Source organism: Ricinus communis, chromosome 10, assembly GCF_019578655.1.
Source record: "Ricinus communis isolate WT05 ecotype wild-type chromosome 10, ASM1957865v1, whole genome shotgun sequence".
Taxonomy (NCBI): domain Eukaryota; kingdom Viridiplantae; phylum Streptophyta; class Magnoliopsida; order Malpighiales; family Euphorbiaceae; genus Ricinus; species Ricinus communis.
This window is the reverse complement of record NC_063265.1, coordinates 2,890,629-2,961,348: the sequence shown is the minus strand read 5'-3', so window position 1 is coordinate 2,961,348 and position 70,720 is coordinate 2,890,629. Positions and strand designations below refer to the sequence as shown.

General features: G+C 33.9%; 6 protein-coding genes, 1 long non-coding RNA gene and 1 other non-coding gene across 20 annotated transcripts; 4 read left to right on the top strand and 4 right to left on the bottom strand.

Moving 5' to 3' along the window:
• Positions 1-3,740: 3,740 nt before the first annotated feature.
• Positions 3,741-5,247, bottom strand: LOC112535714. Its single transcript, XR_003079796.2, has 2 exons — positions 4,713-5,247; positions 3,741-3,982 (listed from the first exon to the last, which is right to left on the bottom strand). It is a non-coding gene; the product is annotated as an uncharacterized LOC112535714 (long non-coding RNA).
• Positions 5,248-17,051: 11,804 nt separating this feature from the next.
• LOC8264771 (DNA-directed RNA polymerases IV and V subunit 4) lies at positions 17,052-20,566 on the top strand. 4 transcript variants are annotated; one of them, XM_048369774.1, is made up of 11 exons: positions 17,052-17,224; positions 17,381-17,483; positions 17,827-17,898; positions 18,083-18,091; positions 18,358-18,456; positions 19,145-19,256; positions 19,332-19,409; positions 19,530-19,563; positions 19,639-19,707; positions 20,156-20,253; positions 20,361-20,566. In XM_048369774.1, exons 2-10 carry the CDS (start codon positions 17,411-17,413, stop codon positions 20,228-20,230), a joined length of 621 nt encoding a protein of 206 aa, XP_048225731.1. In that variant the 5' UTR covers positions 17,052-17,224; positions 17,381-17,410; the 3' UTR covers positions 20,231-20,253; positions 20,361-20,566. The 4 variants fall into 4 exon arrangements, with proteins under 4 accessions (XP_048225731.1, XP_015578354.1, XP_015578353.1 ...); XM_015722868.2 differs by having other exon boundaries at positions 18,029-18,091; XM_015722867.2 differs by having other exon boundaries at positions 18,020-18,091.
• Positions 20,567-21,552: 986 nt separating this feature from the next.
• On the bottom strand, positions 21,553-29,642 carry LOC8264772 (calcineurin B-like protein 3). Its single transcript, XM_002524988.4, has 9 exons — positions 29,331-29,642; positions 26,272-26,420; positions 25,521-25,603; positions 25,303-25,362; positions 25,041-25,149; positions 24,660-24,712; positions 23,376-23,456; positions 22,038-22,150; positions 21,553-21,925 (listed from the first exon to the last, which is right to left on the bottom strand). Exons 2-9 carry the CDS (start codon positions 26,387-26,389, stop codon positions 21,868-21,870), a joined length of 675 nt encoding a protein of 224 aa, XP_002525034.1. The 5' UTR covers positions 26,390-26,420; positions 29,331-29,642; the 3' UTR covers positions 21,553-21,867.
• Positions 29,643-31,589: 1,947 nt separating this feature from the next.
• Positions 31,590-37,476, top strand: LOC8264773 (uroporphyrinogen decarboxylase 1, chloroplastic). Of its 4 annotated transcripts, XM_048369801.1 has the most exons (8): positions 31,590-31,929; positions 32,369-32,751; positions 32,858-33,142; positions 33,487-33,722; positions 34,188-34,347; positions 35,111-35,359; positions 35,518-35,607; positions 37,307-37,476. In XM_048369801.1, exons 1-6 carry the CDS (start codon positions 31,713-31,715, stop codon positions 35,126-35,128), a joined length of 1,299 nt encoding a protein of 432 aa, XP_048225758.1. In that variant the 5' UTR covers positions 31,590-31,712; the 3' UTR covers positions 35,129-35,359; positions 35,518-35,607; positions 37,307-37,476. The 4 variants fall into 4 exon arrangements, with proteins under 4 accessions (XP_048225758.1, XP_048225759.1, XP_002525035.1 ...); XM_048369802.1 differs by lacking the exon at positions 35,111-35,359; XM_015722873.3 differs by lacking the exon at positions 37,307-37,476 and having other exon boundaries at positions 31,712-31,929; positions 32,386-32,751; positions 35,518-35,613.
• Positions 37,477-37,640: 164 nt separating this feature from the next.
• Positions 37,641-41,286, top strand: LOC8264775. Its single transcript, XM_048369803.1, has 3 exons — positions 37,641-39,784; positions 40,254-40,604; positions 40,870-41,286. Exons 2-3 carry the CDS (start codon positions 40,281-40,283, stop codon positions 40,921-40,923), a joined length of 378 nt encoding a protein of 125 aa, XP_048225760.1. The 5' UTR covers positions 37,641-39,784; positions 40,254-40,280; the 3' UTR covers positions 40,924-41,286.
• Positions 41,287-45,144: 3,858 nt separating this feature from the next.
• LOC8264777 (probable alkaline/neutral invertase F) lies at positions 45,145-49,437 on the top strand. Its single transcript, XM_002524993.3, has 4 exons — positions 45,145-46,022; positions 47,062-47,499; positions 47,948-48,506; positions 48,781-49,437. The coding sequence occupies exons 1-4, from the start codon at positions 45,222-45,224 to the stop codon at positions 49,071-49,073; spliced, it is 2,091 nt and encodes a 696-aa protein (XP_002525039.1). The 5' UTR covers positions 45,145-45,221; the 3' UTR covers positions 49,074-49,437.
• Positions 49,438-49,510: 73 nt separating this feature from the next.
• TRNAG-CCC lies at positions 49,511-49,581 on the bottom strand. Its single transcript has one exon. It is a non-coding gene; the product is annotated as a tRNA-Gly (tRNA).
• Positions 49,582-63,060: 13,479 nt separating this feature from the next.
• Positions 63,061-69,334, bottom strand: LOC8264785 (BTB/POZ domain-containing protein At5g47800). 7 transcript variants are annotated; one of them, XM_015722856.2, is made up of 8 exons: positions 69,057-69,334; positions 68,895-68,968; positions 66,195-66,289; positions 65,486-65,633; positions 65,329-65,398; positions 64,796-65,200; positions 63,933-64,670; positions 63,061-63,689 (listed from the first exon to the last, which is right to left on the bottom strand). In XM_015722856.2, the coding sequence occupies exons 4-8, from the start codon at positions 65,542-65,544 to the stop codon at positions 63,180-63,182; spliced, it is 1,782 nt and encodes a 593-aa protein (XP_015578342.1). In that variant the 5' UTR covers positions 65,545-65,633; positions 66,195-66,289; positions 68,895-68,968; positions 69,057-69,334; the 3' UTR covers positions 63,061-63,179. The 7 variants fall into 7 exon arrangements, with proteins under 7 accessions (XP_015578342.1, XP_002525040.1, XP_015578344.1 ...); XM_002524994.3 differs by having other exon boundaries at positions 64,796-65,194; positions 68,895-69,333; XM_015722858.2 differs by lacking the exons at positions 68,895-68,968; positions 69,057-69,334 and adding an exon at positions 68,120-68,164.
• Between the last annotated feature and the right edge of the window lie 1,386 nt (positions 69,335-70,720).

Sequence of the window (70,720 nt, the reverse complement as noted above, 5' to 3'; positions counted from 1 at the left end):
ATAGTTTTGTGCATTTCAAAATTTCAAAGCGATCTTTTAAATCAAAAATTTCTTTTGAGGATTGATTGTAAATCTGCTAAAGAAGTTTTACAAAAAGATGTTCAAAATATAGCTTCCAAATAGATTTTTGCTAGATGGCAAGCTATTCTTTCTGTTTTTGATTTTGAAATCGAATATATCAGAGGAGATTCGAATTCTATCCCAGACTTTCTAACCAGAGAGTTTCTTCAAAAACAGGAGTGAAAGAAAAATGCCGAGAAAATCCAAATCAAAAGAAGAAAAATCGACAGCCAGTTCAAAGCCTGTCTAAAGCCCAAAGAAGGAAATTTTGCCTTCTTCTTCAAAGCCCATCAGAACCTGGACCGAAATCATCGAGAAAGAAATTGATCAATGCAAAGGTGATCCAGTCCAACAACAAGTCCAAATTTAGGAATGGCTTGCACAGCAAGACCCTAAATTCCTAAAAAGGGTTGAAGAATATTCAGAGCAAGTGATTCAATCTCAACCCGAAGCATCTCCAAAGTCATCCTCCTCCTCCAACAAGGGTAAAGGTATACTCTCTATCCCTTTTCAAAAAACTGAGATAGAAATTTTCCCCCAAAGCCTATCTCAAAGTTCAAAAAGCATTTCAAAGCCAAACTCTCAAGAAATTATTTTGTCGCAAACAAAACGCTTTAAATCCAACGAATATTTAGAAAAACAAAGTTTTCAAAACATTTTAACAGTTGAGGAAGGATTCTGCACAGAAAGCCCCTCAAAACTGATTTCAAAGATTTTCCCTCCAGGATGGTATTTTAAACCCTGGAATGTTTCAAAGTCTCAATCCTACTACCAGTCTATCCTTGAGATAACTGGTTCTGCCAAATTCAAACATTTCAAAAAATATAAAGACCATAAAGACCCTGCATACTCTACATGCACTATTCAAAGAATCCTTCACCCTACAGATTGGGGAATGGATTTACACTCTCCAAGGTCTTTCCCAACTTCCCTTCAAAGAACCTACCCTTCAAACCTCAATACCTCCTTTAACTACTGGGATTACCAGCAAGCCTGGTTTAATACCTTTCTTCTCCAAAACGAAGGACAAAGCCACTCTTGGCTTTTCTACTTCGATACAAGCTTGATTCAAACTTCAAAGATCCCCTATTGGTTTAAACAATGGTGGAATTACTATGGAAATGTCCCTGAGACTATAATTCCAGAAGTCCTACCTTTGTTCAACCTTTTCAAAGCCAACTACAAGCCAAACAAAATAGAAAGACGTTTTCCCCCGTTACTTCTATTTTGTTCCAACTTTTTTCTCCCCTGGGTATGTGTTTGGTATTTCCATTTCAATCAAGCTCCAGATGGAGAAATCATCCTTACCCGTAGATTCAAAGTCAAATGGTGGGATAAATTTAACCACCAAGATAAATTATCCCTCAAATCTGTCCAAAGCTTCCTTTCAAAAAATAGCTTCTTGCCACCTCCAAAAGAACAAACCACTTTCCCGGCACAAAAGTCCTTCATAATTCCAAAGCTAGCTGCAGCCCAAACAGAAGAAGATTTCTTATAGTTAATCAAACAATTGTCGGAAACCACCTCTTCCAAAGGAAAATCAAAAGCCTCATCTTCCTCCTCCAGCACCAGCTCGGCAGCAATCGACCTAGATGGTGATTCAAACGAGGATGATTATTTTGGGATTTTTAAGCCCATTAAATGACATCCTTGTAAAGCCCGTGGGTTGAAAACCATAAATGGCAGCCCAAGAAATTTTGTAATGGGCCAAAAGCCCAATATATAAAAAAAAGGAAAAGAAAAGAAAAAGAAAAAGTAAAGAAAAAGAAGACAAAAGAAAAAATATTCTTTCAAAGTGTGGCCGACAACTTTCTCAAAAGTCGGATAGCATTATCACAAAGCTCCAAAGCAAGTGGAATAATCTTTACTCCACTAAGTAAGGTATCCAAAGCTCGAAAGGCAGCATCCAAAGCTTGAAGACCTCTATATAAAGAAGAGTCCTCCTTGATAGAAGGCAGACTGAAAAATACGAAGAAGAGTCTCTTCTATTCTTCAAGTCCTACAAAGAAGAAGAAATATAGTGAGAAAATAGAGAGAGAGAGAGATAGTGAGAGAAACACTTTCTTCTTGTATTCTTATCTTCCTCTTGTAAGTTATATTTTTTCAGTTCAAAGCTTTCAAAGTCTGTTTAAATTTTGTATATTTGTTTCAAAGTTTATGTTCAAAGTCTGTAATCATCAATAAAGTTCATTAAAGTTCATCTATCATCTTCTTTATCTCCCCTTTTAAGATTTAACAAGCGTATGCTCTGTGCTTACCTCGTTGAGGATCCTGCACACCAGAAACTTGTTGATCTGTTTTTGTATTTTTCTCTAAATTGGCTTTGGTAATCAACATTCTGAAGTATATTGTTTGTTTTTGGTAAATCAGATGTTGAAAATCGGGGCTGTGTTTGAGATGGAGTTGGTTCTTTGTAAGGAGCATAAATAATAGAAGGTATTTTTGATACTCTTCCAATATCTATGGTATATATATTAAATTAAAATTTAGAGAAGGAATAATTAGAACAGATTCTAAATTTAGGTTATCAAGAGAAAATAACTCTTTACCAGTAACATTAGCTTCTGTACCATTGGTTATAGACACAACAGATTATTCAAAGGGTTTTAGCTCGATAAGTGTGTTAAAAGACTTATGATCAATTGATCCAGAATCAATAATCCATGTATACGACGTAGCATAGCAGATTTATAAAAAAATATACCTAGTGGTTCTGAAGATATGCGTAAAGCAGCAACATCCGACTAGGAAGGTTGTTCGGCTGCAACTGTTGATACTGATGCAGTTTTAGACTTCCGTTTCACGGCTTTAGAAGGACCTCACCATTTTGGATATCTAATTAGGTCATAACATCTACTTTGTATATGTCCTGTTGCACTATAATGTGTACATTGCTTTGTTGAATTAATTTGTCTATTACTAATATCAAAGCTCCGAGTTGTATTTTGCCGAGTAATCATAGAATGCTTTTGCAAGAGCATTCTAGATGTCATGGGCTATTCAGATATGTGTGGGCGGCAGTTTCAGGCGCTCACCCAAGTGTCTCTAGCGACTACAGCACTACAAGGCTTTTCAACCTAATTGAGAATACGTTAACTAGTCATGGATACTAGCGTAAAGATGAGAGTTTCCACCCAGGTAACCATGACAATTTTACTAATAAGTGATGTTTCTTGATTCCATAAGGAAGCTTATATCATAAATCCAGAGATGGATCTAAAAGCCAACTTCCTTATTTATATATATTTATCTTTAATTTTATTATTTAACGGGCTATTTTTTATAAATGTAACAAATATTTCTACACATTAAACACTATAACATATGAGGTTTACTTAAATTTAGCCCATTCTATCAAAGCCCAGCCCACACTTAAAGTTATTAACCTAACTTGCTAATTAATTATATGCAAGGTCCACTTAGTCTAGCCTAATTACAAAGTATGCTTTAATTTCCAACATTTAAGTCTAATAGACTACTTTTTATAAAAAGGCCCAATTTAGTGATTCTAAATCTGATATGACCCAATCTAAATTACCTAAAGCATGACAAACTCCATTAAGTCTATATTGTTTTTAAGCCAAATTATCATCTTAATTAAGCTAAAGGACTGTAGTTTTCATGCCATGTCCAATTTTAAGGCCTACCATCTATGTATCAATTTTAATTAGACAATTACATAACAGTTATTTAGCATCCATCATAGATAAAATAAAAAAAAATAAAGAGCAAAAAGTGATCTAGCTATTACAACTCCCCCGAAAACTAAAAAATCAAAAAGAAAACCCTAAACACTAAGTTGAAGTACATGAAATTGCCAAAAATACATCAAAAAGTCAAAAATCAGCTTAATCTTATGCACAACCGATTGGCTTATGGGGGCTTCAGGTGGCCTTTTGCAGTTTTCTTCGATTTATCGCGCCTAGAATCAATTTTTATATGCATAGAGAAAAAAAATCAGTTAGAATATGTATAATTAAAAAAAAAAACTAAAAGTATAATCTAATTATGTCACAACCCACTTTGGGGGCCCGTGACCGGCACTAGGGAATGGGTAGGCTTAAGGCCACCGAAACCCGTAGTAAGCCTTACCAACCCGCAAATCCATATATACAATTAACCAAATATAAAGTAGTCATAATTGTCTTGCATAATACATCATCATACTACCAACAGAAGTCAGAATAGTTATATAAATTTTAAAATTTCCTACTGCGGATACTCTAGAGTAAAAATGACAAGTATATAAGTACAAGATAAATACAAAAGTCCGAAGAAGAAGAAGTCGGACTGTCGAATATGCGATGGCGAAGGTCTTTAACTATCACCTGAAAAAAATTACAACTGAGACTGTCTAGAATTAAATTGGACTCGAGGATTCTGCCGAAAATTTGACAGAACCTCCCCTAAATTACGGATATTTACCCCCCGTAAAACGGGTCCAGGACCTGCCAAAAACATATCAGACATGCTGGAATTTAATAACAGGAGCCGGGCCACAAGAACTGCACTAATATTTTCCCGACTCCAAAACACCACAACCCAAACAATTTAATTTGATTTATTTTTAAACTACCCAACACAAGCAATTAATAGCCACAATAACTTTCTAATATTATAACAAAATTTTTCAGAGTCTAATAAAATTATACCGAGTTAAAAATTAAAATATTCCGCGCGTCCAGAAAACACTGGGGTCCGGAAGCCGGTCCTGCCAACAGTGTCGGAATTCAAATCCGGAAGCGCCTACGCGAAGCTCAAGTTGCGGGGAGTCCGGAAGTACAAGAGTTTTGGCCGGAAAGTGGCCGGAAGGCGGCGGATCGGGGCCGGAAAGTCGCTGCTCACGCGACACTTTCCAAGGCTGCCGGCAAGGATTTTCCGACGGAGGAGGGTTGCTTCCGGGGTTTTTGGGGATGGGGAGTCCGATTCCGGCGTCGGTTTGCGGAAAGGACGCCGGCAGGAGGCCGAACCGACAATGGCAGCCTCCCCCTAGCCTTTGGTCGACGTCGGCGGCGGCGGGAAGGAGCGGGGAGGACGGCTGCGACAACTGGCGGCGCGCAGGAGACGGGGAACGGGGGAACGGTGGGCTGCCGGAGGGAGAAGGAAGGAAAAGGAGAAGGAGAGGGGAAGGGGAGAGAGGAAGGAAAAGAGAGAGAGGGAGGAGAAAAAGGAGGGATTTTTTTTAAATATATATATATATATATATATATAATTATTATTATTATTACAACTAAGGGTGTTACATTCTACCCCCCTTAGAAGAAAAATTCGACCTCGAATTTTAAACCATGGCCCACTTCTCATTTCCTGCTCGGTTTCCCAGGTACACTCTTCAGACAAATGATTTCGCCACAAAACCTTGACCATCGGAATAATTTTAGAGCGCAGCTGGCGAACTTGAGTATCCACGATCCTGACTGGCTGCTCCTCGTAAGTCAAATCTTCACCAACTTCCATATTTTGCGGTTGTAACACATGCAAAGGGTCTGAAATATACTTTCTTAACATCGATATGTGGAATACCGGATGCACGTGCGAGAAGTTCGGTGGCAAGTCTAGTTTGTATGCCACATCTCCAATTCTGCCAATAATCTCAAAGGGTCCCATATAACGAGGTGCCAATTTGCCCTTCTTGCCGAACCGCAACACACCACGCATAGGAGACACCTTCAAGAATACATATTCCCAACACTGAATTCCACGTGCTTAGGCTGGATCGCGCATAACTTTTCTCGCCTACTTTTAAAAGTCATCTTCAATCGCATCGCGAATAACGAGAATCTTTTCCTCAAGTGATCTCGAACCAATTCCGATCCTGCTAACTTCCGTTCACCAACTTCTTCCCAACATACGGGGGATCTACACTTGGGCCATACAAGGCCTCGAAGGTGCCATTTTGATACTTGCATGATAGGCATTTATTATACGCGAATTCGACCAACGGTGAATACCAATCCCATTGACCACCAAAGTCTATCACGCACATCAAGCATATCCTCTAAGGTCCGAATAGTCCTTTCCGATTGTCCGTCCGTCTGAGGGATGGAAGGCCGCATCAAGTCCAACTGGTACCAAGTTCCTCTTGTAACTTTTCCAAAACCTTGAAGTAAATCATGCCCCCGGACATATGGAAACCGGACGCCAAGTGAAGATCGACAATCCTTTCCGGATACACTCTTGCATACTTAGCTACAGAGTAGGTAGTCTTTACTGGGAAGAAAATCGCTACCGACTTAGTCAATCGATCCACAATTACCCGGATGGAGTCATAACCAGTAGAAGTCTTGGGTAAACCTGATACAAAATCCATAGTAATCCTTTCCCATTTCCACTGCTGGTATAGGAAGCGGTGCGAAACGGATGGCTTCGATGCTCTAATTTAACTCACTGACACGTCGGACATTTGGAGACAAACTCTGCTACATCTCTCTTCATCCCGCCTCCACCAATAATTTCCTTTCAAATCATGGTACATCTTTGTGGAGCCCGGATGCACTGTTGTAAGTTGTACAGTGAGCTTCTTCTAAAATCTCCTTCCTGAGATCCACATCGGGAACACATAGCCTAGAGCCCCTCATGAGGGTGCCATCATCATTTATAACAAAGTTATTAGCTCGACCCTGCCGCACATCTTCCAAGATTTTCCGCAGCTGGGTCCCGATTCGAGCCATCCCGATTCACGTGACAAGCACAGACCTAACCCTCAAATGTGCTAACAACACACCCGATTCTAATATTTCCACCAAACCCTTGATCATACAGTTCATGCAACCCTTGACCGGTCTCTTCTCTACACCTTGACATGAGCAAGACTACTCACCACTTCCCTGCTCAAAGCATCAGCCACAACATTCGCATTACCCGGGTGGTAGAGAATATTACAATCATAGTCCTTCAAAAGCTCTAACCACCTTCTCTGCCTCAGGTTCAAATCCTTCTATTGAAAAATATACTTTAAGCTTTTATGATCCGTATAAATCTCGCACGTCTCTCCATAGAGATAGTGCCTCCAAATCTTTAATGCAAAAATTACTCCTGCCATCTCCAAATCGTGGGTCGGGTAATTTTGTTCATGCTTCTTCAATTGCCTAGACACATAAGCTATTACCTTTCCATTTTGCATCAGAACACAACCCAAACCCACTCTAGAAGGCCGAATACACCGTGAATCCTCCGGAAGGTAAGTCAACACCGGTGAAGTCAAACAGTCCTTTAACTTTTGAAAGCTTCTTCTCACACGCGGTCCACCCGAAACTGACATTTTTCTGAGTCAACTTAGTCAAAGGCGCTGCTATCCTCGAAAAGTCTTGCACAAATCGACGGTAGTAGCCTGCCAACCCTAGAAAGCTACGCACTTCAGTCACTGAAGTTGGCCTCTGCCAATCAGTCACTGCCTCCACTTTCTTAGGGTCCACCTGAATACCCTCTTTAGACACTATGTGCCCCAGAAAAGCAACGCTTTCCAACCAGAACTCGCACTTGGAGAACTTAGCGTACAATTGATGTTCCCTCAAAGTCTGAAGTACTATCCTCAAGTGCCACGCGTGCTCCTCTTCGCTTTTGGAATAAACCAAGATATCATCAATGAATACGATGACAAAACGATCCAGAAATTCCTTGAACACTCGATTCATCAAATCCATAAAAGCCGCAGGGGCATTAGTGAGTCCAAACGACATCACCAGAAACTCATAATGCCCATAACGCGTCCTGAACGCCGTCTTTGGCACGTCTTCACCACGGATCCTCAACTGGTGATACCTCGATTGCAAATCAATCTTGGAGAAATACACAGCTCCCTGAAGCTGATCGAATAGGTCATCGATGCGAGGGAAGGTTTAATCGTCGCCTTATTCGATTCTTAGATAATCGATGCGAGCGCAAGGTACCATCCTTCTTCTTTACAATGAAGGCAGGGAGCACCCCAAGGAGACGTACTAGGTCTAATGAAACCCTTACCTAGGAGGTCTTGCAATCGCCTCCTTTAGCTCTCTTAATTCGGTGCCATTCGATGAAGGCAAAGAAATAGGTGTTGTACCCGGTATCACGTCGATACAAAATTCTATCTCTATTGGCGGCAATCCGGGTAGTTCTTACGAAACACATCAGAAACTCGCAAACGGACGCCTTGACGCAACCTTCCTGCAGGTATCCTAATCAAAGCCAAATATCCACGACATCCCCGAGCATCCGCTGTAATCAAACCACGAGATTCGTGGGAGAAGGTATCTGCTCACCTTTAAAATAGAACTCTGAGTCTCCAGGAATTCGAAAAGTCACTTGTTTCTCCCGGCAGTCCAACATGGCGAAATGCAAAGCTAACCAATCCATTCCCAAAATCACATCAAAATCCATCACATCTAAAAGAATTAGGTCAGCAACCAAATCTCGACCCTCAACAGACACCGGACACGACGGATACACGACATCGGTCTCTAAGGCCTCACTTAACGGTGTAGTGACCGACATCGGGACTGGAAGCCTAACGGGCTGGACATCCAATCTTAAGGCAAAACTAGGCGATACGAAAGAATGGGTAGCCCCAGGGTCTAACAAAACTCTAGCCTCAGAATGACAAACAAGAATAGTACCTGACACCACAGCATTTGAGGCTCGCGCATCTTGAGGAGTGAGGGTGAACACTCTAGCTTTCCCCCGGCCTGACTGTTGAGACCCTGAAGCTCGACCTTGAACCCTACCCCCAGACCGGCCTCTTGAAGATCTACCTCCAAAACTACGGCCCTACTGGCCAACAAACTGAGATCCATCTTGAAAATGTCCTGGGGTTGCAGGAAAAGCTGGTCGGGTCGCACTAACGGACGAGCCTTGCGGAAAAGCTGGTCGACTGAAATAGCGAGGACACTCTCGAGCCATATGTCCCATCTCACCACACCTAAAAGCAGGCTCCATGGGCGTTGGCACGGTCCTCGATGTGACCGCCCACATCGGAGCAAGTCTTGGCCCCGAATCTTCTGTGCTGAACTCGCCCACTACCACAAGCCACGACCGGTCGAAATACTCGATTACTCCTCCGATTATGCCTACCCTTTCTTTGGACACGGTGACCTCTCAGTCTGGTTTGCTGGTCGGTACCGCCAGAGTAACTTCCACTACCATAGTACGCACGGCAGTCAGTGCGCCTGGATCGACCCTCAACCCTGGTTTTCCTCTTCCTACAATCGTCAGTCCCTTGACTAAACCCTCGTAGCGTCATCTCCATCCCGCCTCGCCATGTCGGGTAACTTCTAGGAAGCTGTCCTCCTAGATTGAACCAAGGAAACAAACTCTGGGCCGAGCCCTGAAATGTATTTGCTGTTCTTCTACTCCTCAGTCCCCACAGCATATGGTGCATACCTACTCAGCTGAACAAATTGCCTAGTGTACTCGACCACAGATGATTCTCCCTTGACTAACCTTTCAAACCTCTCCCACTCGCCCTACACTTGAAAGGGATGAAGTACTCTTCGAATCTGTCTCTGAATTGCCTCCACGACAACCCATCCAGAAAAGGGCGGATATAATCTCTGAACCACTGGGATGCTATTCCCTTCAAGGAAAACCTGGCCATCTCGATGGTCCTCCTGTCGAACAGTGCAAATCAGACGCCTCTTTTCAACCTCATCCAAAAGTCCAGAGGGTCTCCAAATTTGTCCCATCAAACTCCACAGTCTTAACTTGGTATACTCGGACATAGGGACATTGTCCGGATTCCCGACACGGACCCACTAGCACGGCTCGCACCTCGAGCACTGCTGCCTTGAAAAGCTAAGCAAGCGCTCTAAGGCCCTCTGCATCCCAGTCATACTGGACATAAAAGCCTCCACTGGAATTTCACCAGCACCATGTACCTCCTGAGCCTCGCCCTGATCTGGTTGGGCAGCTGCTCGAGGCCTACCTCGCCTTCTGGTACCATGGGCTGGGTCCGGAGGAGCCGTCTGAGCAGAAAACTCATCTTTGCCTTCCTGGGCCGATGCTGCAGCTGCAGTCACTCGGGTTCTCGGCATTGGCAAGAGCTGAAAATGAACAACAAGCTATTAACCCAACAGACTCTCTAACGATAGCGCAGATACTAGAATCAACGAAACATGCAAGGACATACTCAATTTATCCTAGTTTCCGCAGTAGTTTAGAAAGCTAACCTAGGTCGAAGGAAAAACTAAACCTAAGCTCTGATACCAACTTTGTCACGACCCACTTAGGGGGCCCGTGACCGGCACTAGGGAATGGGTAAGCTTAAGGCCACCGAAACCCGTAGTAAGCCTTACCAACCCGCAAATCCATATATACAATTAACCAAATATAAAGTAGTCATAATTGTCTTGCATAATACATCATCATACTACCAACAGGAGTCAGAATAGTTATATAAATTTTAAAATTTCCTACTGCGGATACTCTAGAGTAAAAATGACAAGTATATAAGTACAAGATAATTACAAAAGTCCGAAGAAGAAGTGAATTTGTCGAATATCACGATGGCGAAGGTCTTTAACTATCACCTGAAAAAAAATTACAACTGAGACTGTCAGTCTCGAGAGTGAGATAAAATCAAATAATCTAGAGACTATTGCAGTCTTCACAGGAAATATTAATTATTCGAGTCCATATATCAAACCCTGAACATAAACAGAAATCATGATGTCATCATACCATAATGAAATAAATAAATAAAAAATATCTTTGTTTCTTTTCTTTTCGGGACGAGTGGCTCGGTAGAACCCTAAACCCCAAATTCTAGTAGCCTTTCGGCTCTCTTAATCCAACAGGTCTGGCGCCCGGAGAGCAAGCTCGATCAGGTCCTTACCTGCATCAACACTTGAATTCCAAATAAGCCTACGCCAGAGCATTGCTCGATCAGGGACCTTAACTCCGGCATCAATCGAACTCGACCAGAGCAAGCTCGATCAGGCGACAAATTCATAATAACCTTATATCCATGATCATTACCGTGCACGCGTCCCGATGTAACCCATCAAAGTGGCATGTTCTACAAGCCACATTTCCCAATTCGCAATCATCACATATAATAAATATTATTATCTGATGAACTCAACCAACACATATCGAAATAAAGATTAAAGATTTAAGGTAAAACAACGTGAAATTTGTGAGGGAAAAATAATAACGTTTATCTTATTATAACATACTAATAATAATATTTATATTATTTCAAATATTAATAATCAAGTGAAATCATTTATTTTGCGATACTAATAATCATATTATGCATGAACTTTCAAAATAGCATATTAAATCAGACTTAGCAATAGTGCAATGATTAAATGACTTTAACTCATCGATCTAACGTTCTCTGATCGCGCTCCTCGCCTCGTGGAGTGGCAAAGGCTGAATTATCTAATAACAAAAGACATACAATTAATAGACATTCAAATTTTTTCCTAAACTTAGACCCTAAGGTCATTTGCCTAGAATTAAATTGGACTCGAGGATTCTGCCGAAAATTTGACAGAACCTCCCTAAATTCTGGATATTTACCCCCGTAAAACGGGTCCAGGACTGCCAAAAACATATCGGACATGCTTTGGAATTTAATAACAGGAGCCGGGCCACAAGAATCGCACTAATATTTTCCCGACTCCAAAACACCACAACCCAAACAATTTAATTTGATTTATTTTTAAACTACCCAACACAAGCAATTAATAGCCACAATAACTTTCTAATATTATAACAAAATTTTTCAGAGTCTAATAAAATTATACCGAGTTAAAAATTAAAATATTCAGCGTCCAGAAAACACTGGGGTTTGGAAGCCAGTCCCGCCATGATGTCGAATTCAAATCCAGAGCGCCCTCTGTGAAGCTCAGTTATGGGAGTCCGGAGTACAAGAGTTTTGGTCGGAAAGTGGCCTAAGGCGGCGGATCGAGGCCGGAAAGTCGCTGCTCACGCGACACTTTCAAGGCTGTCGGCAAGGATTTTCCGACGGAGGAGGGTTGCTTCCGGGGTTTTTAGGGATGGGGAGTCCGATTCCGAAGCGTCGGTTTACGGAAAGGACACCGGCGGGGAGGCCGAACCGACAATGGCGGCCTCCCCAGCCTTGGTCGACGTCGGCGGCGGGAAGGAGCGGGAGGGCAGGCTGCGACAATTGGCGGCAGGGAGACGGGGCAGACTGGGGAGCGGTGGGCTGTGAGGAGATGGAAGGAAAAGGAGAAGGAGAGGGAAGGGAGAGAGGAAGGAAAAGAGAGAGAGGGAGGAGAAAAGGAGGGATTTTATATATATATATATATATATATATATATATATATATATATATATATATATATATATATATAGAATCATTATTATTATTACAACTAAGGGTGTTACAAATTATTTCTACTATTATCCAGTCAAACTCAAAATCCAATCAAATCAGTTCAAAATCCTAAGTGTTCTTATTATCAAATTCAAAATCCAATAAAATCAACATGTTAAATAAAAAGTAATTCTAATCTAATCATATGAATTGTGTCGAAGAAATATAAAAAAAATCCTAATATGTTTCTATAATCGAAAATATATATATAAAGCAGTTGGAGAAGAGATGTTGATTATGTGGATGTAAGGGAACCCTCAGGTTGTCACCGTTGATTATGGTTCTGCGAGTCTTAGAAGATGATGAAGTTGTTGAATCAAAGAGGAGATGGGAATCCAGTTATGCTTTTTAGAATTTCAGAAAAGTTCCTATCATTCTTCAATGAATATTCTAGTTTCACAGTTCTTTCTTAGTAACTTTCTAAGGGCTTCTATATAAATCGATGTAGCTAGAAAATATTAGTGTTTCTATGCTAAGCTCTACGAACCCTAGATATGGACTATAGTATTCTATTTATAGGAGTAGGGTTAGGAAACCCTAGGAGATATTGATAATTATTCAATTATTAAAAACATAAACTGTAATTATCCTTCCCTTTCCCCTTTATCATATTAATATCAAATAAAAAAAGAATGTAATCTTTTATTTTCAAAAAATTATCATCACTAAAATATTTAAAAAACCTAATAATTATCATAAATACCTTCAAGAAACTTATTTTCACTAATTTTTGGCGTTTTAGGTTGACAATATACATAAAATGGTGTTGGATTCGGAAAATAGCCAATCGGCACTATATAATACCAATTGACTCTGCACAAAGCCGATTGGCTCTAAAGAGCAAAAATTCTAAAAACTTTGATAATTTCATGCCTGCTGATTTGAAAACTATGCCCATCGATTTGGAGGCTACGCTTATTGATATGGGTACTACGCCCGTTGATATGGGAGCCAATGCCCTTTGATACGGGTATCACACTTGTTGATATAGGAGCCATGACCTTTGATATGGGTACCACGCCCGTTTACTATTGCAGAGACTACTCTCTGACTATTTTCCACTTCATGAGGTAAATTATCGAATGCATGTCAATTTGGTAATTGTTTCACTTTCAAGTTTTTTTGGCTAGACATTCCATCTTGGGGTGCAATCTGACTCAATTGATGTCCTTCGGAAGCTAAGTTAGTTATCAACTTGCTTAGGGACTAAATATAATTTTAATGGATTAAGGATCAAACTTGTAATTTTTTTTTAAAAAATTTCGCCTCGGGATGTAGATTAGCCTTCTATGTGCCTTTTGGGAACTCGTATTAGTAATTGGTCCTTTTAGGGACTAAAATATAATTTCAAATAGCCAGAAATCTAAATGATATTTTTGCCCTCTTTAAGGCCTATATATACCCTCAATCTTATTCATACACGTGGTTAAGATAATTTTTGGAGAATTTACATCAACTAGTTGATTATCCAGTACCAATATATTGTGATAATCAATCAACTATTTGTTTAGTTGAGAATCCAGTATTTCATGCTAGAACAAAGTATATGGAAATGCAAAATCATTTTATTTATGAAGAAACCTTAATAGAGGAGATCAAAGTAGTTCAAGCAATGAAAGAAGAACAATTGGCAAATATTTTCACTAAAGGATTTAATAGTGAAAAATTAGAAAATTTTCATAAAGAACTAGATATAACTCTAAAAAAGGGATTAATGATATTAATAATGAGAAGATTATTTCAATCATTATTAATAATGATTGAAATATATTTTTAAGTTTTCTTTAAACATTGTCTACTATAAAAGCAATGGTTTATATTTATAATGAATTATAATCATTAAAATTTTTAGTAAAAAAAATATTATAAATATGTCATAGTTTGTAAAATATGTGAAAAAGAGAATAAAAAAATATTAATACGTAAAAAAAGAAATTTTTATTTTTTTAAGTTTTATTTGTTTGAGTTTATTTATTTTTTTATTTTGTATCTAAAGTGAGTTTAAAATTTGTAAGTTTTAACTGGCCTACATTTTCGCATGCTAATAATTATTTCACTATTAGTTTTTAATCTACTCAAATTCTACATTATGGTGGCACAACCACGAGGTAGAGAAACAAAATTGGAGGATGTGGTGAAATTGATGGTTGATTTAGTGAGTGTTGGCCAATTATGAAATCAATTTGATTGGACATCAAGCTCAACATCAATAGCCTTGTAATCCTTCATTATCTAAAATGAGATGTTGCTGCTACCACTACCATCATGACCTCTCTCTTTCCTCTTCCTCCACCTGCTATTGTGTTATCATCATGCTTTTCACCGAAATTTCTCTTTAATTCCTTTTAGTGCCACGAACCTTTCTCAAGCTGATGCTCTTGCTAGTTAGTCTTTGGTTTGCTCACAAATGCTAAAGTACCTTCTTAAGCTCCACTTTTTGTTGAAAAATTTGATACGGGCGAAATCTCAAATTTAATGATCATAAATCATATTAGAATTGATTAGATAAAATTGAATGCCTCCAAATCATATATGGAGAATATGGAGTCCGAACACAATATTGAGGATAGATAAATTTGCAACACTTGCTGACTCATTGTCCTTTTAAAAAAAAAATACACAGTCAACAAAATTAATATATAAATAAATATCACGTGCTGAATTCTATTTTAGAAATAGAATTAAAAAAAAATTAGGCCTTTCAATGAATAAGTTGATATAATTTATTAGAATTGTTAAAATGTCTAAAGTTGAAGGATTTTGGAGCGTTTAGGCCTAAGCATTAAGTCTATGTGAGATGTTAACTCGGAACTTTAATCATTTTTCAATTAGAATAGTATTATAGTGTTCGTAATGCGCAATATCGCATTAATTAGTGAGGCTTTATGCCATTGCTGCGTCATATTATGCAAATTGTGCGGCTTTACATAAGGTTATGCTACTTTTTATATGGTTATAATTAATTATTATTTTGACTAAGTTTGTTCCGGCACTTTGAATATTCAAGCTTTCATGAGATTTATAAAAAACAATGAATTCTTTCATCATTAGTTTTCAAAAGATAGTCCCTCAAATAAATCAAAGGTAAGCTTAATATTTATTGTATTTGAAGAAAATAGTACTTTGAGTTTTGGTGCGATACTAAATTCATTATATGATGGATTTAATGTAGACATAGCTAATGAGTTTATATGTGGTTATGGTTGATAATGATTAAGAGTGGAGGTAATATAAGTGGTGGTGATATGGAAGATTAGAGGTAGATGGTGATGGTAGTTAGAAAGTTGTTTGATGATGGTGGTAGTGGTGATCGGTAACAATGTAAACTGGTTAACTAAGAAATTTTTTAAAGTTTGATCTAATATACAAGTCAATTTTTACATTTGTTTTATTATACTAATATTTTCTTAAGCTTTAGTAAAACTAATTATTATCTCATTTCATGTTAGGTAAATAACTAAATCGATAATTTAAAATTATAATTTAATCATTGAATGTATTATAAATTATTAAATTCGTTTAAATTTTTATTTTTTTATTAAAATAGATTAAAATCTTACTTTTAACACAAATGAGTTTTAATATGTAATAAAAATAATTAGTTTATATTCTTTTACTTGCTTTTATTTCTTTTATTTTTAAGTACAATTTAATTCTAAATATTTAAACATATTAAAATACTTAATTTTTTTAGAACAATATTGTTAAATTACTATATAATTTATTTTAAACTTTAAATAAAATAAATGGTTAAAAATTATTATTTTTATTAAACACTAAAATTAATTTGTGTTAAGAATAAGAGACTTTGCTTTAATTTAATAATAAAATTAAGTTTGAACAAATTTGATACTTAATAATAAATTTAAGGATCAAATTATAATTTTAAAATATCAATTTAGTTATTAAACTAACACCGAGATGGGAGTAATTAGTTTTATTAAAATTTAATGATGTAATAAGAAAATACAAAAGCCGACTTGTATATGACTAAACCATATGGATAAATAGTATTTAATTAAATTTTTTAATTATAAAATACTAAAATTAAGAAAAAAGATAAAAAAGCCCTTTAAGTATTTAAGAGAAATTAATTAAATATTTATTATTTATTTTATCTCAATGGCACTTGTTAAACTTTTCCAAAATAGTCCAACTAAATCCAAATAGCAAAGAGAGTTACTATTTCTATTAATAGCGAGACCACCTCAAATAGAAACTAATAACTTAATGATAATGGTGACTTGATTAACTTGATAACAGTATAATAGCTTTCAAATAAACCATTGAAACAATTAAAGAATCTATTAAATTTTAACCCACAAAACATCTTCATTAAATAAAAAAACTATAATATTTTGGATTTTTTGAAATTTATTTTGCGAGTTGAAAGAGAGAAGAAAAGAAAAAAAAAAAAAGAGAGAACGAAGAAGATGAGCGGGTTGACGTAGCTGATTGCAGGGAGGCGGGAAGCCAGAAAAGATGAAAGAGTAATTTTGTTATTTTGTAAGATTATTTTGACTGAAGGGCTTGTTAATTATTAAACCAAAATGTGATGGGTGTTTTAGTGTATTTTTGAAATCTAGGGTTCGACTAGGATATTTCCATTAACCTCGAGCGGGATTTAGTAATTGACTCTTAACTCTATATATGTTCAGGGTATAAATATGCATTCGGCTTTCTTTTTCTTTTCATACCGCAATTTGGACATGCACAGGCATTGGCACAAACAAGCCCAAAAAGACTGACAGGGAAGAGAAAACAAAAAGAAAAGCGAACTGACCTTTCAGTTGGGAGTGAGGCTGTCCAGCGAATATCACTTGCTGTGAATTTCTCCGCTCGCCATCGGTAACCTCTCTTTTCTTACTCCTCCTTCGCTTGAATGTGGGTTTCGTTTTCATCAATTGGGTTTATGGTATGATGGTTTGATTTTGATTTGGTTTGGTTTGGTTGATTACTCAAATTTGTATTGATTGCATAAAGTTTTGTTCTTTTGAAATATAGAAGCAGTATTATTAATATTGGTGGGTGAAAATGGAGAAGGGTGGAAAAGGATTTTCACTGCCTGGAAAAGGACTCAAATCCTCTCTTAAGTCTATTACTCCTGGTAAGACTGGTTTGTTTCCATCTCTCTTTCTTTTATGATTTTATTTTGTATTGTTTGATTCATAGTATTCAGCTTAAAATATAACCAATGCTACTCTTTTTTTTCTTTTTTTTTTTCCTGGCTTGTATGGGATATACAAGTCACACAAGAAATAGTTATCAGTAGTGCAACAATTTTTTGGCTGGGGTAGTACCCCAATTTCAATTTTGAATTATGTTGAAGTGCACACATCCTTGCTTCATGTATTTATATATCTTTCCCCTTTACCATAAATTTGGATGCGGATTCAAATTATATCATGTTTCTGAAGTATGCCCTTTTCTTTTTGAATTCCCTTTGATAGCATCAACAAAAGGAAAAGATGATACCTCTGCTAAGTCTAAGAGGGGAAAGAAAGTTCAGTTTAATTCTCAAGGTTAATATGCTCGTGCTCCTTTTAATTTCTCTCTGAATCTGTTTTCTTCTGTGATTATTACCTCTAAACCCTGGTTCTTTCATGTCTAAATATTGTACTTTTTTTTTTTAATTAAAAAAAGTATTTGTAGGTGTCAACGACAAATTTAATTTCTTACCAAAATCTGATGGGAAGTTTGTTGCAGCCACTAAAGGTTCAGTTTCCTATTAACTCTCTCTTTCTTTTCTTTTTGTTGTTCTTGTACTTATTGTTGTTAGTCCCATTTTATTTCTTCAAAGCCATTTCTTTTCCTATTCCCTCATCCCTGCATGGCACACTACAGGTCCCATGTCTTATCAATCCCTAGGAGAAGTAATCACACCAATAAGAGTTCTTCCTGATCTTATTATTAATCTTGTTGTGTATCATGTTATTTCTTGGTTTGCTATCATTAATTTGTATTGATTTATTTCTCAATAGGTAACATGAGCAAGGGGGGTAAAGGAGACAAGGTTTCAAATGGTGTGAAGATTTCCTCAACGAAAGAACCACAACCGCTTGAACTGAAAATTGAGCAGGGTACTTTGCTAATTTTTTATCGCTATTGCAGTTAGCAATGCTGACTGGTGCCTGCTTGTGTTCTCCATTTTTTTAGTTAGATCAACCCTATATTTTTTATTTCCCTTTGTATGCCAGTTTGGTCAGTAGCTTGTATCTATAAAGGTTATTTTGCAATGGTAACAGACCAAAAATCGCACACCAACAACCAAGAAAATATAGTTTTTGTTTGAGCTTGTGCACTTGGGTGCTTTTATACTGCTGCTGATTTTCTATTTGTTATCTGCTGCTCTTGTCTTGCATTTTGCTTCATCAAGTCTCAGGCATCAACCACAACTCCCACCCTAGATCTTCATTGGAAATTTCCTGTGTCCTAAATAGCTTAATTTTTTATAAAAAGAGTTCTATGTAGGAGACTACTAACAAGCCAGACACCATAAAACTACGTGATAATTTAACTGCCATGATACACCACTGCAACATTCGAGAGCTTTGAAGTATTTGTTGATCCAATGTTGCTTGAGCTTAGGTAGAGTAGGCATCTCTCTTGTACATATTTAAATGTTTATTTTTCCATGAGTGATTATTTATCACAGATGACATATTCCGATTGTGTGTGTGTGTGTGTGTGTGTGTATATATATATATTAGCTTAGATGTCTTTGGTAAGGGATGCTATATAATTACAATATTTGCATTGAATTTTCAGACCTTCCAAAGAATGCCAAATGTCTGATGGACTGTGAGGCTGCCCAAGTCTTACAAGGAATCCAGGAGCAAATGGTTCTACTATCTCGAGATCCTACAATCAAGCTTCCCGTGTGAGTAAAAATATTCAAGGATACTGTTTTGAAGTAGAAGTGTTCTGAGGTGTTAATTCTTTCATCTGGTTTCAGGTCGTTTGACAGGGCACTGCAGCATGCAAGGACTGGTGCCCGTTTTACAAATCCCCAATCTGTTAGACGAATCCTTGAGTATCCTTTGTTTTCTTATTTCTGAAGCAATTTTGCAATATCCACCTATTACCGCTTATAGCTTATGTGGCTTTTGTTTTGAGTGATCCATCTATTGTTGAATTCTTAACTCAAAATCAGGGGCCTCAAGAAACATGGTGTCTCTGAAGGGGAGGTATTATTCTCAATCTCGATTGGTATTTCATAGGGAAAACTGAAGCAATTTTTTGACGTCAATTTATGCTTGCAGATATGTACGATAGCTAATGTTTGTCCAGATGGTGTTGATGAAGTCTTTGCCCTTGTCCCATCCTTGAAGGTATACTTAGTAGTTTAGGATACACCTATATTCCATAGGTAATTATACTTATGTTCTTGTGCAATAATCTAGGAAAAGATTATGCATCTCTGGCATAAACAGTTAAGGAAGTAAAATTCTTTTGCATTATTTATGGTATCATAATTTTTGTCCCATCTATTGTTTTATTGGAGTTGCTACCTGAGTTGCATGTAGATTGATCTCAATATGGTTTCAGGCTGGGTCAATCTGACTGACCTTCAAAAACTCTCTGCACAGCCTGCCACTATCATTGAAAATATATATTTCCATGTGTGATAATATTTATTAGGCCTGGGCCTGGCCTTGGGCTAATAACCCCTGCGCTTTGGCGGAAGGTACCTGGTCCCATAAACAGGTCTAGGTACATGCTAAATAAAAATATTTCTCAATTCTTCTTTCTTTGATGTTATTTTCTTTTTCTTTCCAGTCTAAGAAGAATGTGCTTAGGGAACCCCTCAAAGATATTCTTGGTCAGCTATCTGAGCTGAAACAGCAGGCGTAATTCCTATCTTGGAGGGATACTTGGTAAGTTACCTTATTTTGCTGCTTGAGCTTGGATATGATGATATTATTGCATTTCAATCTCTCACTATGCCAGTACTCGGGTTACTCTTTTCTGTTGGGAGATGCAGATTGTGCCTTACTTGTGGACAGAGCTTGTGCATTCTACACTCACAAGATGAAAGCAATAGTCAATCCTTTTATCATATGTTTAAATGGTGGTTGGCACTTGTAAAAACACCCTGAAACTCCTGCTTTTCCTTGTACTTTTGAAGTGGCGCAATTTGTGTATCTTCTCACTTTGCAGTGAAAGGAAAATGAATCTCATTTGTTAATATGATCCATGTAATTTTTTAGATCATACAAAACCTTTTGGCAGGGGTTCTTTCAGGCCATGAAGCCCCCATTCTAGCTGCTACTCGGCATAGACACTAAACTTGGTGCTCTACATGAGGAACTCCATTGTAGGCTTAGCTTCGATCACAAATTCTTCACGTTGTTGGCCATTGAGAAGGGGGAAAATAATATGTTTCTATGATTCAAGAAGAAATGTTTGAAGATTTATAAAAAAAAGAATTATAACGTTTCTATTTAAACGGAGACCGGAGATGGACAACATGATTTTATCTTACAAATTAAAATTTGAAAATGATAATATAATTTCCAAACTTGAGAAATTGTCTGTAATTTATCCATAGAAGTTCATTGTTATTGTCTGATCATTCATAACTCATAAAGTTTGCCAAGTTAAAGAAAATTTAAATTTTCTTTCTTTTTTTAGTTTCAATAATTCAGACACTAGATTTTTAGAAAAGGGTCACCGAAGAAAGCTTGAGAGACAATGAATCAATAGCCAACAAAATTCTCAAAATCCAATGGCTAGTTTAATTGGAGAAAAGGAAGTAACCTTCTACCATCATTTTATAACTCCGAAACACCACTGAAACATTGAACTTGGTTAGAGCTTTCCAATTGACACCTTTACTGCAATCAATCTCCATCTCTAACTCCTGCCATTAAATTGGAAATGAAGAAGAATAAAACCAAAACACTGAAAGATACTACAAACTTTTGGTAAGAGGACTTGACATTTAAAGACCCTTAGAAGAAAGCAAACAGGTCATAAAACTTGTAAATTAGTTTGATATTGCTCTTGCCAAGCGTAGTAACCATTATTCAACCCTTTTTTTCCTTATGATTAATAGATATATTTGTTCCATCTGCAACCCATTTTTTTTTAACCAGCTTGGAAAGGGGGAAGAAGCAGTTCTGGTTACTTCTACTAACATGGCTAAAGCTGCATCCTCATCTATAACTCATAAATGCCAATGAAAAATTCTCTTTCTCAGAAAGTATTGAAAGAAAAAGGAGCAGACTGCGGCAACATTTTTTTTAAATAAAAAATTGAACTTGACTGCTGCAACAAAGTCATCCAAATCAAGTAGCCTCATCTATGCAAAAGAGAGAGAGAACGTTCAAGTTACTGGAAATCCAAACAGAAGGCAACATCCTCCCTAATTGTGCACTTCTGCACAAAAAGCCCATATTCATCTTTTCTATTATAAAAGGAAAAAAGAAAGGAAGAGCTCCACTTCTGATAAAGAATCTTCAACTTGATATTCATCCATCCAATAATACTCAGGTGTCATCCACTTGTGAGTGAAAGACAAAACTTGGGAAAGTGGTGGTGATGTCTCTGTTCAAGAAACATGAAACACATGTCAACTTCAAACACAGATCAAACAATGCAAAATGAATGATGAATAAAGATGAATGAATCTCATGTGATTGAATTAGTAATGGCTCACCTAAGATATTGCAGAGTCATATTCTTCAAAAGAGAAGGATGTCGTAGAACAAGGTTTCGCCATTCTTCCTTGTCAATTTTTCCATCGTGCTTAGTATCAGCTTCTTCAAAGGTCTAAAACAAATAAATAACAGCAAGATATTCAGTAAGAGAGGTTACTGTTGATATAATAATTATGCAACCAAAGGTTTGACTCTTGGTTAGCTGTTTTACAAGTGCCAGTTCACAAAGCATTTTGAAGAATTTACTTTTGATTTTATTTACTTTGTTGAAGTGTTTTTCTTTTGTTTTTTTTTCTTTTTTTAATTTAGCTTTTTCAAAACTGTGGTTCAGGAGAAGCTAGATTTTCTAGCTTTCTCCCAAATCATGATTTTGAAAAAGTGACTTTCTGAATGTTTCTTTTCAGAAAAAAAGAAAAGATGATAAAAGACCAAAAACAGATTTCATAAAGCTGCGCCAATTTATCAGGTTCACCACATTGGCTTTGCACTCAGAGCATTTTTAGGTTTACTTAATCCTGTTTTAACAGGTACAAGACACAAAGTTGCTCTCAGTCAATAACAGAACAAAACAAAGAATAAAAAAAAATACCAAAGGCTCGCGCAAAAGAATAGGCTGTAATTCCTATAGCATAAATATAAGAATCAATAGCAGCTTAAACATACTACTAACATAACAGCCTTTCCTTTCCATGCTCTCATTATTCAAAAAAATTAAACAAAATGTTAATATCTCATATATAATGGCAAATTTGGTGATGGGACAAGATCAAGTCCAAAGAAGTTCCTACGGAATTAAAACAAAAAAATAAATAAATAAGAAAGATTAGATAACAATGACAGAAGCTTTATAAAATGGCATGATGATATGTTAATGCCAGCAAGGTCTTGTTTAATGGTAAGGATTCAAGACGCAGGACCTAAAGAGGTCCCAACTTCCATAACCACTGAGTTTTTATTGTTGTTGTGGTCATATCTAGTTGTTTGTTTGGTTACTTTTCCTTGAGCAGATGTACACTGACGCTCTCCAGTTGTAGTTAGCATTCTATTTTGTACTTGTATTTTCAGAACAGAATCCCTCATTTTCTATAACAAGAACCATGAGAAAAATCTGCTATTGGCCAGTGAGATTTGCTCCACTTCCATAGGCTGGCTAATAACAGAAAGAAAACCTATAACCCAATTTACATACTTGAGTAATTCAAACAAGGGAGAAATCCCCAATTTTAGACAACACGTGGTAGAACTAAATGTTGCTATATAATAAAGATGATAAATAGCTAAAATAATGATTATTGCAACGAGAGTTGTGAATACGATCAATTAAATTAAGGAAGTACCTTATCAATGATGCTCTCTATTATATCATCTGAAAGATTCATACCAGATTCAGCAAGTGTAACCACCACCATTTGCTTCACCTGTGCATCAAGTTGACGGTTCAAATGATTTTGAAAATCCACTCAAAACATATCAAAGATATTTTACAGCAATTTGTAATTTGCTGACACAGGACATAAAAAGTGAAACAAACATAGAACTAATGAGATTTTTTGGCTGAAAACTTATCAGAGATACAAATGATAACAGGGAAGAAAATAGACAGTTAATAAAGTTTCTTTTTGTACATCTTCCAGCTGAACATTCGTCTAATGTTTGCTTTTTTTCTTTTTTGACACAGAAAAGCTTTAGATGCACTGTAATTTTGGTTGTTCTCCATGTATCTTGATCTTATGCATAATCTTATTATGAGTGGCAGTTATATGCAAGAAAGCTACATGAGGTCATTCAAAGAAAAAAGTTAGGTGTAAGGTATTTGGAAGGAATAAAACAAAATGCATGTAAAAAAGCTTTGATCTTTCACCCTTAGAGAAGAATGACGTTTTCAGCTTTCACAAAATTAATCATTACTTTGTCAACAATATAGTCAGGTCATAATATGTGTCGCCAGTTTAAATATGGCTAACAATGTTAAAACTCTTCTCCGATGAAGAGTGCTTAGCCCCATGCTATAGTTCTCTCCATTGCTGCTTTATAGAAAAACCAGATTTCTCTACCAAAACTTATAGTTTTAATTAACTTTTCACTGCATTACAATTCCAAAATTTTTTAATCTATTCTAATCAATTATTAGCTTCTGATTGCAAACATTTTATACTTTGATGTATCTATTTCTTGTATGTACTTCCCTGAGAACTTCTTTTTGTCCTACATACCCCTCATAATATATGTTAATTCATGTTAGCCACTTAATTCTGAATATTCTTTGTTTCTATATTGATTAGAAGATCAATGCATCAAAGCAATAGGCTTCTTTTCCAATTTCCACTTTAGCAGCCAGTCTAAAGATCCATAAAGCAAAGAAGTAAAAAACAAAAAGATGCTATTCTCCATTTTCTGATGTTCTATATACCATCCCTATTGATGAAATACAAAGCTGAAATATAGAAATGCCACGCCCTAATTGCATTAGAAAATTAAAAACAGACATCGGAAAGAGATTTCAGCGGCTATAATCACAAATAAACATGGAATTTTGTTGAAACAAGGAGTGCCTATCATTTAGCGATTTATGGGCTTATCTCACAAATCATGATTTCTTTTCATTAGAGGAAAAACATTACCTCCTGTCTCTCAATGAAACCCTGCTGCTTGAGATCATACAGTTGGAATGAAACTGAAAAAAGGTAAAAGTGGGGCATCCAAGATCCATCAGTAGGAGCACTATGAAATCACAAGGAAATAGAGAACCTGGAATATAGAGAAAATCTAACAATGAACAAGAAAACTATAGGAAAGAATAAAATAATCTTCCATTTATCCCATCATCAGCCCTCCCACTCAAAAAAAGTGAAAAAGATAAAGAGGAACAGAAACCCTTGGGGGTAGTTGAATAAAGAAATGGAGAAAGAGGAGCTTGGATGCATATGTCAAGTATCAATTGCAGATTGTAGTTCTTGTTCACTCTACTGAATCAATATTCCAACTATTGAGCCCTCACTTACATTCAATCTTATCATCAATAGGTGCATTGGGGTGAAACACGGAGAGAGCACGTGCAAACTCTTCAAAATCTAGTATCCCATTGTGTTTGGTGTCAAACAAGTCAAATACCTGTAAACCAAGATCAATCAAGAATAATAGCAAACTTCCAGGCAATTTGATAAGAACTATAAAGGGAAAACTAGCGCTGATTAGAAAAACAGGGTATCAAAGGCAAACCAAAAATGAAACTAGCAGACTTAAAGATCATTATCAAAAGAATACCCGATCTGCAAATAAACTCTCCTTTTTATTGGTCTTGAATAATGCCAGCTGAAATTCTTCCTGCAGTCCATTTCAGAAAATTTCAATAGAATCACCGATAAGAAAGAGAAATCTGTGCTGGTCTATTTAATGGCAGTCTTCAAAAAAGCAAGCCATTCAAGGATAATGGTAAAACGAATAGACCTCATACTATTTGGACAATGACCTGAGGCATGTACCTTGTTGATCAGTCCATCATCAATCACCGCACTGCTGATCTTCTTAAACAGCTCATACAGGGCTTCTATTTCACTCACACTGACTGCATTTAGAGAAAATAAGCTTTTACCATAGGGTGGCTTTCAGTTTAAAGAGATTGTTTCCATGTAATTAAATGAATTTTAGACATACCTATGTCTAAGCGAAATAATAAAATTGGTGAAATGCACATTTTGACACATGAATTTTGGCGATTTTAATCACCTTAACACTTTAACTTTCAATTTCACCTAACAAACACCTAAACTTTAGTTTTGTAAGATTTAAACACTTTTAACTTTTTATTTAACCTAACAAAAACCTGAACTCTATTTTTTTAATGATATTTTAACACCTACGCATAACACACGTGCACATCTTGAATAAAGCCACATGTCAAGAAGTGCTTAAAAATCACGAGAAAATAAAAAGCTGAGGTGTTAAAGTTAAAGTGTTAAAATGACCAAATGGATAAACATCAGATGCCCAAATATGCATTTGACGCATAAACGTAGACTTGATGCATGTAGCATAGCAGACACATAAAAACCTACTGAACCAGTTATTCTATAATCAACATCCATCCGATGGAGATTCACTTACAAATATTAGTCATATAAAAAAGCAATCAACTAAATTTTTTTGACTGACAATCCCAAACTACTTTAATTATTTTACAAATGGTTACTGAACTAATGAACTAGGGATTTCAAACAAAGAGACATCACATACACACTGTTTCCCTTGCAAGAGCTTCTGGATCTTCCAGGTCCCTGGGTTGCTTGTCAGCATCACAACAGTTCGCCACAGCAGCACACAAATGCTTTAATCCGTCTAGGCACTGCACCATGATCTTTTCCAGATGTCAAAACACTCCATACCTAGTACGAGGAAAAAAATTACTCTTAATTATAAAATTCCCATCTGTAGAGATTTCTTGATTAAGCAAGAGTGGTAAGGGAATGGAGGGAAGACACACTATTCTGCGGATTTCATATTACCTCAACTATAATTGTGGAAGTTGGGAAGCCAATATGCAGTAAGTCACTAATACACAATACAATTCAACAATCTATGATGGTTACCCCCATTGTGATCAGAATAGTTGATGAGAAAATTATGTTATGACATAACGAGATCAAGTCAGATTTAAATCTCATTCCCAACAAAGATGGAGATATTTTCATGTATTTAACAAATGGTATTAGAAATAGAAAGTGCAACGTAAATCAATTTTTATGTTCATAAGATCTGAGAAGGTTCTATTAACATTATGACAATGAGGAACTAATAGTCATTGTAATTTTTCAAAGTGGACAAAAGTTTCTGAGCAAGGCAGTATAGATATTATAATATTCTTTCCATATAATATTGTACAATGAATACAAAACCACATAGGAACTAAGAATATGATGGATTTCAGATTAAAAGATGTACCAAAAAAAAAGCTGCAAATTCAAATGTTCTAAATACGACCAAATGCACCTTCCTGTTCTTTATCAGTTTCTCATAGGATTTAATTTATTCAATTGGAACTAAAAATTCCAATTTTGGCAAAGCTCTACAAAAGAATTTCAGGCCATACAATGCGGACAAGGAAAACATCAAGAAAAAACAAAGTTCAAAAGATCAAAAAATTTAGAGTTTTGGTCTAACATTTACAATTTCAATACTCAAAGGATATTTCTTTAATTTCCAGCTTGGCTAGAACAATAGTTAAAACTTATTTTAGGAGTCTTTATTTTATTTTAAGTCTTATTTAGGACTTTTAGTTGGTTTAGTATTTCCTAGCTAGTATTAGTTTGTAAAATTCCTAGTTTAAGTCTCATAGTGTTAGGATTAGTTTAGTCTATATTTACCTAGGCTTGTAATAGCTAAATTTTCAGATTTCAATTTAATAAAAATCACAGTAATGTTGCTATTTTGAATTTTGTGATTCAATTCTTCTCTAGGTGCGATTGGGAAGGAACCTTTTCTTGGGTGTGATTCTCAAGAGCTTCTAGGTGTGACTCCTAGAAGTTTTCTCATCTTTTCTTTCCTATTCCTCTGTTTTCATATATGAATTTCTGTCAAATCAGACCTGGATTCAATTTTAAACCCGTTATTTTAACAGGTTACCCAAATCTGTCTGACATCACTGTCCTTACATATTGCAACAGTGAACATAAAATGGCACCTTTTCAGATTGAAAAATCAAAGAATAAAAGCATATATAAGGTAAATAATCTTCCTTTGGGTTCAGATTAGCTTTCAAGCCACTCATATGGAAACAAAAAATCTTTCATGTCATGTTAAGATAGAAACCTTCCCATATCCTTTTTCCTCTCTGTCCATTTAGCTGAAAATAAAGCAAAAGATGCAAAATTCTCCATGATCAAACTGCATGTTTATTGCCATTTGAATTAAAAGGTAAAGAACCCAACAAGCAACTCACTCCCCAAATCCTATATGGAATAGATGAAACCAATCTAGTCCTTTTGTTGTCAAGTAAAGGGCCACAGGAATGCACCAGGCTTCCTGTTTTGCTAAAGTTGGAGGAGGTTCGATGATCAGGTCTATTAGTGACCGAGTAAATCTTGAAATAACTGACAAGTACACGTTCATGGATTCCCCATTGACAATCTTAACACTTAAGGCTTGTGAACCCAAATAAGCATTTGGCAGTTAAACAGTATATTGAAAAACCATAGCCACCTTCTCCAAAGTAAATTTCCAAAATATATCGAGAACCCATTGTCTTCACAAATAAAGGAAAATTCAGACTAGTGTTTAATGTAGGTACAATCTAACAATCTTTTGAAAAATAAATAAATAAGAGAATAAAATTTTATGTGAGTTCTTTGAAACCCAATCTCAACATTTTGATTGAAACAGGAAGGAATTATGTTTACATAATTCACACAGTCTCTGCAATTTGCAACAAGAACCACGTATCAAAATTATAATATAAAAACACAGAGGATTCTACGATTAACATCACATAAAGAGGCTGAACTCTAAAAGGTTAATAATCAATTTATTCACTTGTTATGTAATACATTATCAGAACTCAGCCAATTGGCAGGAGAAAGGATTGGAGTGAATTTTATTGAACAAGAAATTAAATTTCAAGAGCACCATAAATCGATCCTCATCATTAGAGATTCAATTGTTTCACTCCAATAAACACTTAAAATATATCTTGAACAGAAGAAGCAAATAAACTGACTGCAAAAGACAGAAATTAACTGTGGTTCAAGCTTTGGAGGAAATTCATTTCAAACTAACAAATGAAATGTTCCGTAAATAATTAAATATCACATGGAAATATATGACCAATATAGAGCTTAAATAAATATTTCAATTAGAAACACGTAAAAATACAGGCATAAAATGAATGCAGCATGACATGCACTGAGTAGAGAATTAAATGCATCTCAACCAGCAACAAAAAGAACAACCGGGAGGCAACATTACAGCTACACATTAATCAGTGTATTATAAAATCCGATCCAAGAACCTAAACTTTCCGATACGAAAGCTCAAATGCCACCATTAAAGTCAAGATTCGAGGGCACTGACAATTCAAGAAAACAAATAGATCCATAACCCACAATAGATCATGTAAAACCCAGATGAAAATTTTAGTCCTTCCAACCAGAAAAAAAAAACAAAAATAAATAAAAAAAATGACAGGTCTCATTTATTCCAAATGCTAACGTCAATAATTCAATAAGAAAAAGAAGAAAAAAAAGGAACACAAGAGAAAGAAACTGTAAGGAAAAATAAGAATGGGAACAAGAAACACTTACCTTTAAAAATCCTTGCGAAAGGAAAAGATGATTTGAAAGGAAGGTGAAGAAGAGGACTGAAGATTCTTAGGCATGTCTTTTCCTTTTTTATGTATAAAACTTTAATTTTTTATTTTTTTTGTTAACTTTGGAATTGCATTGTTACGGAGGAGGGAGGGAGAGAGAGGCAAGAGCTTTATGTGGTTAAGCAAGGGAATGATTGTGATTGATTTAAATGAAAAGACAAAATGGGTGTACGTTCAATTGAAATTGAAAGGTGTTGTCGTGTGTTTTGCGATTGCTGCTGTGAACTTTGTCGTTTTCATTTGCACAGAGAAGCATAGGCCAATCAATTGAGGCCACCAGGAGTTTTTACAGGGTGATTACGGTTCCATTAACCAAACCGATAGTCATTTTTATAAATTTATTAACTCTAAATTTAAACTGTTGAGACCAAATAATTCGTGTTCTCAAAAACACGTAATTACTGTACGGTTAATTAACTAAAATTCTTTTTCCTAATAAAACCTTTGACATTTTAGAATCCTTCCCCTGCTTCTTTGATATATATATATATATATATATATATATATATATATATATATATATATATATATATATATATATATAAATTTATCAAATTTAAAATTTATTTAATATATTTATTTAATTTTTAATATGTATAATTTTTATTTTGACAAATATATTATTCTTGACATATGAAACTTAAATTTAATATAATTTTATAATTTTTTATTAGTTTATTAATTAATAAATTATAATCCTAATAAATATTGGTTCTAATTCTAAAAAGATAGTATATTAATTATATTTTAATATTATATTAATTAATAAATAATTTTTAATCAAATAATAATACTAATTCTATTTTAAAAATTAGCATATTAATAATATTTTAATATTATATTAATTAAAATATTAATTTTTAATTAGATGATAATTAAAATTTTAAAAAATGGCAGTTTATATTATATTTTTAATATTAATTTTATTAAATTATATTTATCAATTTAATTTTACAATCAAAATTATAATAATAATTATGCAATGCACGGATAAATAACTAGTTAGTAATAACATGATTACTATATTTATTAAAGTTAAATTATTAAATTAAATATAATTTATTAACTAATTATATTTATATAAATTATTACTAAATATATAATAAATATAAAATTAAATATTATTTATTAATTATAATAAATATAATAATATACGCTAAAGAATAATTAAATGTCATCTTCTAGTATATAAAATAAAATTGAAACTAAAAATTAAGAATTTTTAAAAATATAAATCGAAACTAAAACTATAAGTTTGATTAATTTCTTTTATTGATTTAATTTTTGAGTTTCACATTCACTTTTTTTTTTCTTGTCACACTTTTATTTATCTTTTCTTATTAATTGTCCCAAATATATATTTTTTTTATCATACTACACTATTAGGATTCTTTATTTACAATAATTAATATTAAGACTTTTTCATATAGTGAAACTAATTATTACTTCAATTTATTTAAATCTTTCATTAATTAAATCTTTCATTAATTAATTATTATTTTTATATAAATATTAAATCTATCTTTATAAATAGAAGAAGTTTAATGTCTTTAAATTTTATTGAATTGCACTAAATTTAATAGTTAATCTTAATATTTTTATTAGATATTAAAATAATTAATATGAACTTATAATTTATTAGAAAATTCGAAATAAACATATTTAATTTTTTTAGAATATATTATTTACTTCTATAATTGAAATTAGCTACTTTAATATTCATAAATGTTAAAATAATTAATCTAAATTTATAATTCATTAAGAAACTTGAAATAGATAATATTTAATTTTTCAAAAGATTAATTACTTTTATAATTGAATTACCCACTTTAATATTTAAATTTCATATAAGTTATTAAAGAAATTTAAAACTAAAATTTCTATTAAGATTTCTTAACTAAAAAAGTCCTTTATGTGTAAACATTGCAAAGGGAGATCATACTCCTAAACCCATATTAGAATATGATGAAGGTTTTTTATTATAAATATTTATTTAATTATTTATCTATAAGCTTGTTGTAGTAAGTGTAATATATATTTTTATATGAAAATAATCAAAATGAGCTAGAAATATGAAAATTTGGACTAAAACAATCGCAAAGGTGAAAAATGGTTCAATTAAGCCCGTTCGAAAACTTGAGGGGTCAAATTGAACTAAATTTCGATATGAAATTGCTTGCCATGAGCTGAGACCAGTGACAACAAGCCACATGTGAAAAATCCACTGCGACCGTTTTCGTCTATCCTTAAAAATCCTCTTCCCTTGAGCAGAACTCCATTTTCTTTAACTTCTCTACAAAATTCAATCTCTTTTCGGATGGCTGCCGTACTCGAATCCCTTACTATTCCATGCGCTTCTGCTTTGCCCTCCAAATCTTCTCTTTCTGCTTCTATAAATCGGAGACCGGCTGCGAGGTTAAGAAAAGCCAAATGTCTGAAGGTCGGCTTCGCTGCTACTACTCGCTCCTTGACTCCTTCTAAACTTGCTCGTAGTGGAAGGATCGTTTGCCAGGCTCAGGATGCTGCTGTTGAAGGTCAGAATCGTAATCTGAAACATAAGCGCCCAAGTTTAGACTGTACACTTATTATGTAGCATAATTCTATTTGTGAATGAAATGAAATTATGTAGTCAATTCGCATTTTTGGAAAGGCTATAGTTGCTAGTAAGTTAGTTTGAAAGAAATGAAATAATGCCACAAGTGACATGATTTTGCAAGAATTGAATTCTTGCACATGATTCATTTCTAGTAATAGGAGTTTAGGCAGTACAAGCTAGAATTTTTCTACAATGCCCTTGTTGCCTAATGGGTTTGTTAGGAAATAGGAGCTTTATTACATTGGATTTGATTGTACTCAGAAACATCTAACATGCTTACTCGTTTTACCCGTCTCTTACTTGTCCATGATTGTATTCTTTCTTTGGGCATGTGTGAATCTTTCTTTTCTGTTTCAATCATTCCTTATTTCACTCAGATCCACTTTTGGTTAAGGCTGCCAGAGGAGAACCTGTCAGTAGGCCTCCAGCATGGATGATGCGTCAGGCAGGAAGGTATATGGCAGTTTACCGAAAGGTTGCAGAGAAATACCCATCCTTCAGAGAAAGGTCAGAGACAACTGATCTCATTGTGGAAATTTCTTTGCAGCCGTGGGAAGCTTTTCATCCAGATGGTGTTATTATTTTCTCTGACATACTTACTCCTTTACCTGCATTTGGTGTCCCATTTGACATAGAAGAAGTAAGGGGACCTGTTATTCAGACTCCAATTTGTTCTGAAGAAGGATTAAAAGCTCTGCATCCCATTGAACTAGAGAAACTCCATTTTGTGGGGGATTCTCTAAGAATATTGCGACGCGAGGTTATACTTCCCCTTTGAATAGTCATTAGATACTTGCTCAGTTTTATTTATCTAATAGGAAATATAGAGTATGCCTGTACATTACTCTCCTTTATACTTTATGTAGGTTGATGGGCGTGCTGCAGTTTTAGGTTTTGTTGGAGCACCTTGGACAATTGCTACATATATAGTGGAAGGGGGTACGACTCGCACATATACAACCATAAAGAGCATGTGTCATACAGCACCACATGTATTAAGGGCTCTTCTCTCTCATTTGACACAGGCAATATCTGAATATATTGTTTTTCAAGTGGAGTCTGGGGCTCAGTGCATACAAATATTTGATTCTTGGGGTGGACAGCTACCACCTGAAATGTGGGACTGTTGGTCAAAGCCATATATTGAAGAGGTAAGTTGCATTTGGTTCTTCTGATTTCTATGGAACTTTCTTTTATGCCTTCATCTAAGTTAAAATGAGTTGTGGATAATGGGGCTGTTTTTTTACTTGATAGTACAGCAGTTTCTTTCATACTATTAGAGAAAAGAAGATGAAAGGGAAAAAAAAACAAAAGAATAAGATAAAGAAGGAATATCAATGCTTGGGTTGGGTATAGGGTGAGATGATCTGGTCAGGTTGAAGAAAATGTTGTGCAGGAATGTCAATAACCTTTTAAGTGCTGCCTTTTCTTTTGTTGTGACATAATTTCCTTTGCTGTATATCTTTTCTATATAAGAGCATTTTTGAAAATGCAGGTAGTTCGTAAAGTAAGGAGTAAGTGCCCTGAAATACCCCTTGTTCTCTACATCAATGGAAATGGTGGCCTTCTTGAACGTATGAAAGGAACTGGAGTTGATGTGATTGGCTTAGACTGGACAGTGGATATGGCAGATGGAAGGAAGCGTTTGGGTAGTGGGATCAGTGTACAGGGAAATGTAGACCCTGCGTACTTATTTTCACCTCTCTCTGCATTGACTGATGAAATTCAAAGGTTTGTAATAAATTCACAATTTCTTGTCTAAGTGCTTCCCATCATTTTTAATAATGTTTTACGTATCTCTATATCTGTATTTGAATTCCAGTTTATGTAGATAAGGCGTGCTTTTTCTTTTTGTAGTCTAAAGTTAAAGCTTGAACCACAACCAATAAATGAATAATCTGTTATCTGCTTAGGAGGTCAGCAACGGATTTGTTATTAGAGCAACTGCAAATTTTTAATACAATTACAAGATTTTTGATTGAGCTACTTCCAAACTGCTTTGGGTTATTTATTATTACACCTAATTCATATCCTTTGATGGGTCAATGGTACAAGGAAGAAGAATTACTAGGACTACCTGTTATGTTGATAAATTTCTCAGACTGATGAATCTTGCACATTTAGTTCTGCAAATAAATAAGTTGAGTTTCCAAAAAACTAAGTACGATGAATTCATGTATTATTTTTCTTTTCCAGAGTGGTGAGATGTGCGGGGCCGAAGGGGCACATTCTCAATCTTGGACATGGTGTTCTTGTTGGGACTCCTGAAGAAGCTGTTGCTCATTTCTTTGAAGTTGCAAGAAGCCTGAAGTATAATACACCTCTGCAAAATCAAGTGGCAGAAGAACCAGAATTGGTAGTTTGAGTGATGTCAACAATTTTGTTTTTCCTTTTGGTCAATGTTAATTGCTATTTGATGCCATGTTGTTCATTGTGACTGCTAACATTCTCTTGAGGCTGGGCAATTTTTGAGGCACTGATTGGAGCTTTTAGGTTCTGTACATGAATGTGCTTTGGCTAACTGTTTATCTTCAATTGTATTTGTAATTTATGATTTTGAGATGAGCCAATAAATCGCTTATTGATTTGGGTAGATATCTGAGATAGGACCCCCCTGATTCACCTAGATATTCCATGAAAATGTTATTCTGTTTAATTGAACAGGTAGTTAACTGAGCAAGTTGTTTGCCGGTTATGTTTATTATCAAATATGATTTTCATTATCTTTTCAGTGCCTCATAAGTGAGATATCTTTTACTCACCTGTTTAATGCTGAGAATCAAATGGATGACATTTTCTGTCAAACGATGTGTATTTAGTAATACTTTTATTATTCTTCTAAAAGAAAGAAAAGCCTATTATGCTTGTTTGTATTTTGTTGAAGTTAGGAAGATATTCCTAGGTACTGCTACCCCGACACATGATTTTTCTCAGAGAGGGATATATGTAGAGCTCTTTTAAGTTATGGTGTTATATTGCATCTCTTTCCTTCTGTATCTTATCTCTTAATTGTTGTTCTGAATGTTTAGCAAATGAGATAGAATTTATATTAATATATGGTTGAATCACTAGCTTCGTTCTCATTTTTCTCTTTTGTGAATGTGAACTATATTCTTGAGGGCTTCTTGGCAAGTTAAGGTGCTTTCACAAGGGCGAGCCTTGGTGCCGCCGGTGAAGTTGTTCCTTTGGTGATCTGTAGGTCATGGGATTGAGGTGTGAAAACAGCCTCTTTTCAAGATTGTAAGGGGAAGGCTGTAACTATGAGCTCACCCTTCCCCTTCCCCCACAGTAGTTGGGCTGTATTCTGTGCACTGGGCAAGTCCTGAGGTGTATCCATCTCTAAACAAGTGGATTTTGGGAAAGTCCAGGTACTATATGTCGTATTTTTAAACCTGATGAATTGTCAAGTTTATCTCTTTACTTGATTCTTTTATGATCTTTCTTTTCAATTTTATAGTTATATGTGTACCAGTTTCTAGGCGTTTGTATAATAACATATTTTTTCTTTGGGCTACTGTTGCTGTAGTTCATGAACTAATTATGCAGTGGAAAGAATGCTGAAAATGGCTTTTGGTGCTGGCAGATGAAGACAAGCCATTTCAGGATACTGGAGCAGGTATGACTTAAAGTTTAGTTTAACATATCTATTTTGGAATACTTGTTAGTGCTAACTATATATGCAAGTTAGATCAGTTATGCGAGTTCTCTATGATATGCTATTGCTGTTTCCATGTCTATGATGCTTCACCATGTGACTTTTGCTTCATTGACAGGGCACTATATCATGACATAAGTATGTGATTCTTCATGAGTTTATATTTTGGTGTTCTAATTTTTATTTTGTTCATTTTGTTTATGGATCAAAAGGATCACCAAAAAGCAAAAGATCCAAGTGTTTTAATAACTGTTGATAAACTCCATAAAATCTATGCTTCAAATGACCAACCTTCATAATTTATAATTTCATTAACTAAATGTAACTTATTAGGATACATATTAACGGACCTATTGCCCCATATTCAAATTATTAGGATTATTACGTTCAATTCCAAAGAATATAATTCCCCTTCGGACAGAATTGGTGTCAAATATGAACAAATTCCTTAGTATTGACGTATGTCTATCAATTAAAATATATTTATAATTTGGTGAATTAGGATAGTAAATCTAAATGATTACGGTTGACACTTTTTTCTTTGTTCCTTTTGTAGTTCGATTTTAAAATTAACCGTACAACTTTAAAGTTAAAAAAAAAAAGTTAAATTAAAATTATATTACAAATGTTTATATTGTAGTATAAATATTTTTGTAATAAAATAAAATTAATAAATAATCAACACTCGGTATACAGTACATGTTTGATGAATATTTATTATAAATTTAGTAAACATATATTATTTAAAAGAAACACTTGTCAGGACTCTAATGCAAGTGTCAAAAGTCTGAAACGCAGATCAGAATTCTGACGGACGTATTATACCTGGGTTGGACCACAATATAAGGGCTCGATTTAGTTTGAGATTTTAGTAGCTTACCGGGGTTCGGGGACGATACTAAACCTATTTATCTTATCGGTTACCTATCCTCTTATGCTCTTTAAGGTTTTTTTATTGTTCTTTTGATTTTATTTCAATCTTTTAGCAAAATTTCAAGTTCATTATTTCAAGGATTAGAGCCATGAATATAACTTATTAATTAATGAATTAATAGAAAAATAAAATTACACATAAACTTGAATCGTATGTGTAAAAAATAAATATATACTAATCGTTTATCCGTGTGTTGTATGACCGTTATAATTATTTTGATTATAAAATCAAATTGATAGATACAATTTAATAAAAAATTTAATATTTAATATTAATTTATGAAATCTTAAAAGATAATACCAAACTAACTATTTCTAAATGTCTTTAATACTTTTAAAATTAAAAATTTTATTAATATAAAAATTATTTATTAATTAATTTTAATATTATATAAATTAATATATCAATATAATTAATATTATTTCAACGCAAATGTTTTTGCAATTTACTTGGCAAATGTTTCTTTTTGGCCGATATATGATTTAGCTTAATTTATGAGATAATCTACTTGACAAATGATGTTATCAAGACTATCCTTTGATTATATGTTAACATTGGTAATGAACTAAATTGATTAGTTGACTGCCCTGCTCCTAAATTTTATTTTTGCTTCTTATAACAAACAGATAGATCATAATTTAATATGTACATGGTTACATTCATTAAATGCACTATTATGTAAACATGCTTGCTTATGCATTTATTGTTTTATTTTGTGTCTTGTAGGGTGGTGTATCAACTACTTTATCTTTTGGATAAATATCAAATGATACGATAGAGATGAGCTCTTATAATCTTGTATATTTTGTTATTAAGGTTTTGTAATATTACAATTATGCATATTCGATTTAGATATAATTGTATACTATTATTTTTATATAGAATAATTATAATTATGTATTAATTTCAATTTTAATATTTTAGTTTCAATTTTTAATCTTTCAAAATAAAAAGTAATTGTTGTAATAATACCAAATTAAGTATAAATGGATTAATAATATTTAAGACAATTTGTAAATTGCAATAAAAATATCATGTCAGAAATTAATCTCTAAAATAAAATTGGAGACCAATTTAGCTACCACATATGATGGTCTCTAATTTTAGCTACCACATTATGTAGTCGCTAAATGGTCTGAATCTTATCTTATTTGGTCTCCTATTATTTCAATTAGCGACGACAATGAGATAAATAGCGACCATATGATGTGGTGGCTATTTAGAGACCATATAATGTGGTAGCTAAGTATCGTGGTGATGGTCTCCCATGTCAGTTCTACAACAACTATTTAGAGACTAGATAACGACTATACATGAAGTATTGAAATAGAGACCACAAGGCTTTGTGGTTCCTATTTTTATTAGCGATCACAAGATATAGTCTCTAAGTAGTCGCTACATGCATTTAGCGACCACTTAGAGACCACATCCGGTGGTCTCTAAATCACTGTTTTTTTGTAGTGAAAAGTGTAATCTGAACAATTATCGATAAAAGTAATGAAATACCATTTTCTATTCATAAATATCAGAATGAATTAAATCCAAAGATTCATATTCTTTTGCTACTGATTTATGTGGCTTTTTAGTTATCTTAGTTTAGCTATAAAAATTACATTTCTCAAAATTATTTAAAGACAGTTTAGGAATTAGATTTAAATTACTCATCTTTTTTCATGAATTATGGAGGAGAGAGATTGGGTGTTGTGTTGTCTTCATTGCATGAATTGCCAACAAAAAAGTTGGATACCATGGACCACTATTATCGTCTGTTAACATGACAAAAATAATTATTTGCCAATTATTAAAAGAGCACAACACATAAGTAGAAGAAATCACTTTATTAACATCAACATTCAACTTAAGTATTCCATCACCTGCATACATTTTCTAATAAAAATATTATTCTTAGTAAAAGTATATAAATTAGCACCAATAGTTTTGAGTAACACCAGCCCCATTAAGAAGATAGCCTGAAATGAGATTTTTCCTCATCTCTGAAGTATGCAGCACGTCTTTGAGAGTTAGAGTCTTTCCAAAGGTACTACTATACCAGAACCAGCAACAACAGAGGTACTACCATACAGAACCAGCAACAACAGTAGAGTGAGAGTCACCCAACAACACCTTTTTGTCTTTAGTCTCAGTGTAGGTCTTGAACATAGCACGATCATACTAGACATGGCGAGAAGCACCAATGTCTACCTACCACCCTTCGGATCCTCCAATCATGTTTATTTCAAAAATCATAGCACAATAGTGCTTTTTGGCAAGTTCGCTTGAGGAGCAGGATGACGCCTACTCCGGCAATTCCGGGACAAGTGGCCTAGCTTGTTACAGTTATAGCATGTAAATTGTAACAAGTCGTTCCTTGAAGGGGATTTCCAGCTTGAAATTGTGGAATAGGCTCATTTTTGTTGTTGTTGCGATTCTAGATTTGATTATGCCTTTGATTTTTCATATTCTTTCCATTTGGTTTGAGCACAGCAGCAGTAGTTCTGGAAACCATAAGAATCTCATCTTTTTGGTCCTGTTTTCAGGCTTCCTCCTTGATATGAAGGCGAGTAATTAAACTCTCTGAGGAAAATTCTTTAGTTTTATGCCTAAGAACATTTTTGAAATCTTTCCAGCTAGGAAGTAATTTATCAATCAAAACAACAACTTGAAATTGTTCATCAAGAGATGTCCTTCGGAGATGATATCATGTGCAATCTTCTAAAGTTCATGCGATTGAGCCTCCACAGATTTGTCGTCAATCATCTGATATTTAAGGTATCGACTGACAACATACTTCTCAGTTCCAGCCTCCTTTGTGTCATATTTCTTTTGCAGACTTGTCGGAGTTGTAGTAGTCATAGAGATCATCAGATAAGCCATTCAAGATGTATTTCTTGCGCAGAAAATTGTTTTCATTTCTAGTCTCGAAATCCTTAGTATGTTTTTCATATGGTTTCTCAGGAAGCATAAGTTTCTCATATGCACAGACATAGGTAAGTTTTTTGGTATTTAAATAGAACAACGTCTTTTGCTTCCACCTTTTAAAGTGCAAGCCCTCAAATCGAAATGGTTTGCGCAAATCAGTAGTAGCAGCAGAGACAATTTCGACATAAGACATAGCAGTCGAAGACATGCTAGGCACAATAACCTCTTAAAATTGTTGAAAACAGAAAGCAAAGAAACATAAAAAGGGAGTCTGAGATGTTCAAGGTATATGATATGATATGTTCTGTTGTAGTTTGTTGTAGTTTGAATTTAGTTGTATATACTATATATAGCTATAATAAATTAAGTAACAGTAAATACAGAATTCAAACTATAATAAACTACAACAGAATACATCAAATCATATATCCTTAACACGAAAGTTCTAATACTTGAGTTTTTGAGTAGAAAAGGGTTTAGGAGTTTTTTTCTTTAATTTTGCAATTTTGAGTAATATATAAGTGAGTGTAATTTTCAGGGAAAAAGGGAGTCTGCACTTATAAAATCTTGTTGCTGGAAATCTTACTGGGATATAAAAATTAGGGTTTGATACTGTAGTTGATTAGAATATGATTTGCAGGAGAAATGAAAGTTTGCCAACTAAAGAAAAATTATGATGCAATATACATGGGTTGACATTTGTTTCATGGATTATGATTCATGTTGCATACATTTTTCTCTTCTGAATTCACAGATTTGAGCTGTGTAGTGGTGTCTGGTCATGGGAATTGAAGAGCCAAAAGATCCATTTAAGGGGGTTGACTGGAAAGCTATAGGTGGTGAATTGCAGAAGGACCCTAGTGCTGCTGCTAAACCAGTTATAAAGAAACGGCTTCCTAAAAAGATCAGGCAAATTCCTCACTATTATTTCCATCCCCTAAGGTCTCGACCCTCCGTAATTGCATTGAATGGGGCATGTATTACTGGTGGAATTGGTGCTGATATGCTGCTTGAGATCTGGATAAACAAGAGAGTTGAAAGGCATAGAAACTTATTCTTCTTGAATGCAACACAAAGAGAAGAAGGAAGTAGGAAAAGAAAGATGGTAATAGTCATCCCTATGTGGGTCATCTGAGCTATTAGAATGGATGAGACACGCATCAGTATATTACAAATTCTTATGACTTGTTATGTTAACTTGGCCATGACATCTTGAACACCTAAAAGATTGGCAATTTTGAGGAAATATTTATGTGAACATGCCAAATGATTCGGATTCTTATTGTCTTCCTGTGTTTACAATGTCAATAAAGCTTATGCCTTTTTCAATGTGTTTTTCTTTTAATTTTTTATTTATTCTGGTATTTCAGAGGACGGAGGCGTCATATGGGAGTTTGACAAGTAGAGTCTGGACAGCATTGTAAGAGTTCCATTTTGAGCGGACCTTTTTCCTCGGCCAGTGTTTCATCGCTTTGCAAGCTAGTTGATGGAACCAAGTCCTCTTGGGAAACTTATATGATGCGAATGCCATAGATTTGATTGTATCATTTGGTTTACTTTTGCCAAGCTCATCCTTCTTTTATGGTTTTAATATTATTAAGCAATTGATTTATTCAGAGAAATTAATTTGTTTGTTAACATTGAAGATGAATTTCAGTCTCATCCTCCTTCCTACTGGGGAACTTAGGAAGTCATATTCAATTTTGAATTCTTTATGCACATGTAAGCACCCTTTTTAACCTGAAACTTCAAAGTTCTGATTAGCCATAAAAATTGGCTTTATTGTGTGTTTCCTTGTAGTAATTATGGAGCTTGTGAGAATTATCTAACATACGAATAGTGGCTTTCTTTGTATGATTTATAAATATTAAGACGTTATATGCATGATAAGTACAAGTTTCCTATATCATCAGTTGGCTAACTAGCTACTCTATAAGAATTTTGTCTAAGGTTTCAATAGTTTTCTACTACTTAACCAGCATGGATTTCAATTTTGGCCATCTGATAGCAAAATTTCTTTCTTTCGGTACAAGTTATTAAGATATAAAGTTAGAGAAGCATGAATGCCGTACATATATGAGATTCTCTTCTTTGTAAGATTGTTTGCACGCCTCCAATCTATAGCTAACTGATTCTTGGACGGGAAAAAAAAAATATTTCTATGAGATGCTGCAAATACTAATCTAAATTAGAAAACATGATGACATATACTCTTCCACTGGAAATACAGGGTTTTGTCAGAGCTCTGTTTCACATGTTTTTTGTTGTAAGTATATGTATCTTTTGGTTATGCAAACAATTGAGACAAATTTTGAGTTGGGTCAAAGGTACCTTTCAAAATGGACAACAGGTGTAATATCATGCAGAGCATATTTTCAGCAGAATGGTTAGTTCTTTTTAGACCGTTGGTGTTACACAAAATATCGTCATCTATTCGGAGTTCAGCTCGATAAACAACTCATATGCAATTTTTGGAGCTTGACTTGATAAACAACTCTGCAATTGTTTTTTAAATTAATTGAGCTGAGCTCGAGCTCAGTTTCAAGCTCATGATTTGTATCAAGCTGAACTTAAACTTAATAGAGTTTGGTTTGTTAGCTTGCAAGCTTGATCATTCATTGGCTCTCAAGCAAGTTCGTGAGCTCGAGCTCAAGCTCGATTCATTTAGAAAGCTCGCGAACGGGCTTGCGATCTAGCTCATGAGCATGCTTATTTATGAACTTGTCTATAAATTTAATTATGGGCTCAAGCTCGAATTCAAATTAATTTTAATTTTAAATTTTAAATTTTTTTATGTATTATATTTACATATATTTATAACATTAAAAATACTTAACGAGCTCAAACTTTTTTTTCTAAATTATGTAACTATTTAACAAGTTAAACTCAAATTTAGTTCGTTTAGTATGATAATGACTTGAGCTGTTTGGAAGCTCAATAATTTTGAAACAAATGAAGCTCAAACTTGAATGTAAAAAATTAAATCTTTTGCTAAATTAAATCAAGTTGAGTCAAAGTTTGGCTTGGCTTGATTCGGTTATAGCCTTATATATGAATTGTATATTTGGAGAGAGTGGGACTCAAGAACGACCTATTATTGGACTTTAGATTTTGGATTAGTAGTTTAGAAAATGGATAATTATTTAAGCATGACAATAGTTATATTTTTGAAATTAAATAAATTTTTTTATTATGAGAAAATTATAATTTAATAGAGATGTAATTATTAAAATTTTTTGTTTTGGCTTGCCAGTGGTGAAAGGTAAAATGTGCACCATTTTAACTCCACTGGCAGGTAAAATGTGCACTATTTTAACTTAATATAGTTAAGAGAATATGTCAAAATTTAATGTTTCTGTCTTGAAAATAGCAAATAGATACTAATTTAATAATCTGTACAGCTTTTGAAATATGTAAAATTTATCTTAGAAGTCTTATATTTTATATTCTGTTTAATGTTTGGTTTTGTTTTCTTGCAATATAAATTCTATAAATTATAACACAATCTGATTAATCATCAACAAATATACCTTTCCTCTTCCTCTAGCAAATCAATTTATGCCATCCAAAGTTAATACATAAACTCAACTGATTGAAAGTATTTTGGGTTGTGTAAAATGAAAGAATCAAACCCCAATTCGAAGCAAAAGAAGATCTAGTAAAGTGGCCTGGAAGATCTCATGGGGCTTACGGTATCACAAGCAGCAGTGTTAAGACACTCGCCCATTTCCGTCAAGAAGAAGTGTTATGAACCCAAATACAGTAGAATACCCGGTAATGGAATCTTCCCTCTAGGAATGAATTGTATGCCATCAGGAGCAAGTCAGTATGAGTGGTGAATTGCTAGAAGAGAACTCTATCCCGAAGCTATCTCATTTGGATTCTCAAAGGGATGGTTGGAAGAGATCAATCAACGACATGCAATTCATATCTTCTGTCATTTTGGGGAGAAAATTGAAACTATTTTGCAGCAATAGGAGGAGAAATGGGCATAGAAGGACACCCATAACATGGATGAAAATAGGCTTATTTTTTAGCATGCAAGCTGATATTTGGATGGCCGAAAGCAACATTAAGAGCGAATTACAATTTGTATTTGTTGCAGTGATAAACTTCCGCTTTGTTCCAACTGCAAGTATCGAGAGCCAAATCAAATGCATATTCTTTTTATGGAATGGAATGATTTTAAATAGTTTAATAGTGGTTTGGATAGGAATGTTTTGATTATTATTGGTAATTATACCACATATGGCAAAATGGAGGATCTCTCCCCTTTTCTTACATAACTATTTTGCTGCTGCTATCAAATACCACTTTAGGAAGCTCGTGTGGAGATTCCTACGGAGTATATTTGGAATATAATATTTTTTTTATTAAATTATAAATAATTAGTTTTATATTTTAACTTATTTTTAATATGAATATATTCCAATAATATTGTCTATTTCACTCTCTATTTTAATTATTTATTGATGAAGAAAAAAATATTTTTAAAAAAATAGAGAAACAATAAATAATATTATTTTAATTATAATTTTAAGATGTTTTTAATAATTGAGAAAGATATATGATATAAGCTTTTCATTCTTTAGTATTCTTGTGTTTAAGCATTTATAGCATCTCTAATGTATTTTCTTGATATATGTCAAATTTTTTATTTTAAAGAGTCATACAGTAAAATAATATTTCGATATATTTTTTATTTTTTAAATATAAATTAAAGAATTAGTTTGACTCTTTGCATATAAAATATACTACAAGTTTTTATATACTCGATATTTGTAATTTTTATATTTCTATTCGTAAAAATAAAAAAAAAAAAGGTAATCTAAACTATTAATACTTAAAATATAAAATAAAATAATGAGTAAAATATATGGAGTCTATTGAATTTAGATATTAATTTTTATTTTTATATTTAAATATTTTTTTAAATTACTCTATATTATAAAAATTATGCTTTTTAAAATAAAATAAAATATTATTTAACGTTTTACTACTATTTACGTTAAGTTATTGCAAATTACATTGGCCACTCACCACTTATTCTTGATGATAAAATTTACATAGACATCTTATTATTTATTTTATTTATATATTTAAAATATTTATAATTTATTATAATAAAAAGTTATTTATAACTGTGTTAATTCGAGGCTATAAATTTATATAATAATATTAAATTCTTCCTGTATAAAATATTAGTGTATAGAAGTTATACTGTGCATATTAATCAACCCTTTTCAACTGGAAGTTTATCTTTCCGGTCGATTTCGTACAGTAAAACCGTCCGGTCCGTTCTGCCTAACAAATTCGCCACTCCGCACAGCTGGAGCGAATGCCCGCGTGAATTCATCGTTCCCGCCTGGATAACTAAACATTTATATCTCCAATATACCCTCCAGAAATCTCAATATCCAATCAGTCCTCCAGTGAAACTAACATAATTCTGTCCTCTTAATCAAAGTGGCACCCCTGTAAATAATACAAGAAGTAAGACCTAACAGATAGTACAGAGACGCTAACTAACTGCTTAAATTCTCTCTAACCGCGAAAACAAAAGAAAGAGCACGCACAACACCAAGCTTACCGTTCACCCGAAAGACCGCTATTGCACGCCTATATAATATTATACTATTCTCTCTCTTCTCCACTCTCTCACTAAAAGAACCGTTTCGCTTTCTCTCTCGTAGAAAAGACCGTGAAGATATTCTTCTGTAGCATGTCTACGAAGCTGAAAGATCTATTTGTGCGAGACGACACCAAGGAACCTGAGGCTGCTCCGGCAGATACCGTTTCCTCTTCCTCCGAAAGTGTTACCGTCGAGCTAGCTTTGAAGGAGAAGATGCAACTCTCGCCGTCGAAAGTTGTGGAGAAAGAAGAAGACTCTAAGGAGGTCTCCGTAAGTGCAGATACTGACGCAGCAGCTGCTTTAGACGTTTCGACTTCTCAAGTAGACTTCCAAGTGCCAGAGAAGCATTTTGAGAAATCGAATGACATGCCGTCAGGTTATATAGTGCTTGAAGGTCCTAAGATCATTCAGAAACGCGCAATTTCTGAAGAACCTCTGCATTCTCCAGATGTCGAAAGTTTCAAAACGGCGGAGCTTTATCTATCTTCGGCTGATAAAGGATCTCCAAAGAAAGTAACTGTGCAGTCATCTGTTGAGAAAAACTCAGACTCTTCATCAGAATCGGAGAAGGAGTCTTCTCCTGAGGTGAATGGAGGAGGTCGGCAGGAGCCAAGAGTGCAGCATCAGCAGAGCAGTAACGAGATTAATATTGTGTTTGATAAAGTGCAAGCCGTGAAGATCATACCGTCGTTGAAGGCTTTTCCAAGCGTTGGCGTGAATCTGGACTCTCTAGATAACGTATCTCCGGGCGTCAAATCGATCTCTGAGAGTGGAGCGATGGTGGACGAAGCTTGGGAGAGGCTCAACAAGTCTTACGTGTTATTCAAGGGCAAGCCTGTTGGGACTCTCGCCGCTATGGATCCTGGAGCTGAGGCTTTAAACTATAATCAGGTGACTTTTTCTTACCATTTGGACGCGTCAGAGATATTATATGCTTGATTTATTCAGTTTTTTCATGACGCTGAACAACTATATGTATTTATTGTTTTTTTTTGGTGTGAGGAGTATTTATTGTTTTTTTTTTTGGTGAGGAGTATTTGTTGAAACTGATTATATTGATATATGATGATTATCTTATATAAGAATTCTAAGATTATTTGAGTATATGTGTTCTGTTATATACATATATACTTGCAACGGTTTTTTTTGTTATTTGTGATCTTATTCTAACATTCCTTTCTAGTTTGGGAAGGGAAGAAAGATTAATCATTTTCCCTGTTTTTGGTACCTGTGATGATCTGGTTTGAGGCTATGACCAACAATCTTTATCTGTTGGTTCTTCCTGGAGGTCTTGGACTGTTGGTCTTTGTTGGTTGTGATTTGAGCTTGTTCCTCAACAATATTTATTGTATTTATTAAGATTAGAGCTTGATGTATAATAGTATCAGTAGAACTAGGGACTCGTATTTAGTCGAATAATATGGAGAAAATTTGCATATTACTAAGTTTATCTTATATTCGCGTCATTCTTGTGCTACTGAATCAATTTGATTTTGTCCGCCTTCAGTTCTATATACCTAGTTGAATAAGGTCCGGCTATAATATGACCTAAGTGAATGAGCTCGTTTAGCAGGGACTTTTAGTGTTCGTCATTGATCTCTCTAGTTCATTTGATAGAAATTATTCAATACATTCCATCCATTTTGGATGGAATATGTTTCAGTGAAACAAAATTGGAATTGTGTTTTGCCTATCTGGACACTCTTCATTCATAGCAGCAGCAAAGTTGTATTCAAATAAGGTGCTTAAATTTGCAGATGCGATGCAGAATCTAATGCAGTGTTGCTTTATGATTAGGTTATTTCTTGTTTGTTAAAACTAAATAAAACCTTGTTGGCACTTTAAACAGGTTAATTGAGGCTTCTCCAAGTTCTTTCTTCTTCTGTTTTCATGACTTTCCTTGTTCTTTCTCCTATTTACTGTTCTGCAGGTTTTTGTGAGAGACTTTGTTCCTAGCGGCTTAGCATGCCTAATGAAGAATCCTTCTGAACCTGAGATTGTGAAGAACTTTCTCCTAAAGACTCTCCATCTCCAAGGTCGAGAAAAGAGGATTGACAACTTTACTCTTGGGGAAGGTGTCATGCCTGCAAGTTATAAGGTTCTCTACGACTCACATCGTGAAAAAGATATCCTGGTTGCAGACTTTGGCGGCAGTGCAATAGGGAGAGTGGCACCTGTTGATTCAGGGTTCTGGTGGATTATACTGCTTAGGTCCTATACGAAGAGCACACATGATTATGCACTGGCAGAACTTCCTGAGGTGCAGAAAGGAATGAAGTTGATACTCAACCTTTGCCTCTCAGACGGCTTTGACACTTTCCCAACACTTCTCTGTGCGGATGGGTGCAGCATGATTGACAGGAGGATGGTATCTCTTTTCTCCTTCTTTATTCTTTATGGGTGCCAATAGAAATATACAATACAGTTGGAATCGAGGAGATAATTCAATACCTTAGTCATTTCAATAAATTTTAAGCTAATGTAGTTTAGGACTAGCTCTTATTCTGCATGTAGAACATCAAAAGTGGAGGACTCACATGAACTTTGAGATATAATATTAGGTGAACTTTGGGATATAATATTATCTCCTCTGGTTACCCTATTTTCTTTGGTTTTATTGGAGCGAGTTCCTGTGATTGTAATATTATCTCCCAGCGATGAGCTGAATTATATCTAGTTGCTTGTGGAAGAAACATGACTCTCTTGAAATTGGTATGGGGGTGGGCTCTCCTTGACTCCTAACTAATTTAAGAAGTGACATAACTGCTCATGATAGAATGTAATTTCTGAATTTAACTTAGTTGCTTTTGAAACAGGGAATATATGGATATCCAATTGAAATCCAGGCACTTTTCTATTTTGCACTGAGGTGTGCACAGCAGCTGCTAAAACCAGAACGAGATGGCAAGGAATTACTAGAGCGTATTGATAAGCGGATCACAGCTCTCAGCTTTCATATCCAGAAATACTATTGGCTAGATTTCACACAATTAAATAACATATACCGGTATAAAACTGAGGAATACTCCCACACTGCTGTTAATAAATTTAATGTCATTCCAGAGTCTATCCCAGACTGGGTGTTCGATTTCATGCCTTTGCGAGGAGGTTATCTGATTGGTAATGTTAGTCCAGCTCGCATGGACTTCCGGTGGTTCTTAGTTGGCAACTGTATTGCCATTTTGAGCTCTTTGGCGACACCTGCACAAGCGACTGCGATCATGGAACTGATTGAGGAGAGGTGGGAGGACTTGATCGGAGAGATGCCTTTGAAGATTACTTACCCCGCATTGGAAGGACATGAATGGAGAACAGTCACTGGATATGATCCTAAGAATACGAGATGGAGCTACCATAATGGTGGATCTTGGCCAGGTCAGTGCCATTTATAATGCAACATGAATTTCACAAATGCATCTTTTTTCTCCCAATTGCTACAGATGAAAATGTTGCCCTAGCATTAGTGCACTATATATATACGTGTGTGTGTGCGATTAGCATATAATGGGTGGAAGTTGTTTCTGAACTTGAAACGAACCACATTGATCGGCGCAGTTAAATACATGAAAAACAAACCAATTTGTCCTGCAGATAATGTTATGTTGTGTTCACTATTATGCTGACATTTTGTAAATTCGTCTCTATACAGTTCTTCTTTGGTTACTTGCAGCAGCAAGTATCAAGGTTGGAAGACCACAAATTGCAAAACGAGCAGTTGAACTGGTCGAGCAGCGTTTATCCAAAGATGGGTGGCCTGAGTACTATGATGGTAAGACTGGCAGATATGTCGGGAAGCAGGCAAGAAAATATCAGACCTGGAGCATTGCTGGCTATTTGGTTGCTAAAATGATGATAGAGAATCCCTCCAATCTTCTGATAATCTCTCTTGAGGAAGACAAGAAGATAGCGAAGCCAACACTTACTCGCTCCGCCTCATTCTAGGAGGTACCTCGGGAAACATTTTGGAGAAAGGGATGTTAACACAATAATTGCAGTAGCAAGGAACTATTGCCTGATATATCGACGGTAATTGGTATTTCACTATTCTAGAAGTGGCTATACCCTGCATTTTGTAAATTGATGGTGAAAATTAGCTTTCTCTTGGTGATTGATTGGTATAGACATTGAGGTATGATCTCAAACTCATAACCTTTTCCTTTTTCCCAGTATGTCTGTGGCCGGTAAAAGTAAAGAGAAGAAATACTTCTCAAGTTACTAGTTGATAGAATACTGATTTCTGATCAGGAATGAGTTTTTTGGATATTTTGGTTGGAATGAATGAATTATTCTACAAATATTCTGGTTTTGGGATCAGTGAACAAAACGCTGTACGCGAGGAAGTAGTAAAATGACTGTTAAAATATATTGGGCTAAAAATTTGCGCATCCGGGGAATCGAACCCCGGTCAGTACCGTGGGAGGGTACTATGATACCACTACACCAGATGCGCTTGACGGTGCAAGTTAAAATTGTTTCTCTTACAAATCAAATTTCCATGTATTGAGTTATCCGTTTAATTCTCGTGCTTATCCTCAGAGGTGGATCAGTTTATACATGAGAAAAGAAGCATTAAAGTAGTTCTAGCTCTTAAATATTCCAAAAGAAATGAAAAAAAAAAAAAACATTGAGATAATAATGAATTCCATTGAGTTTTTCTAGATCTAACAATTCAAAATTTCAGTTATTTCAACTATACATTAAGAGAAGATAAAATCTTTTCAAGCACGATATAGCTATAAACATCTCTAATTTCAAAGAAAGGAAGACGAGTTATTCATATTTCATTCGATGGTTAGAAACGAATTGAAAGTTAAATGATTGTAATTCTAAAGATTTTTTTAGGAAAAAATAGAAATGTCTCCTATATTATTTTTAATATGTAAAAGTATCTACGAAATTTCATAGAGTTATTCGGTCTGAATGCTACATGAAAAAGCGTAAGCCATATGAAGGAATAGGAGAATCTAAGATATAGAGTTTCTAAAAATAAAAGATACATAATAAAGAAATTAAAATTCAATTATTTGTGGGAACATATAAATTAGTAAAACCATTAATAAAAGAAGGAGATTCCTAAATGATAAAGAGAAAGAAAAAAGGATTTTTTTAGAAATACTCAAAAAATTGTTAAAATATCATTTTAATTGTTAACATTATTTTCTTTGAAAAATATTATAAATTGAAAAATTATTTCAAAAATACAGTGGTATATGTTATTAGTAGTGTGGTATATATTTTCATAATTTTTATGATATTTAATTTTTGATATATATTTAGTATATGCTGACATATGTTCAGTATCTATTCAATAATATTAATTTGATTGCAGGTCAAATAATTATAGAGCCAAATATATACATAACTAGTATCTAAATTTATTTTTGTAAGAATATAATTTATTTTATATATAAGTCACGTTTGTTTAAAAAGAATTTAAAAATCATCATAAAAATAACTTTTTTTTTATAAATGTACAGTAAAAAGTATATATATTAGATATGTTGGATATATATTAATCTAAAATTTCAATTCTTTTCATTTAAATATTTTAATTTTAAAAATTATTTTTTTCAATAGTAATAATATCAGTTTTAATTTGATTTAGTTAAGGTTTATATAATAACTCTTATAATTATTAGAAATTAAGAAAATAATATTATGATAATTATTTTATTATTCTATATTTCTATGAAATTATTAAATATTATGTACACTTATAACATAATATAATAAAAAAAGGCAGAAGCAAATGAGATATATTTAGAAAAATATGAAATACATTAAGTATATATTTGATATCCGAAATATTTTAATTTATATATATATATATATATATATATAGAAAACTAAAAAGGTAAATTCTAAAAATTGGTTTACATTATATTTATTTTAGTATCTGTTGCATATATTTATAGTACATTTTAAATACTTATACCTTTTAAAAAAAAAACCAAAACTAGCAGCAAATGATATATGCTCAACAAAATATCATATACATTAAATATATATTTGGTATATGCAATTATTTTAATTCATATAAATTTCATATTTATAAAAATAAAAAGATAAATTCTTAAGAAATAATATATATTACACTTATTTTATTATATATTGGATATAAATATATATGTTAGCTATATATTTGGTATATATTAGATAACTTTTAATCAAAATTTCAATTTTTTTAACATGGTTTTATTCTAAAATTTATTCATTTCTCAGTAGCAAAAATATAATATTAGTGTTTATTCAAAATAATGAAATATATTTAATTTATTTTAATATATGTTTCTTATATATACTCACTATGGTTATATCTTTAGAAAACACAATAAAAAGTTACGGTAAATGGTATTTTACAGATTTTAGTATATGTTTCATATATATTTGATATACATATAGTATATACATAGTCTCTGAAATTGTTATTTGATTTTTATTTGTATTTTGGTATCTATGCACCTATAAGCTTGACACTATTTAAAAAGTTTAGCCAATTTTTTAGTACAAACATATTATCAAACATCATTAGTACAAAATACAATTCCATTTAATCCAATTTATTAGCCAACTCAAATGGTCATTTCATTACTTGCTCATATATGAATAACACTAGTGCAAAGAAAAAACATGGAATTAAATTGAATAACTAGCCATGAAGTCTTGTATTAATGCTCCATGGTATCTCCTTTCTTTGCTAGTTGTATAATAGTCCACTTACTCTTACTTTGATCGTTCTATAATTTTATTTTTCTTCTCATTCTTCATTATATATTTCTGAACATAGAAATGAAAAGAAAACATTAATGTTTGTATCCTTACACAGAAAAGTTTCTAGCATATCAAAATAAAAAGATTACAAAACAAAATCTTTATCTTCTCAAAATTGTATAAAAATATATATTTAATATTTAATATTCAAAAGAAATTAATAGTTAATAATAAATTTAAGTATCAAATTTCAATTTTTTTGTAATTTAACTCTTTGATGGCATTAATTTTGGACAAAAACATATAGTGATCTTTGGCAGTTTCGGGCGTGCAGCCAAGTGTCTTTAGCGACCATGGCACTATAAAGTTTTTCAATCTAATTGAGATCACCCTAACTAGTCACAAAGCTTAGCGCGGAGATGAGAGTCGCCATCCGAGTAATTTACTGGGATATTTTTACTAATGAGTAATATTTCTCCATTCCATAAAAAAGCTTACGCTACAAACCAAGAGATGGATCCGAAAGCCAACTTTTCTTTTTGTGTATCTTTGTTTTTAATTTTATTGTTTAACGGACTATTCCTTATAAATACAACAATTATAATTCTACACATCAAGCACTACAGTATGTAAGGTCCACTTAAATCCAGCATCATCAACATCATTTTTCCCATTAAACTGGTTCTTGTGTTGTTTTTTATGATTTTAGAAATATGATTAGATTTTCTTTGATTTTATTATTTTTTGTGTTATTAAATGATTAAATAGAATATCTTATGAATTAACATACTAATAAACTGTTAGGAATTGAATATGATAATACGAACATGCTTGGAATTGAATAAGATAATAAGAATATGTAAAGTTTTGGATATGATTATATGTCTACTTTTGGATTTAATATTTGATTATTCAAATGATTAGGATTGCATATGCTAGATTAGAAATTTCTTCATGTTTTGTAATTAAATTTGGTTTTAGGGTTCCATGATTAAAGTATGAAATTTGTCGTTTTCATTTATTGTTTCTCTTATTTTCTAGGGTTTTGCATGATTTGCTTAGGATTTTCACTTAATTTGATGTCTTTTTATGTTTTCTTTTTGCATTTAATTTCATGCATTTGTAATTGATTTTTTTGTTTTGTATTTCATGTGCATGTGGAGTTTGGCTTTAGGGCAATCAAATCAAGAAAAAAACTGCCAAAAAAATATGAACCAAAGCCCTAAAGTCGATTTAGCTCTATAACCTGAGCCGATCAGCTGTGGACCTTCTAGCCCTAATTTCTCTGATGTTGATGTATTTTTAAGATATTTATGTATTGTACTTAGTTTTAGGTTTTTTTTTTTCAATTTTCTTAGTTGTAATAGTTAGATTTACTTTTTACACTTTACTTTTCTTTTTTTTTTGATGCATGCCAAATATATGATTGGATGATTGTCTAATTAAAACTAGGCACATAGATATTAGGCTTTAAAATTGGACCTAGCATGAAAAGTCCATTAGGTAAATTAATGGTAATTGGGATTAAGCTCTAAAATCAATATAGACGTGGTGGGTTTTGCCATATTTCAGTTAGGATAATTATGCCATATTTGATTTAAAATCACCAAAGTGGGTCTTATCATAAAAAGTAGTCTATTTAAACTTAAAGATTGGAAATTAAAAATATTTTATAATTGGGTTTGACTGGGTGGGCTTTGTACATAACTAATTAGTAAATTAAATTAATAATTATTTCATAATCGGTCTATTCTTTTATGGTCGGTCTACTCTGTCATGGCCAAACACCTCTACCATCTATTCTAAAGCACCACCAGCAAGGGAGTTGGAACCCAATAAGCCAACCCATCATTAGCACCCAATCTCTAGCGCACCACCTAATTCAGAGGATGTTGAAGGCTCACCTCTTGTACTTATATTCCATTTATATTGTCTTTTGGCCTTTGGTCCTTTAATCTAGCAATCTCTTTTAATGGTTAAAAAATTGTGTTATACTAGTTTAGACGTATGCTTTCTTTTTATTATATTAAAAATCTATCAGCATCCATTTTTTAGATCTAGATATTGAGAGAATTGTGAAAGACTTTATGATAAAAGTTACTGTCTTTCTCGTGTCTCGAGAGATTGAGGACACAGGAACTCTAGTTATGGTTGAAAATAATTGAACTAAAATTGCTTTTTTAGAATTAATTTGGACCCAATTGGCCAAAAAAATTAAATTTGAGAAGTGAAACGACAGTTTTTACAAGTTCAAAGATTAAACTATAAAAGATTTTGAACTTTCTCACTCTCTAAAGCCAATCAGCTCTGCGTAGAGCCGACTTCAAAGATTAAACTATAAAAGATTTGAACTTTCTCCCTTTCTAGAGCCAATCAGCTCTGCATAGAGCCGATCGGCTCTACACAGTGTTGATTGGCAACTTTTCGCAATCCGACGTAGTTTTATGTATGTTTTGACTGTTAAACATCCAAAATAATTTCTAGAAATTTTTTATAATAATTATTGAGATTTTAAAGATTTCCATTGAATATTATCGAGTGAAATTAAAAAAATTCTTTAAAGAAATCTAAAACTTATCGTTTTGTTTTCTAACCGTAGCTCTATATATACATCATTAACTCCTTGTTTTTTAGGGTTAACGATTAATAGCAATTACTTACCAATCACTAGTCACCTAAAAATCGTTCTGAAAATAGAGCTAAAAAACCCTAATTTCCAAAGAAAAGCACAGAAAATTTTTTTAGGGAGTCACTAAGGAAGAACTATACAAGAAGTCTTAAAGAACAAGTTATCTGTTGTTCATGCAACTAATCTTTTAAGAGAAAACCATAACATTAAAGTACAAGGACAGGCCACAAAGATACGCTCTTGGGTTTCGCAGGCGTCATAACAAAATCTGCAAATAGGTGGCATCATTATACCTGGACGAGAAAGGATATTTTCAAGAGCCAAGTGCCTATGGAGAATCCTCCAGCAATGAAAAGATTTTGGCCGAGGAATGAAGCTTTGCAAAATTTTCTTTCCCCACTGGACAACATGTTCTTTATGTCAAAAAAAAAAAAAAAATGCTCACAGGCGAAGTGACATTACCAAGTTGAGAGTAAATGCAAAGTAGGACATTTGATTGCTCCATAGAAATCAAAAATATTCTGAATGTCAGCCGTCCAAGAAGGATAAAAAAAATAACTGAACTCTTTCCTTGAGAAGATGTTGGCTACTAAAAGGAATGTCAAATTTTTCAGCAATTGTTCCAATGACAAGTTCAAAAGTTGAGGAAATTACTGGAACAAATAATTCATTGAGAATTAGCTCTAAAAGCCATAAGATTGGCCGTTTATAAAACCATAAAAGAATGAACAACTGAACTAGTCCAAACCTAGCAGCCAATCATAGTAAATGGAAGACCTAAAAGCAACATGCTTTATACATTCTCGGAGTAAATTGCATAAATGGTACTGTAACAATGGCTATTGTATCCATTTGGTATCTAACCTTAATAATTATAAAAAATAATATCCAATTGACCAACAATGAATCATGTTACACTTTTTGGTTATTATGTAATGATATGTCAGCCAAATTCTCTCACTAACTAACACATCATCTCTTATTTGGACACAACTAATCATAGTTATATGTAAAACATTCTTTTAGCTCATCTATCTTGAACTCATACCTTACAATTGCATTTAGGGTATTATGAATTTTAATCTTGCTAGAATTAATTATGTACTGGTCAATGGTGACGTAAAAGCTAGAAAAGAATCTGACTGCCACATCAACACAAAACGGTCGGAAAGTATAAAAATATCTTTACTTGATTTATTAATGATAAATTAAGATATCACATTTTGTGATTATTGAGTTGAGATACTAAATAGATATAAGTGACATAGTTATAGTATCATTTATGACTTTTACTCACATGCTTGTTATATAGAGCAAAAGAGGAACTCAGAGATTGGAAATGGAAGACATAAAAAAATCTCAAACCGGTTCCAGTTAACTATTTATATTTAATGAAAGGCTTTTCCAAGGATGAGAATATCAATTAACTATTTATTTTTAATGAAGGCTTTTCTAAGGATGAGAATATCATTTGCATAAAAGGAAAGTCACTTGGAAAAATACTGTCATTCCTGTAAGTCACAAGGAGAAAGGACCTATTTTCATTAAGTGAAGCAAACGCCCCTAAGAGAGTCCTCAGCTAAGCAAAATAGAAGGGGAGAGAGTGGATTACTTTGGCATACTTCCCTGGAACATAAAAATAAAAAGAATATGGTAAATTTAAATATTCCAAAAATGTATCGGGAAAGAACTTGCGAAAAATCTAATACAACCAAGACCTTGATAACAAACCGCCATTGGATAGAGTCGAATGCTTTTCTAATGTCAATTTTTACCATAAGATTAGCTTCTTTAATCTTTTGGGATTAGGACAATAAGATTAGAGTTGAGACCATGCATAAGTTTTCCTAATGTGAATTGCAAAAATCATGGCATACTTCTTGGTATACCTGAAAAGGTTACAAAATAATCCAGGGAAAGCGGCCTGATGATCCATGGAGAAACTAACACTATCTTTTTAAGACAACGTATTAAATCATCATTTTTTCTCCTTGTCTGCGATTGGAAGCGAAATAACATCACTGAGAGCATCTTCAGAAATCGAAATATTGTCATTATCGTAGAAGAGATTAGAGAAAGCAAAAGAAAAAAAAGAAAAAGAACAACCACGTGATCATGTTCAATCTGCTCCGCATTGTCACGTAAAGAATCATTTGATGGTCATGTGATGAATTACCTGAAGAGACTTTCGTCTAGCTGTAGAGCATGAGAGAAAGCTAGCATTGCAATCTCCTAGAGTAAGCCACTTAATACGACTTCTTTTTTTCCAAAGCAATTTTAAAATCCAAATCTTTGTGACGTTAGAGCTCTTGTTTACGAGACAAATCACCTTATCAGTAGAAATTTCATGTCAAATTGCACTGAGGATCATATTGAAGCTTGTCAATAGAAACATCAAGCTTGCCAGAAACATCTATGTTCCACAAACGGAGGTCAAGAGACCGGTTAGAAGAAATCAGAGGGCGAAGAGACTCATGCCCGAGTCCATATAGAAAGAAATTTAAAAGGAGCATAATCCCTTCTCAGAACTTTGGTACAAGTAACTAACGACGGACAATGATCAGAATGATAGCAGACCAGAAATTAAGTATGTCCGAAGAATCAAGAGCTTGATCAAGTCTACATTCCACTCGGTCACGCCCCAAATGACCATTGTACCATGTGAACTAATAGAATATGTATGTCACCAATAGGGACCTGACACGTGTAAAGCTAGTATAATTCTTTGTGTATATAACAAACATTGTAAGAAAATATTGTGTGAGAAAATCAATACTAATTTTTCTCTCCCAAAGTTTGACATGGTATCAGAGCAATAATTTTCCCTTACCTTCTTCTTTTTCCTTTAGGGTTTCGACCCCCTACCCAAAACAGTGTGGCTACCGTTTTGTGTCTTGTTTCAAGAACGGTTGGTGAGCAGCTGGTGAGCTTCAAGAGCAGTTGGTGAGTCAGAAATTTTATTGAACAGTTGGTGAGCAGGACAATACAACTCCATAAGCCCGGTTCACAGTCCTCTTGCCAGTAATAGGGCACTTAGGACCCTTGCTCTCTTCTTTGTGGTCTGATACACTAACTTTCTTCCGGGGTTTTTTGACGATCCGATGCTGGTTCGACTTAGTGGCATAGCTGTGCTGTTTTCGATATTTGTGGGGTTTCTCCTTCTGCTCAATCTGGTTGGTGTCAAAAAGATAATTTTCTGTTTTGGGTTCTGCTTTTACATCTATTATCAATGTTGAGTATTTGTTTGTCACGAAATCTTTTGGAGCTATAAAATTATGGTCACTGTGAAAAAAAAAAATATTTGAGTGGGCAGTGATCCAGATCCACGATCAATTACTAGAACAGCTAGTATACTTCACCACCATCTCTTCAATGACTACTGAAGATTTTAATTCTCCACAAATCTTTAAAGTTGATGACCATAATAGTGAATACTACATCCATCCAAATGAAAATCCAGCTCTCATGTTGACCTTATCTCAATTAATTGGCAACAACTATCATAGCAGGGCACGATCTATGAAGATGTCTTTGATTTCAAAGAACAAATTTCGATTTGTCAATGGTTCAATTAAGGTTCCAAGGGAAGAAGATCCTTCTTACAACGCTTGGTTGAAATGCAACAATCGTGTGCTCTCCTGGTTACAGAGGTCCCTTAATACAGAAATTAAGCAAAGTGTAATGTGGTTGGACTATGCATATGATCTTTGGGCAGACTTATATAATCTTTTTTCACAAGGGGACCTTATAAGGATTTCTGATCTTCAGCAGGAGTTCTTCTCTCTGTAACAAGGTAACCTTTCTGTTACTGCTTATCATACCCACTTGAAGATCTTATGGGATGAGATATGTAATTTGAGACCTCTACATGCTTGTGAATGTTCTGCTAATAAGTATAGGAAACAAGATTTTATCCTAAAGTTTCTTAAAGGGTTAAATGAGAACTTTTCTGTCCAAAGGTCTCAGATTCTTATGATGAAACCAATACCCCCTGTAAATGAAATCTTTGCTATTGTGATTCAACATGAAAGGTCTTTGAGTGCTGCTATAGTTCCTTGTAATTCAAACATACTGCTTACTAGGAAATTCAATATGAACACTAGAAGTAGAGCAATTGGTTTCAACCTTGGGCATAATCAACACTTGAAGAATATGAATGGTTTTAGGCCAAAGATGGGAAACCAACAACTCAACCTTGGTAACAATCAAAAGAGATTTTTTGGTAATTCTAGAGCTTTTCCAAACAATGGGGCCAAGAAGCCTACCTGCACTTTCTGTGGAATGTATGGGCATCCTGTTGACAAATGTTACAGAAAGAATAGATTCCCACCGGGATACAAGGGAACAAGCAAGAATTTTCAGAATTCTACAAACCAGGTTGCATCTTTTCCTTCAGACAATCATAATTTTTCAACTACTGAACAGTTGGCATATCATATGAGTTATGACAATCATAACTCTTCTCGAAAATCTGGTGATGATGGTCCTATTACTTTTACAAGGGATCAGTATAATAGTATGATGTCAATGATTCAAGAAAAGGCAGTTGATTCTCAGAATGCAGCCAACTCCCATATCAATGTCTTATCCTCTGTCTTCGATCCTATTGCTCAAAAAGGTATTGTCCTATGTTGTTATAAGCAATTCCCTAATAGGAAATGGATTGTAGATTCAGGAGCTACCGATCACATTACTAATTCTCTCAGTTTTTTCAAAAGGCATTACAAAGTTTTTGACAAATATGTGAAGTTGCCTAATAATGAATTAGTTCAGGTTACACGTATAGGCATTGTAGAATTATCACCCTCTTTGATTCTTCATAAGGTTTTCTACATACTAAATTTTACTTTTAATCTCATCTCCACTTCGCAGTTAACCAAAAACAACCTTTATTCTCTCATTTTTTCTTCCAATTTTTGTTATATTCAGGACACAAAACTTTGGAAGATGACTGGTATAGCTAAGCAAGTGAATGGATTGTATCAGCTTTTACAACAAGAAGATAGTGAGAAGTTTTTAAATTCATTTCCTGTTAGTTGTAATGTTGTTACTTTTACTCTGTGGCATAACAGACTTGGCCACCCTTCTAAACAAGTAATGAAATCTCTTGATCAGTTTCATAATGGTATGATTAATGATAATTGCTTTGAATGTGAAGTTTGTCATTTGGCTAAACAAAAAAGACCCACTTTTCCTGTTAGCAATTCCTTTTCTACTTCAATTTTTGATCTTGTTCATTTAGACATTTAGGGACCCTTCCCTGTCAAAAGTATATATGGTCATTCATATTTTTTAACCGTAGTTGATGACAAGAGCAGATTCCTATGGATTTATCCTATGAAGCTTAAGTCAGAAGCTAAATATTTAATCATTGATTTTTACCATCTTGTTGAAACTCAGTTCTCAGTCAAGATTAAATGCTTTAGAACCGATAACGGGAAAGAATCTGAAATGACCGATTTCTATAAATCAAAAGGGATTGTTCACCAAACTTCTTGTACCTATACACCTCAACAAAATAGTATTGTTGAGAGAAAACACCAGCATATTCTTTCTGTTGCATGGAGCTTAAGGATTCAAGCTAATCTCCCTCTTTATTTTTGGATTGATTGTGTACTTCATGCTACCTTTTTAATTAATAGGACCCCAACACCAGTTTTAAACCAGTCTACTCCTTTTGAGATTCTTTTTAAGGTCAAACCTTCTTATGATCAGCTCAAAGTCTTTGGTTGTTTAGCATTTGCTTCTGTTTTACCTCATCCTATGAAAAATATGCATCCTAGAGCAATCAAGTGTGTTTTCATTGGTTTTAAAACACTAAAGGTTACAGAGTATACAATTTAGAGGATAAAAGCATTTTTGTCTCTAGAGATGTAACATTTACAGAAAACAAGTTTCCATTTAAAGAGATTTTTGCTACAATACCATCCAACGATGTTCTTATTCCTATTTATCAAAATGAAAGTTCACTTGAAGATTTCAAGAGGGCAGATTCACAGACAGTTGATTCACTCCATTCATCTCGTGAAATACGCCTCCAATTGATTCAGGTACTATCCCTCAACCCTCTTCCAGACCTACTAGAAATATTCACCTACCATCAAAATTTCATGATTTTGAAGTTGCTTTGCCCAAACCTAGAACCACACCACATCGTATTTCTCAAGTTCTATCTTATGAAAAGATCTCACCTCAGTACCAGTCCTATATATGTAATACATCAATATTACCTGAACCAAAACATTATAATTAGGCAATCTCACATACTTGTTGGAAACAAGTAATGGCTGAAGAAATAGCTGCTTTAGAAGAAAGTAATACCTGGGAATTAGTTCCTTTACCCAAGGGCAAGCAGACTATTGGTTGTAAATGGGTGTATAAAACAAAGCTTAAAGCTGATGGGACTCTAGAAAGATACAAAGCAAGGCTTGTGGCTAAGGGATACACTCAACGGTCTGGAATTGACTTTATCGATACATTTAGTCCTGTAGCAAAGATCACCACAATCAGAACTCTTATGGCTGTAGCTGCTGCAAAGGACTGGAACCTTTGTCAGCTTGATATCAACAACGCCTTTTTGTATGGTGACTTACAAGAGGAGATCTACATGGATTTACCCCCTGGTTTTCAACCTATGCAGACTAATACAGTTTGCAAACTAAAGAAGAGCTTGTATAGATTGAAGCAAGCAAGCAGGCAATGGAATGAAAAGCTAACTGCTGCATTACATACTCAAAAGTTTAAATAGGTTGCATCAGACTCCTCTCTCTTTACCAAAGGTATTGGATCAAATTTCATTGCTTTAGCTATTTATGTGGATGACATTGTCTTAGCAAGTTCGGACATGACATAATTTGTAAAGATAAAAAGATTCTTGCATGATACTTTCCAAATTAAGGATCTTGGAGAACTAAAATTTTTTCTTGGATTAGAGGTTGCCAAGTCCAAAACCGGTATTAATCTATGTCAGAGAAAATACACTTTAGATCTTTTGCAAGAGACTGGTTTTCTCGGAGCAAAACCAGTACTGACTCCGATAGCATCCACTGAGAAATTATATAGAACAGGGGGGGCAGGTCCTTAAAGACATTACAGCATACAGAAGTCTAGTCGGCAAGCTGCTATACCTGACCCATACTAGGCCTGACATAGCATATGCAGTACAACAGTTATCTCAATTCCTTCAAGCTCCTACAGATATTCATTTGACCTCAGCTCATAGAGTTCTCCGGTATTTGAAAGGGACTCCAGGACAGGGCTTGTTTTTCCCAGTAACAGGTGATCTCCGGCTTAAAGCTTTCAGTGATTCTGATTGGGCTTCATGCCCTGATTCTCGAAAGTTCATCACTGGGTTCTGTGTTTTTCTCGGTTCAACATTGATCTCATGGAAGTCAAAGAAACAACAAACAGTCTCACGCTCTTCAATTGAAGCAGAATATAGAGCTATAGCTGCAGTGACATGTAAGATACAATGGCTTCACTTTCTCCTCCAGGATTTGCAGCTCCTCTTTTTTCCAGCAAATCTGTATTGTGACAACTTGTCTGCCATCGGAATTGCTGAGAATCCTGTATATCATTCAAGAACCAAGCATATAGAAATTGATTGCCACCTCATTCGAGAGAAAATTCAATGTGGAATCATCAATCTTATGCCAATCCCTTCATCAAAACAACTGGCTGGCTCCTTTACAAAGCCTCTTCCTACAACTCTGTTCCAAGCTTCCATTTCCAAGTTGGGCATCCAGAATCTGTATGCTCCAACTTGAGGGGGGCTAATAGAATATGTATGTCACCAATAGGGACCTGACACGTATAAAGCTAGTATAATTCTTTGTGTATATAGCAAACATTGTAAAAAAACATTGTGTGAGAAAATCAATACTAATTTTTCTCTCCCAAAGTTTGACATGAACAAAGCACCCTGACTGTCAGGGACAAACAAGTTACAATCATCAATAGCTGAAATAAAATTATTACATGCTCGGAGTAGCAGGAGGTCTGCCAGATTTCATGAGCGCCCATTATGGTATTGAAGAAAAATCAAATCGTGATGATATTCGATTCATTTGCAATTATTACTTTAGACCTGGCAAATCCAATAACACTTATACTACTGGTTTTGACTGTCCAGCAAGCAATTAAAGTGTATCCTCAAGAGACATATATGTCCAAAAATGAAAAAGCAAAAGCCAGCAGTTATATGTAAGGCTTAAAAATTGCAAATCTGCTCACAAAAGCGGCTCATGGAGTAAGATTTCTGGGGAGAAAAAACATCCGTTTGTTAACTCCTGAACTGATAATGGGTAATTTCTTTAAGGTCTCTTATTAATTTTTGTTCCAAAATATACTTATCTTTCTAACATAACCACACAAGTTATCACACAGAAATTATGGATCCTTAGATTGGTGGTCCATTATGAGATTAATATTGACTTTTATGGCTCCCTGTAGCACTACTGTGTAAAATTCTTAATAGAATGGTGGCAGTGTTCAGAGTTGGTTCTGAATTCAAAAATCACAATCTTGAGACTACTGCATTATTGGATATAAGCTGCTAAGAGGTTTCAACTCTATATACTGAAACAACAATGACAATAAAGTAGTTCCAGAACTAAACATTAATTTCTTACAGTAAGAACAAATTACATACAGCAATATTGCAATACAAAGGAAGAAAGTAAATGGATATTTTCTTCTTTTTCATTTTGCTACCTGTCCCTACTTTTGTCACGGCCATGGTCTGATCTACTTCTGCTCTTCATTATCTTCTTGGGATCTAATTTACTTCCTGAACTTCCTCCTTCTCTAGTTTCTTTACCTTTCTTGGATTCTACTTCCTCTATTTCTCCACTCTTCAACTTTCTTTCAGACTCTGATTGTCTCTTAAAGCTTTGATGATCTCTTGTGCTGCCTTCAGGCATTGGAGTTCTTCTCATCCCCTCCATAGTTCCTTGTCCGTCTGCCCCTGATTGCAGCTTATTCGTGCTGTCTCCAGATATCTGCATCTGTTTCCCTCTGGAGATTAACTCCTGGGCTAGCATTCTGTGATCTGTTTCTTTGGAACCTTTCTCTTGTTCAAAGAAGAGGACTTGTACAACCGTTCTTAACGGAAGCCGCTCATTCTTGACAGCATGTGCACGCACTTCTGGTGACAGTTTTTGGCAGTCTAGATTCCTGCAGAGACGTTTCTTGTCTGCCTTGGTCAGGTCAGGGTGCTCCTGTTTCAACATGTGAACAAGAAATTAAATGCTACACTGAAAAACTAGCATTCTAACTTTTGGTTCATGAGCATTCATTCTGCAGTAATAGCAGTATCTAATAGAAATTATGAAATAAGGCTATGCTTTGCAAGAGTTGGGAGGTTGTTTGTCAGAGAAATTTTGAAATGCCCAACATGAATGGTCTAAGCTTCTTGAATTAGAAGCAGATGTCATGAATAGCTACAGTTTTTGATACCTTACCTTAAGATAAATATTGATCGCCTTGTAAAGGTCATCGTGATCTTTCCTTGCAATATCTGGCAAAACTTCAGCAAGTGATACCACTTTAGATACAGGCATGTTCTTATCCCTTGCTATCACTTGAAGGTAAGAGTCTGCAAGCTTTCCAATCTTCCTAATGGATCTTAAAACTTGAGTGTTTTCTAGAGATTCTGGTGGGTGCCTTCTCCACAGCATTAAGAAACCTTCTATTACTGACGCAACCAAATCAATGTCATAATAATACTGATTGGAGGATGAGTGGGAAGGAAAGACCAGATCAGTTACTGTTGCCTCTTCTAATTGCAGACTAGATCTCCTTATGAGTTCTGTCTTTGTAATGGGTGATGCTCCTAAGTAGTTGGCAATGCTAAGAAGTCTTAGCAAGAAGCCAGCAGAAACTGACCCTCTGTCTGCTGGAATCATACTCACAATGGCTTCAAGAATTTTTCTGTTCTTTTCTGTAACATCTTCAGTTTGAGACACCATACTATGAGAAGGTTGAATCTTTGTACTGTCCGGCAACCAACGGCAAGCATATACATGCAATGCTTCACCGATAAGCTGTGATGGCAGTATATATGTTGATCTTATGGCTGTGATTATACATCGGAAGAGATCTATATCGAGGTCAGATATGTCTTCCGTCCACCAATCCTTGGGGACAGATTGCTGAGACTTCTTAAACCCTGGTCTCGTGTAAGTGTAGGACCATGTGACCTGCAGAACAGAATAGTCACTTTCCAGCAGAAATTAAGTATCGAGACCACACAAAAAATTTCAAATTCCTTAAATTCATACTTGGTTTCTAGTAATTCATGGATAACAGCAGTAACTTAATTAACCTTTGCAGGGGGTGTAAGGATTTTTTCAACAATTGAATCAATGCATTTTCTGATGATTCCAAGATTCTCCGACCACTCAGTCAACTTAGCAGTGGTCTGCAATGTGACAATGGAATCCTTCCAACCTTCAAGAATGCACGAATTGAAAAAGGCCTCAAGCTTCAGAACAAAATTTCCCTTTTCAACTGATTCAGTCATTCGAAGGAATTTAGCTGCACAAAAAGCAGGTACAATATTCTGGGCACTGAGATTAATTGTTATGCCGTAGCAATACTTGGCACACAGCTCAAAAGCCTCTTCTCCTCCAGGAATGTCATGAAGCTCTATAGTGATAGTGCTTGAATCATCAGAATCAGGACATAGTCTTTGTAAGAGGCCACACTTTGGAAGCAGTGGAAACTGCAACTAAGTTTAAGCAGAATCAATAAGGATCTATAGTATGTCCAGTAAATATAAATTTCTAAACTACATAGAAGCATATAATCAAAGAAGTCAATTAGGACAATATTTTCATATTTCCCCCTAACTCATACCTTATGAAGAAGATAATTAATGTTGTTGATTCGGATAACAAGGTCGCTAGGTATATCTGATATCACAGACCTGCATTGTAAAATCAGTGCAATTGATATAGACATGTGAAGTTCTCATTGATATAGAAGGTATGGACATAACTAGTGCGAAAAATACCTGGTAGCCTCTTCTGTATAGAAGGTATCTGGCCGTGTCCCAAGTTTCATAAACTTCATTTTCGTGATTCTTGTTTCCTTTACCCCAAAGGTAATGAGCTATTTTCACTTCAGGGTAGTGGAACATAGCATATTTACAGTAACTTTACCTGAAACAAATCCAGTGATGCTTAGGTTAAACGAAGTGCAAACATTCAAAATGATATTACTTTTCACATGAAAGATCAGATTAATAAACCTGAAGAGACAATGAAAAATTACCATAAGTAAAAATCGAAATCATGTGGAATAAAGGGAGCAGAATAATGTTCAGGAAACTTTTGACTAATTGCGAAAAATAAAAAAAGCTTAAGCAGAAATTGGAAAATATGACAGAATTACATATTCAAAGCACTTGGAGAAGAAAATTATGAGTATTTGTACGTTATACTAATGAAGAATTGCCAAAGCAAAAGGGGTATTCTATAGAGCTGCAAGAGTCGAGTAACAATTTCTTTTTCCAAAATTTGGTCAAACAATAATGGCCAAAATAACAAAAAAAAAATTGAGAAATAAAAAGAAACTGAAATTGAAGAATATAAGAAGAAAGATTATCAAAAACTTATCAAACCATAATTGAAATGAAATCCACCACATTTGGATTGTAAAGAAAGTGCTGAACACTAAGAATTCACTACTGAAAATGAAATTGGCAAGCAAATAGGCCTTACCTTTTTAATCCAACAAGGGTCCCATCCTCCTCACAAGTTTCCTTTACAGAATCCTATCAAGCCCTTTAGACATACAAGTAATGGATACTCTTCAGCTGCAAAAAGACAAAGATAGATTAAGATAACTCATTGAACTATTGCAATATTAGTCAACTGAGGGAGATAAGAGTACAGTAAATTGTATATATAGTAGAAGAGCCTCAAGAAAGGGGAAAAAAAAAAAAACAGAAAGCAGTAGCAGCTTGCATCTTGACCCTTCACATGCTAAAAGCCATGCAAGATTTGTCTCTTATATATTGCTTCAGAAATTACCTCACCAACTACACACGGTTATTTGCTTTATTTAATTGAGTAGTTTTAATTCTAAGGTAGGTAGGTGCTAATTAAGCGAGAGAACTGAATTTGGCTTGAAAATATGTAATGCTGAAATTTCAAGTATGACAATAAACAGTATGGTTGAGCAGTATGTTGATTTTTAAAAAGAAATGAATCATTTATTAGTTAAACTGGTGAAAGCATTCAGACATCAACTCACAAATGAAATTCAGCTGCAAACTTGGAGAAATAATTGAGCAAAGTAGATATGTATTCAAAAGTCGAGCCACTATTAAAAAAAAAAAAAAAAAAAAGAAAAGGAAAAAAGAAAAAGGAGAAGTCACCTCAAAAAATGGACTCTCAACTATCTTCACAATTGATGGTTACCCTCAGAAAAGAAATTGATGGTCCAAAACATTCGCCTTTCATGTATTGCAAAAGATCAGGGTTTAAATCCTAACAATCCCCAATTACAAACTTAATAAGAAAATAAAGGATGATATATAGAAGTGGGATGGTAGTGATACATAATATATTTTTGAGGATGGCTTTAACTTAGAATCTATCAAGCAAGCATGTCCCTGATAAATCCAACTAGGAAACTAAAGCTAAAATTATCTGATCCATTTACTGCTGAAGAGATTCTGACCTTCATAGTTCTAATCAAATCAAAGCAGCAAGATCCATATTGGAGTTGTATGTCTAGCCACTTGAGTCATGCTTTTTCGTATCTTTACTTGGGGAAGAGTAGACAACTTAAAAGTATTTAAGTCTTTATTCCTTACCCTTTGCTGCAAAAGGCCAATTTGTATCCAACACAACACCCCCAAGAAGGGCAGATTGCTAGCTTGGACAATTTCCTCCACTCTAATGGGAAGTATAATTCATTAAAATTAGAAGACTACTTTAGTTGCTGTTTTTCCGTAATATGATGATAGCATTGCACATTAATAGCGTCATTTGAGCTTCTAGCTCAATGATCTGAGTGTCCACATAGTAATACCAAAGACAAGGATTCAATACATGGTACTCTTCACCCATTTGTTTATTTTTGCCATGCTAAAAACTAGCTCCTTTTGCTCTTGACTTCTCATATTAAAATTTCATATCAACCCTGTCCTTGAATTACTTGACAAAGCTGACATCTAAGGGAAAATAGGTATGAAGGATAAATGTAATTAAGATTTTTGACACAGGAAACTACATATTAGGAATACAAGATAGAAAAAATATTGCAATTATAAGGAAATCAGTCATGACAGGTTTGAAAATTCTGGAAAGATGGTGTGGTGTGGGGGCATACAATGAAGGCATGAACTGTCTGAACATGGATGCTTTTAAGAAGAAAATGACATGGACTACCATAGTAATAGAATTTTTTCTTTAATAAATATATATATATATAAAGAAAGAGAAGAAAAATTTTGGGTCACCTTTCTTTTGATGGAGGGAACATATATCACTGGAATGCTGTCACTAATGGAAGCATTTATCTACCTTGTACTGTAGACAGTAATGAATTCAAATCTATATTTTCTTTCAATCCTCATTTAGATTGATAAAAAATATAAAAGAAAAAAGAAAACAAAAACAAAAAAACAGAACTGTACCTATTAGCCTTGGTGGTCCAGAGATAATGTGACGTTGGTCCAGGTGCTTTTATCACCATTGATTGGTAAGAACCTAACCTAGCGAGTGGTCTGTCAGGGAAATAGTAGGGCTAGTGTATCACAATCTACAGTATATCAAGTACTAAAACAAAGCCTTTTTTAAAGATTTCCCTTCTGAAGAGGGAAAATAACAGACTTTTCTTTTTTCCTTCTTAGAGATACTAGATCCCAGCTCCATATATATCAAACAATCATAGAAATGTAATGCTTAGGCGAGTGCTTGCACAATTCAGAATCAATAGCCCCGAAACTCTTTTCTATATAATTGGATCCCATCCACTATGGTATTTAGCTACTTTTGTTGACATCCTTTTTCAACTTCAGAAAAGAACTTGTCAACAAGGACCTAGAATTGTTTTATAATTTTCTTGTTTGTCCATATGCTAATGGAATTTTTTAATTCTTTAATTAAAAGTATAAAGTAGTTTTTCTCTTTTCCACAATTTTGGCTTTTTTCATCCTCTGGCAATTAAAGTATGGCAAAATCTATCAATCTGCACATAACAGAGCAAATAAACACCTTGAGCTTATGTGCTTGGCTATTGAGTGGGAGACAACAAAAACAAGTCTAGGAAAATTCTATCAATCAAATCAACACAATTACCTCAGATAATGCCAACAGAATTAGCCAACATTAAGATGGGATTAAACTGATGTTAAGAAAAAAATTAAAATAATAATAATAATTAGATAAGAGCTGGAAGAAAGAACTTACCAGAATAAGCAGTATCTGATTAGTGATATTGTTGGGTTCCAAGCAAAAGCATCAACATTTGCAAATAAAAAAAGCTGCACAGTAACTAGCCCTTCAAACTTTGAGAGACAGACAGCAAAATGAGCAGACACTCTTAATAAAAATCAGGAAACAAACTTGTACCCATTAGTTATGTTAAGGAATGCCTTGATTGTCTCTTTCATACATGTAATTCTTGAGAGAAAGAGAAAAAGGGGAAGGGGAAGGGCGGAGGAGAGAGAGAGAGAGAGAGAGAGAGAGAGAGAGAGTGAGGGAGGTAGCTTTTTGTGGGTTTCTCTTGCATACAACACAAGAGAGGCACATAATAACTGAAAAAGAAGTATGTCTCACCACCACCACCACCACCAAGACTCGCGGAGAGAGAGAGAGAGAGAGTGGTTGGCTGGGATCAGTCAACATGGAAATATATCAATTATCAAAAGCATGCATGCTATCATATGTAACCAAAAAGAAGCATTCTATCATAAAATACTCAAATTCACATGAAATGCAAAAGGATTAAAAAAAAAGGTATCAAAATACTTATTTACTATAATAATATATTATTTTTATATACTAATACATTCTATATTAGTTCTATGATAAGTGTATGTCTCCATTTAAATAAAAAAATTTAAATTTTTAATTTTATTTCTTTTTTGTAATAAAAAAACACAATAAGATGAATAATATATGTGTATATATATAAGGAAAGAGAAAGTATTAAGTCAAGATCTTAAAATTTGGGTGATATATTTTATTGATATTGTGACAATTTTGTTAAAGGATAAAAAATTACCTTTATTTGTATGCAAAATAATTTTATTTTATCATAATTATGATTACGAAATTCTAAACTAAAGATTATTATATTATATTAAACATTTTCTTCCATTTGTCTACTTTCATTGATATTATGGTTTAAATAAGATAACAAATTCTATCATGTTAAGAATATCTTTCATTTACCTAATTAAAATTATTATTATTATCATTATTTTCTATGTCGAACCTATAAAAATTAAAATTATAAAAAAAATTTATTTTGAGAAAAATTTTGATAAGTTTAGAAATAAAATTTTTATTTTGATATGTGTACTTATTTTAACATATGAAATTTAAGTTTATGTGTAATTTTATAGTTTTTTCTATTTATTTTTTATTTAATAATTTATAATTCTAATTAAACACTTATTCTAATCTTCAGAAATAATATATTAATAATAAATTGTCTTTCTAATTAGATAATGATTATCTTAGAAAATGGTATATATTAATTATATTTTAATATTATGTTAACTAATAATTTATTTTTTAATTAGATTATGATTTTAATTATAGAAAATAATATTTTTAAATATTATATTTACTAAATTAAGTTTTTAATTATATAATAATTTTTAATTCTAAAAAAATAGTAACATCAATTATATTGATTGCATTAATTTGTATAATATTAAAATTCATTAATAAATATTTTTAAAATAATTTTTATATTATTATACTAATAAAATTTTAAATTTTAAAAAGAAATTAAGGACAGTTAAAAATAGTTAGTTTACTATTATTTTTTAAAATATTATAAATTAATATTAAATATTAAATTTTTTATTAAATTATATTTATAAATTTAATTTTATAATCAAAATAATAATAATGGTCATGCAACGCGTGGATAAACAAATAGTTTAGATTAAAAATATATTTATAATCAAAATAATATAAAATAGTCAATCTAAATGCTATGGATGACGGCTACTTTTTTTAATATTAAATAATTAAAATACAAGTCAAATATATTATCTAAT

Excerpts from the sequence above, each read along its gene's own strand:
- LOC8264771 (XM_015722867.2), top strand. The coding sequence starts at position 17,411 with ATGGAGAAGGGTGGAAAAGGATTTTCACTGCCTGGAAAAGGACTCAAA. Across the intron at positions 18,092-18,357 it reads GTTTGTTGCAGCCACTAAAG|GTAACATGAGCAAGGGGGGT; the intron begins GTTCAGTTTCCT and ends ATTTCTCAATAG. Across the intron at positions 19,564-19,638 it reads ATGGTGTCTCTGAAGGGGAG|ATATGTACGATAGCTAATGT; the intron begins GTATTATTCTCA and ends TTATGCTTGCAG.
- LOC8264772 (XM_002524988.4), bottom strand. The coding sequence starts at position 26,389 with ATGGTGCAGTGCCTAGACGGATTAAAGCATTTGTGTGCTGCTGTGGCG. Across the intron at positions 25,150-25,302 it reads AGAGTTTATTTGCAGATCGG|GTATTTGACTTGTTTGACAC; the intron begins GTATTCTTTTGA and ends CTTGGTTTACAG. Across the intron at positions 24,713-25,040 it reads TATTGATGATAAGATTGAAT|TTTCATTCCAACTGTATGAT; the intron begins GTAAGTGAGGGC and ends ACCTTTTTTCAG.
- LOC8264773 (XM_048369801.1), top strand. The coding sequence starts at position 31,713 with ATGGCTGCCGTACTCGAATCCCTTACTATTCCATGCGCTTCTGCTTTG. Across the intron at positions 32,752-32,857 it reads TAAGAATATTGCGACGCGAG|GTTGATGGGCGTGCTGCAGT; the intron begins GTTATACTTCCC and ends TACTTTATGTAG. Across the intron at positions 33,723-34,187 it reads TTGACTGATGAAATTCAAAG|AGTGGTGAGATGTGCGGGGC; the intron begins GTTTGTAATAAA and ends TTTCTTTTCCAG.
- LOC8264775 (XM_048369803.1), top strand. The coding sequence starts at position 40,281 with ATGGGAATTGAAGAGCCAAAAGATCCATTTAAGGGGGTTGACTGGAAA. Across the intron at positions 40,605-40,869 it reads GAAGTAGGAAAAGAAAGATG|AGGACGGAGGCGTCATATGG; the intron begins GTAATAGTCATC and ends CTGGTATTTCAG.
- LOC8264777 (XM_002524993.3), top strand. The coding sequence starts at position 45,222 with ATGTCTACGAAGCTGAAAGATCTATTTGTGCGAGACGACACCAAGGAA. Across the intron at positions 46,023-47,061 it reads AGGCTTTAAACTATAATCAG|GTTTTTGTGAGAGACTTTGT; the intron begins GTGACTTTTTCT and ends ACTGTTCTGCAG. Across the intron at positions 47,500-47,947 it reads GCATGATTGACAGGAGGATG|GGAATATATGGATATCCAAT; the intron begins GTATCTCTTTTC and ends CTTTTGAAACAG.
- LOC8264785 (XM_015722856.2), bottom strand. The coding sequence starts at position 65,544 with ATGAAGTTTATGAAACTTGGGACACGGCCAGATACCTTCTATACAGAA. Across the intron at positions 64,671-64,795 it reads TCCTTACACCCCCTGCAAAG|GTCACATGGTCCTACACTTA; the intron begins GTTAATTAAGTT and ends TCTGTTCTGCAG. Across the intron at positions 63,690-63,932 it reads CGATCAATATTTATCTTAAG|GAGCACCCTGACCTGACCAA; the intron begins GTAAGGTATCAA and ends ATGTTGAAACAG.